The sequence below is a fragment of the Macaca nemestrina genome, chromosome 3, assembly GCF_043159975.1.
Source record: "Macaca nemestrina isolate mMacNem1 chromosome 3, mMacNem.hap1, whole genome shotgun sequence".
Taxonomy (NCBI): Eukaryota; Metazoa; Chordata; class Mammalia; order Primates; family Cercopithecidae; genus Macaca; species Macaca nemestrina.
In genome coordinates this window covers 100,883,049-100,955,137 of record NC_092127.1, presented here as the reverse complement: position 1 = coordinate 100,955,137, position 72,089 = coordinate 100,883,049, and the positions used below count along the sequence as shown (strand labels likewise).

Here is a 72,089-nt window from a genome sequence, read left to right as displayed (position 1 = left end):
CATTTTCATTGTGTATTTTTAAAATTATTGTATTTTAGATTTGGGGTTGCATGTGCTTGTTTGTTACATGAGTAGATTGCATACTGGCGGGGACTGAGCTTTTAGTGTACCCAGTGTCCAAATAGTGAACATTGTACCTGATAGGTAATTGTTCAACCCCTGCCCCCCCACTTTTGGAGACCCCAGTGTCTGTTATTTCCAGCTTTATGATCGTCATCATGTTATCGTTTTAATTTTCTTTTTGAGATGGAGTCTCACTCTGTTGTCCAGGCTGGAGTGCAATAGTGTGATCTCGGCTCACTGCAACCTCCGCCTCCTAGGTTCAAGCGATTCTTCTGCCTCAGACACCCAAGTAGGTGCGACTACAGGAGTACACCACCACGCCTGGGTAATTTTTTTGTATTTTAAGTAGAGACGGGGTTTCACCGTGTTAGCTAGGATGGGCTCGATCTCCTGATCACGTGATCTGTCCGTCTTGGCCTCCTAAAGTGCTGGGATTACAGGCGTGAGCCAATGTGCCCAGCCGCGAACTCTTTACTTTCAAATGACTGAGATACTTTAGGGAAAACAGTAATTCTCTTAACTTGAAAATACAGTCAAACTGGTACTGCACTAAAGGGAAAAATGGGATAAGCAATAAATATAACTAGAGATGTGGGCCAGAGGGGAAAGTCTTTCTCAATCCTCTCTTCCAGATAAAATCAAGTTTGGCCATTTTTCTCTTACCTGATTGCAAGTCAAAAGCATTTCGAGTGATTTATGAGAATTAGAGCTTTTGGTGCACAGCTCGTTCATTCTTAAATTGCCCATGCTTATATAGTGTAGGAGAAAGTATGAGCCTATGTCCCAATTTACACATATTGCCCCCAAATAATTATTAGTAGTGTCCTCTTCCTCTCTCAAAGGTATGATTGCCCTAGCTTTAGGCGAAAACCAAAAGGAATAATTTTCTGGACTCCAGCGCCCTCTTGTGGTTAAAATTTCACATTCTGATATTGCTTATTCTGAGGTGAGAAACTACCAAAAAATACGAACATCCCAAAGTGGATCATCTAATAACTTTCCCCAGAAGATCTCAGCTTTGAATTTCATGTCATTACACTTTAACACTGACTACCTCTGCATGGTTGCTGCCATCTTCAGATTTCAGAACCATCTCCTGCATGTATCAGTAATTGTAGTTCCGGGTACTGTCACTCTCTGTGACACTACTTCTGTCTTAATTCTTGGTGAATTCTGTATCTCCGAAAACGATCTCCCCAGCACTCTGGCCTCTGACTACTTTGAACTTCTCTCCTCCAGTGATCTTGTTCTCCACCCTCCCTTAGCTATGTACTTGTAGGTCATGCCATAGAATTTGTAAGCATAGTCTGTCTTTCCACCTAAACCCCTCTGGTAACCCAACTCCGGCAAACCTTTGACCTTCCTCCACCAGGGCCTCAAATCCATTAATTATGCCAGTATTTCACTGTGCCTCACCCCTCACTGCTTTATTTAGTCACCATACCTGCCAAAATTCCATGATCATTATAATTATATCCTTGCAAACGCCCTCAGCTCCTCTGCTCCCCTTTTGCTTTGTCACTTGCTTGGCAAACCACAAACCCTCATTAAATTCCTGTCCCCACCCCCGCTCTGTGCCTGTACCCCTGCAGTTGAACGTGGGTGGAGAAAAACACGTAATAATAATAAATTATTTGATCTTATGTTTGAATTTTTAGTTTTTTTGAGACAGGGTTTCGCCCTGTGACCCAGGCTGGACAGTACAGTAGCAAGATCTCAGCCCACTTCAGTCTTTGAACTCCAGGGCCCAAATGACCCTCCCACCACAGCCTCCTGAGTAGCTGGGACTACCGATGAATGCCACCACACCCAGTTAATTTTTAAAAATTCTTTGTAGGGATGGGGTCTCACTGTATTGCCCAGGCTGGTCTCAAACTCCTGGGCTCAAGCAATCTGCCCGCTTTAGTCTTTCAAACTGTTGGGATTACTGGCCTGAACCACCAAGACCTATAATTATCTGATTTTAAATTCGTGATCAAGAATCTCAATGCCAGGACCCTCAATAATGCCTGATAACTCATACCGTACTTCCCTAGCCCATTCACTCTTCTATTTCCTATTTCAACCCTGTCACATTTTCATCTTTCCCCTCCCATAGTCATTCTCAGATGATAACCTTATGTCCTACTTGACTGAGAAAATTGAAGTAAGCAAAAGAGAACTTCAGATTCTGTTCACCGTATCTGCCCACCCACTGGCATCCTCTGCCTTCTCTCCTATTACCCTACCCTAGAGGAACTGTCCATGTTACTAAGGCCTAAGGCAATGTCTCTACTTTGCATGAAGTCCCATCCCCTTTTTTCCTAACTCAATAACAGCACTTTTCCCCTTTCTCTTCTATATCATTGCATGCATATATATATATATTCCTCTCCACTGATGTATTTCCCCACAGTATAAATATGCTATATTTCTTTTTCGTTTGTTTGTTTTTGAGATGGAGTCTTGCTCTGTCGCCAGGCTGGATGGAGTGCAGTGGTGCGATCTTGGCTCACTGCAACCTCCACCTCCGGGGTTCAAGTGATTCCCCTGCCTCAGCCTCCCAAGTAGCTGGAACTATAGGCACATGCCACCACGCCCAGCTCATTTTTTGTATTTTAGTAGAGACGGGGTTTCACCATGTTGGCAAGGATGGTCTTGATCTCCTGACCTTGTGATCCACCTGCCTCAGCCTCCCAATGTGCTGGTGTTACAGGCGTGAGCCACCACACCTAGCATCCTTTATTAATTTTTGGGGGGGGGAGAATAGAGTCTCATTCTGTCGCCCAGGTTAGAGTGCAATGTTTTGATCATAGCTCACTGAAGCCTTGAACTCCTGGGCACAAGTTGTCCTCCCACCTCAGCCTCCTGAGTAGCTGGGACTACAGGTGCACACCACCATGCCTGGCTAATTTCTGTATATTTTTAGAGACAAGGTCTTGCTGTGTTGCCCAGGCTGGTCTCAAACTCTTGGGCTCAAGCAGTCTACCCGCTTCAGCTTCCCAAAGTGCTGGGATTACCACCACAGGCCCACTGTTATTTATTTCCCCATCCTTAAAAATATTCCTCTTGATTCCACATCTTCTTCCAACTACTGCCCTATTGTTTTGTGCTCTTTTACAACAAAACTCTTCAAAAGATACTCACTTCTCCAGTCCCTCCCCCATTCTCTCTCAAATCCACTCCAATCGGAACGATGAGACATACGACAAATTGTTTTAAGCCTTTCAGTTTTACAGTGGTTTGTTAGGTAGGGGTAGATAACTGGAACAATATGCCAGAGAGAGTACAGGTCTCCTCTAGGAGGAGAGAGAATCTATATACTAAGAGAGTTGGGCCAGGTGTGGTGGCTCATGCCTGTAATCTCAGCACTTTGGGAGGCTGAGGCAGGAGGATCACTTGAGCCCAGGAGTTCAAGACCAGCCTGGGCAACAAAGGTCCCACCTCTACAGAAAAAAATTTTTTGTAACGATTCTCCCATCTCAGCCTCCCAAGTAGCTGGGACCAGAGGTACATCCCACCACACTCAAATCTGTTTTTGTTAGTTAGTTCATTTGTTTTGTAGAGATTAGGTCTTGCTATGTTGCCTAGGTTGGTCTCAACTCCTGGGCTCAAGTGATTCTCCTGCCTTGGCCTCCCAAAGTGTTGGGATTACAGGCGAGAGCCACAATGCCTGGTCTACAAAAATTAAAAAAATTATTAGCCATGCACAGTGGTGCACACCTGTAGTCCCAGCTATATGGGAGGCTGAGGCAGGAGGATCACTTGAGCCCAGGACATTGAGGTTTCAGTGAGCCATGATTATGTCACTGCACTCCAGCCTGGGTGACAGAGTGAGACAGTCTTAAAAAACAATTTGGAAAAAAAAAAAAAGAGAGAATTGCATGATTTTGCCATATATCAGAAGAGGACTGGGGAAGAGCTGAGAGTATAAATTATAAGGGTGTTGGACCAATGGGGATAAATTATAATATTCAAGCCAAACTAATTGACCTGGGTGTACTCCCCCAGGATTTAGAATATAGAATGTTGGCTGGAGTACCGAGGATGGTTCTAACAGTCTGAAAAGGTTAGCCAATGAAAGCCTGGACTCAATGATAGTCTGGAGTTAATGAGATTGAAATGCCAAAAATTCCCTAACATATTACAGACAATGGGTTAGAAAATTCAGGGAAATAGAACTGGGTCCATTATGATCAATCTTCTCAGCCATTTACTAACTTGACTCTTCTGGGAAGATTAAAAAAACTCTCCTTTCACTAAGACATGAGGAAATGCACTAGTGAGCCAGAGACTAGCATCCTCAAGGAGCACTATAGGTCAGAGGTGTTGCTGGATGAGGCTGCAGTGAAAATGTGTGCTTTCATTTCAGTGGGAATAATGGGGTCCTGGCATGTCAAAGGCCAGGTAGTAGCTTCACTGTTAGGGACAACATGGTGCCACTACCACAGTAAACCACAGAGATGGAATAGTAATCAGACTGCTTTGATCTGCTGAGCCCTCTGGCAAGGGCTAATGGATGATGGGGTCCTGAAAAATCATTAATTCACTGCTTCCTAAGATGCTGCTTAACATCTAGACAGAAAAAATCTAGGTCCGTTAGGCAGAACCCTAACTTGAGTTGCCAAACCGTGCATTGTACCTAATTCCCAGACCTGTGTCAGTTCAGAGACTGAAAGCTCCTCCATCTACCGAAGAATACCATGAATCTTCCTTCAAGCCAGTGTTTCTCTCAACCGTGGCCCTACTGACATTTTGGGCAGGGTATTTCTTTGTTATGGGGGCTAGCTTGCGCATTATGGATCTGAAAATGATGCTGACACTGACAAGAAGGGGACGACTATACTTCGGCGTGACTGTTAAACCCACTTAGGCGTGACTGTTAAAGATTGTGCTGAAGGGAAATCCTCCCTGTGGATAGAACCTTGAGTGATACATCTGGTTGTTTACTTCATGGCTTAAGGCACAAAGATCTGTGATGACTTATGAGCCATGGCTAGTGGATTGGCTGGCTGGCTGGAGACTTGAAAAAAACTAATTGAAAAATTGGTGATTAGGTGGACTATGCATGGACCTTTTGGAATGGACACAGAGGGTGGGAATATTTGTGTGCCGCATATATATCCAGTAGATTGTATCACGATGGTGGAGGTTCTCAAAAATCAGATGATCAAGATGACCTATTTTGTGAATGTCAGTAAGCCTCTTTCTTCAGGTATCCCAATGCTTGTTCAGTGGCTCCGTGTACAAACTGTGCCAGCATGGAAGGAAGTTACGTGTGAGCTAATAACATGGTTTTCCCTCACCAAGGCTGCTCTGACTATACCTACTGCTGAATGTCCCGTTGACCAAAAGCTGAAGTCAACACTAAGCCGCTGATAAGGCAACTATTGTCCGGGGTGACCAGATGGCCACCTAGTAGTAGCTGATTGTGTGAACTCTTCCCAACATAAAAGGAACAGCCCTTTATCTTCTCAGGAATAGCTACATGTTCTGGATAAAATTTTGCACTGTGGCCGAGCGCCGTGGTTCACACCTGTAATTCCAGCACTTTGGGAGGCCGAGGAGGGTGGATCACCTGAGGTCAGGAGTTCAAGATCAGCCTGGCCAACATGGTGAAACTCCCCTCTCTACTAAAAATACAAAGATTAGCTGGACGTGGCGGTGGTCACATGTAATCCCAGCTACTCGGGAGGCTGAGGCAGGAGCATCACTTGAACCTGGGAGGCGGAGGTTACAGTGAGCCAAGATCATGCCACTGCACTCTAGCCTGGGTGACAGTACAAGACTCCGTCTCAAAAAAAAAAAAAATTTTTTTAATTTTACATTTTATTCCCTGCCTGCAGAGCTTCTACTAATACCACTATTATGAAGTTATAGAATGCCTTATCTGTTGCTTTAATATTGCGTATAATATTGTCTGTGATCACGGGCATATATTATGGTAAAAGAGGTCTCATATTCTCAAAATTCCGTATATACCTAGATCTTACAGAGCAGCTGGCTTGATAAAACAGTGAATTGGCTTAAGGCTCAATTGTAGTGTGAGCGGGGATACCCTGCAAAGTTGGGATGTTGTCCTACAGGAAGGGGAAGATACCTTAAACCAGCAGTCAATATTTGCACATAACAAGACTGCACGGAGGCCAGGTGTGGTGGCTCATATCTGTAATCTCAGCACTTTGTAAGACCGAGGCGGGCAGATCACTTGAGGTCAGGAGTTCAAGACCAGCCTGGCCAACGTGGTGAAACCTGATCTCTACAAAAATACAAAAATTAGCTGGGTGTGGTGGTGTGTGCCTATAGTCCCAGCTACTCAGGAGGCTGAGGTGGGAGAATTGCTTGAACCCGGTAGGTGGAGGTTGCAGTGAGCCAAGATCACACCACAGCACTCCAGCCTGGGCAACAGAGTGAGACCCTGCCTTTAAAAAAAAAAAAAAAAAAAGAATGCATGTATGCATGGGACTAAGCATGGTGGCTCACGCCTGTAATCCTAGCACTCTGGGAAGCTGAGGCAGCAGAGTCTCTTGAAGCCAGGAGTTCAAGACCACCCTGGGCAGCATAGACTCAGACTCTAAAAATACAATATTAGCAGTGCACAGTAGCACGTTCCGGTAGTCCCAACTACTTGGAGATTGAGGTGGAAGGATTGCGTGAGCCCAGGTGTTTGAGGCTGCAGTGAGCTATGATCACACCACTGCACTCCAGACTGGGTGACAGAGTAAGACTATGTTTCTAAAAGTTAAAAAAAAAAAAAAAGGAACACATGAGTGTGAGGACCCAGGTGGAATGTTTCTGCTATCCACACTGGTTTCCCACGTGTTTCTCTAGAACACTAGACATGTTCCTGCCTCCGTTCCCTCTACCTGAAATACTTTCCTCCCAGATGGTCTCTTCATTCCCTCTCAGTCTTTCTTCAAATATTTGCTCAAATGTCAACCTCTTAACAAGGCCTACCCCAATTACTGTGTTTAAAATGGCAAAACCTTTCTTTGCCTTCCTGATTACTCCTTACTATGCATCTCTCTGTAATCCTCTCACCGTCTAATATACATTATTTATTTGTTTATTGTTTATTATTTGTCCTCCTCCCTCTAGAAGGTGAGCTTCGTAACAGCAGGGATTTCTATTTCATTCACTGTTCTATCTCCAGTGACTAACACAGTGCTGGAAACATAGTAGGAACTCGATAAACATTTCTCTTGTTTTTTAATTAATCTTTTATTTCCCTAAGATTTGGGGAACAGGTGGTATTTGGTTACATGAGTAAGTTCTTTAGTGGTGATTTGTGAAGTTTTGGTGTACTCATCACCTGAGCAGTACACACTGAACCCAATTTGTAGTCTTTTATCCCTTACCCCCTTCCCACCCTTTCCCCCGAGTCCCCAAAGTCCACTGTGTCATCCTTATGCCTTTGCAACCTCATAGCTTCGCCCCTAATTATGAGTGAGAACGTACGAACATATAATGTTTGGTTTTCCATTCCTGAGTTACTTAGAATAATAGTCTCCAATCCCAATAAACATATCTTGATTGACTTGAATGACTATCATGAAAGTTCTTAGAGAAGAGTAGACAATATCTCTAGTCTGTTATCTTTACCTATGTCATGGGTTGGTTGGTAAACTTTTTCTGTAAAAGGCCAGATAGTGAATATTTTAGGCTTGTGGGCCATGCATTCTTTTTGCAATCACTCCACATTGGCATTGTAGCACCAAAGCAGCCATTGACTGTAGGTAAGTGAACGGGTGATACATGGAAAGGAAATAAGGGAATTGCTGAGGTCCTGGGAATTGGGAACCTGAGCAGGGAGGTGATGTGAAAAGTGCATGACAGGAAATATTTTACACAGATGTGCGTGTACACTTTTCTTCATGCCTTCTCCACTATCACGGCTAATACTGTTTTGAATTTAAATGTTCAGTTTGATTTTGACTTTTGAGTATTGTACATTTAAAATTGCCACAGAGTACATTTACTAATACAACCTCCAGGTGGAACCCTTTCTTTTTCAGTGCACTGTTCCACAAGTATTCACTGAATATCTACTATGTGACAAAAACGAAGTGTTAGGGTACAGTTTTGAATCAAGCAAAGATCTTATGCTGGAAAAGCTTATATTCTAATGGAGAAGACAGATGATAGCATGTATAAAAAAGGTAATTTCAGATAGTGATATGTTCTACAAGGAAATTACATAGAGCAATAGGAGAGCTTCCCTGAGGACATGCTATTTAAGCAGAAAACCGAAGAATAAGTAGGAGGCATGCAAATACCTGAGGGTAGAGTTGTTTTACTTTATTCTACTGTGGTAAAATATTCATAATATAAAAATGTAGCATTCAAATCTTTTTTTTTTTTTTTTTTTTGAGACAGTGTTTCACTCTTGTTGCCCCGGCTGGAGTGCAATAGCGTGATCTTGGCTCACCACAACCTCCACCTCCCCAGTTCAAGTGATTCTCCTGCCTCAGCCTCCCAAGTAGCTAGGATTACAGGCACACACCACCACACCCGGCTAATTTTGTATTTTTAGTAGACACGGTGTTTCTGCATGTTGGTCAGGCTGGTCTTGAACTTCCGACCTCAGGTGATCTGCCTGCCTCGGCCTCCCAAAGTGCTGGGATTAAAGGCTCAAATCATTTTTAAGTGTACTGTTTTATGGCATTAAGTATATTCATTGTTGTGCAACCATCACTACCATCCATCTCTAGAACTTCTTTCATCTTCCAAACTGAAACTTCTTGCTCATTAAACAACTCTTCACCCTCTCCCCAATGGCAACCATTCTACTTTCTGTGTCTATGAATTTAACTATCCTCAGTACCTAATATGAGTGGAATCATATAGTATTTGTCCTTATTTCTCTTAGCATAATGTTTTCAAGGTTCATTCATGTTGCAGTCAGAATTTTCATCCCTTTTGAGGCTGCATAATCTTCTATTTTCTGTGTATACCACATTTTGTTCATTCATTCAACAGTTGATGAAGATTAGGGTCGCTTCTACTTTTGGCTGTTGTGAATAACGTTGTTATGTATATGGGTGTATAAACATCTTTCAGAGCCCCTGCTTTCAGTTCTTTTGGGTATATACCTAGAAGTGAAACTGTGGGATTGTATGGTAATTCTGTGTTTAGTTTTTTGAGGAACCACCCTACTGTTCTCCACAGTAGCTACACCATTTTACATTCCACCAACAGTGCACAAGAGTTCCAATTTCTTCACATTCTTGCCAACAATTGTTATTTTCTATTTGTTTGTGTATTTCTTTCTTTTTCTAAAACATCTAAAATGTGTTTATTGGGGTGGTTTCCCATTGATCTTGATTCAAAGTGCTTTTAGTGCTGCCTCCTCCTGAAGGAGCATCCTTCTGTTAGCCTTGCTTTTCCTCCTGTAGGCTGACAGAGAACAGTAGAGCAGTGATATGGTTTGGCTACGTCCCTACCCAAATCTCATCTTGAATTGTAGTTCCCATAATCTCCATGTGTCATGGAAGGGACCTGGTGGGAGGCAATTGAATCATGGGGGCGATTACCCTCATGCTTTTCTTGTGATAGTAAGTTCTCATGACATCTGATGGTTTTATAAAGGGCTTTCCCATCCCGCTTTGCTCGGCACTTCTTCCTGACACCATGTGAAGAAGGACATGTTTGCTTCCCCTTCCGCCATGATTGTAAGTTTCCTGAGGCCTCTCCAGCCCTGTAGAACTGTGAGTCAATTAAACCTCTTCCTTTTATACATTGCCCAGACTCTGGACGGCCCAGTGGCTCATGCCTGTAATTCCAGCACTTTGAGAGGCCGAGGTGGGTGGATCACTTGAGGTCAGGCATTCAAGACCAGATTGGCCAACATGGTGAAACCCCATCTCTACTAATAATACAAAAATTAGCCAGGTGTGGTGGTGCACACCTGTAATCCCAGCTACTAGGGAGGCTGAGGCACAAGAATCGCTTGAACCTGGGAGGCAGAGGTTGCAGTGAGCTGAGATCACACCACTGCACTCCAGCCTAGGCAACAGAGTGAAATTGTGTCTCAAAATAAATAAATAAATAAAATAAAAATAAATTACCCAGTCTCAGGTATTTTTTCATAGCAGCATGAAAACGGACTAATACAGTAAATTGCTACCACAGAGAGTGGGTTGCTGCTATAAGGATACCCAAAAATGTGGAAATGACTTTGGAACTGGGTAACAGGCAGACTGGAACAGTTTGTAGGGCTCAGAAGAAGACAGGAAAACGTGGGAAAGTTTGGAACTTCCTAGAGACTTGGAGGGCTCAGAAGACGGGAGGATGTGGGAAAGTCTGGAACTTCCTAGAGACCTGTTAAATGGTTTTGACCAAAATGCTGATAGTGATATGGACAATAAAGTCCAGGCTGCGGTAGTCTTAGATGGAGATGAGGAACTTGTTGGGAACTGGAGTAAAGGTCACTCTTGCTATGCAACAAGACTGGTGGCATTTTGCCCCCGCCCTAGAGATCTGTGGAACTTTGAACTTGAGAGAGATGATTTAGGGTATCTGGTGGAAGAAATTTCTAAGCAGCAAAGCATTCAAGAGGAAGCAGAACATAAAAGTTTGGAAAATGTGCAGCCTGACAATGCAATATAAAAGAAACCCTATTTTCTGGGGAGAAATTCAAGCACACTGAAGAAATTTGCATAAGTAACAAGGAGCTGAATGTTAATCACCAAGACAATGGAGAAAATGTCTCTAGCACATGTTGGAGACCTTCACAGCAGTGCCTCCCATCACAGGCCCTGAGGCCTAGGAGGGAAATACGGTTTCCTGGGCTGGGTCCAGGGCCCTCTTGCTGTGTGCAGCCTTGGGACTTGGTGCCCTGCATCCCAGCCCCTCCATCTGTGACTAAAAGGGGCCAACGTACAGCTCAGGCCATTGCCTCAGAGGGTGTAAGCCCCACGCCTTGGCAGCTTCCATAAGGTTTTGGGCCTGCAGGTGTGCAGAAGTCAAGAATCGAAGTCTGGAAACCTCTACCTACATTTCGAAGAATGTATGGAAATGCCTGGCTGTCCAGACAGAAGTCTGCTTCTGGGGCAGAGCCTTCATGGAGAACCTCTGCTAGGGCAGTGATATGGTTTGGCTGTGTCCCCACCCAAATCTCATCTTGAATTCCCACATGTTGTGGGAGGGACCTAGTGGGAGGTAATTGAATCATGGGCCACTGTCCTCGTGATAGTGAATGAGTCTCATGAGATCTGAGGGTTTAAAAAAATAGGAGTTTCCCTGCACAAGCTCTCTCTTTGCCTGCCACCACGTAAGATGTGACTTGCTACTCCTTGCCTTCTGCCATGATTGAGGCTTCCCCAACCATGTGGAACTGTGAGTTTGCCATTGAACCTCTTGCCTTTGTAAATTGCCCAGTGTGAGGTATGTTTTAATCAGCAGTGTGAAAATGGACTAATACAGGCAGCGTGGAAGGGAAATGTGCGGTTGGAGCCCCAGGAGTCCCCAGTGGGGCACTGCCTAGCGGAGCTATGAGAAGTGGGCCACCGTCCTCCAGATCCCAGAATGGCAGATCCAACAACAGCTTGCCCTGTGCACCCGGAAAAGCTGCAGACACTCAACACCAGCCATGAAAGCAGCTGGAAGGGGGGCTATACCTTGACAGGCAACAGAGGAAGAGCTGCCCAAGGCCATGGGAACCTACCTCTTCCATCAGGGTGACTTGGATGTGAGACATGAAGTCAAAGGAGATCATTTTGGAATGTTAAGGTTTAATGACTGCCCTATTGGATTTCAGACTTGCATGGGGCCTGTAGCCCCTTCATTGTGGCTAATTTGTCCCATTTGGAATGGGTGTATTTGCCCAATGCTGTTACCCCCATTGTATATAGGAAGTAACTAATTTGCTTTTGATTTTACAGGCTCATAGGTGGAAAGGACTTGCCTTTTCTCAGATAAGACTTAGGACTTGGACTTTTGGGTTAATGCTGGAATGAGTTAAGAGGGGGACTGCTGGAAGGGCATGATTGTGTTTTGAAATGTGAGGACATGAGATTTGGGAGGGGTCGGGGAGGAATCTTATGGTTTGGCTGTGTCCTCACCCAAATTTCATCTTGAATTGTAGTTCCCATAATCCCCACATGTCATGGGAAGGACCCAGTAGGAGGTAATTGAATCATGAGGGCAGTTACCTTCATGCTGTTCTCATGATAGCGAGTGAGTTCTCACGAGATCTAATGGTTTTATAAGGGCCTTTCTGCCCCCTTACTCAGCACTTCTTGCTGCTGCCATGTGAAGAAGGATGTGTTTGCTTCCCCTTCTGCCATGATTGTAAGTTTACTGAGGCCTCCCTAGCCCTGTGGAACTGTGAGTCAATTAAACCTCTTTCTTTTATAAATTACCCAGTCTCAGGTATTTCATCATAGCAGTGTGAGAACAGACTAATACAAGCAACCAACACACACCATTACTGTGTGTGCATGGCTAATGAGCATGGTGATTATAGCATCCTGGGCATTTCGCATCCCTGAAGTAGGAACTGGGGCTCTGTACCCGGCACCTCTTCTTGTATTTCCTCTTTTCCTCATCTGGAGAGGGATGAAGGAGATTTTTTGCACGAGGTATGTTCACATGGGGAGGTCAGAACCACCAGAAAGGCAATTTTTTTTTTCAAATAATGGCCATCCTTATCGGGGTGAAGTAGTATCTCATCATGGTGTTGATTTGCATTTCCCTAATGACTAGTGATGGTGAGCATCTTTTCATATGCTTATTAGCCATTTATATATTTTATTTGAAGAAATGTCTATTCAAGGTATTTGCCTACTTTTTAATCATTTTTTTTTTTTGTTTGTTAAGCTGTAGGAGTTCTTTATATACTCTGGATATGAACTGATTATCAAATATATAATTTTCTCCCATTATGTGGGTTGTGTTTTAACTGTCTTGAAAGTGTCCAGACTGGGCACAGTGGCTCACGCCTGTAATCCTAGCACTTTGGGAGGCCAAGGCAGGTGGATCACGTGAGCCCAGCCTGGGCAACATAGCAAAACCCCTTCTCTACTAAAAAATACAAAAAATTATCTGGGTATAGTGGCAGGTGCCTGTAGTCCCAGCTACTAGGGAGGCTGAGGTGGGAGGGGCACCTGAGCTGGGGAAGTTGAGGCTGCAATGAGCCGAGATGGTGGCACTGCACTCCAGCCTGGGCAATGGGAGTAAGACCCTGTCTCAAAAAAAAACAAAAACAAAAACCAAAAAGCAAAAGATAAAAGAAAAGTAAAAACTGTCCTCCTTTTTTGTTTGTTTTTTTGAAACAGGGTGTCTCTCTGTTGCCCAGGCTGGAATGCAGTGGCATGATCATGACTCACTGCAACCTCGACTTCCCGGGCTCAAGCGATCCTCCTGCTTCAGCCTCTAGCATAGCTGGGACTGTAGGTGTGCACCACCACACTGGGCCAAAAGTGTCCTTCTTTGATGCATAAAAGTTTTTTATTTTTTTAAAATTTTGATGAAATCCAGTTTATCTAGTTTTTATTTTGTTGCCTGTGCTTTTGGTGTTATACCCAGTAAATCACCGCCACAGCCAATGTCATGAAGCATTCCCCTATGTTATCTTCTAATAGTTTTACAGTTTTAGCTCTTTGTGTCTTTGATAATTTTTGTATAGGGTGCAAAATAATAACATTATTTTATTATTATTTTGCATGTGGCTATCCAGTTTCCCCAGCACCATTTATTGAAAAGACTGTTCTTTCCCCACTGAATGGTCTTGGCACCTTTGTCAGAAACCATTTGGCCATATGTGTGAGGGTTATTTTTATTTTATTTTTTTTGAGATGGAGTCTTGCTCTGTTGCCCAGACTGGAGTGCAGTGGTGCAATCTCAGCTCACTGCAAGCTCCACCTCCTGAGTTCACACCATTCTCCTGCTTCAGCCTCCTGAGTATCTGGGACTACAGGCGCCTACCACCACACCCAGCTGATTTTTTGTATTTTTAGTAGAGACAGGGTTTCACCGTGTTAGCCAGGATGGTCTCAAACTCCTGACCTCATGATCTGCCCACCTCAGCCTCCCAAAGTGCTGGGATTACAGGCATGAGCCACCACAGCCGGCTGTGTGAGGGTTTATTTCAGGGCTTTCTATTCTATTCCACTGATCTGGATGTCTGTCTTTATGTTAGGACCACACTGTTTCGATTACTGTGTTGAGGGTACTTTATTGAGGGTAGAGTTTTAAATCAGAGGTCACAGCAAATTCAAAGGACTACAGCAGGGATTGGCAAACTTTTTTTTTTGTAAAGGGCCAGATAGTGAATATTTTTGGCTTCACAGGCTGTATTGTATGAGCTGTGTCACAACTCCTCTATTCTGCTGTTGCAGCACTAAAGCAGTTGTTGACAATGCATAAACAAGTAGGTATGGCTGTGTTCCAATAAAACTTATTCATAAAAAGTTAGCAGGAAGGATTTGTCACAAAGGCAGTAGTTTGCCAACCCCTACACTAGATAGAAGTCACAGTTTAGCATTTCCAAAGGCCTGGAGGAAGGCAATGTGATAAGAACAATGAGGAGAGTGAAACATGATGAGGTTGGAGAAAGGGGCAGGGGCCAGATCACAGAGCCTTGGAGACCACAGCAGGATTTCATCTATTCTTTACCCATTTATTCCCCAAATAGCTATCAAGGACCTACTATGAGCTGGGGCTGGGGCTCCATAGAGATAGACTCTATCTTAGTTCTCACAGGGCTTCAATGTAGACAGGAAGCATAAACTAAGCATTTTAATATGGTATCCTATGAGTCATGACAGGCTTCTGATGGGATCTCTGCTCAGTGCTTTACCCTACTGCCTTAGTGTATTAGTCCATTCTCACACGGCCGATAAAGACATACCCGAGACTGGGTAACTTGTCAAGAAAAAGAGGTTTAATGAACTCACAGTTCCACATGGCTGGGGAATACACATACCTTTCACAATCATGGTGAAAGGCAAAAGGCACATCTTACATGGTGACAGGGAAGAGAGAAAATGAGAGCCAAGTGAAAGGGGTTTCATCCCTTTGTTTGTGTGTGACCAACAAGGCTGTTTATTTCACCTGGGTGCAGGCGGGCTGAGTCTGAAAAGAGAGTCAGTGAAGGGAGATAGGGGTGGGGCTGTTTTATAGGATTTGGGTAGGCAATGGAAAATTAGTCAAAGGGGGTTGTTCTCTGGTGGGCAGGGGCAGGGGGTCACAAGGTGCTCAGTGGGGGAGCTTCTGAGCCAGGAGAAGGAATTTCACGAGGTAATGTCATCAGTTAAGGCAGGAACAGGCCATTTTCACTTCTTTTGTGATCCTTCAGTTACTTCAGGCCATCTGGATGTATACATGCAAGTCACAGGGGATATGATCGTTTAGCTTGGGCTCAGAGGCCTGACATTCCTGTCTTCTTATATTAATAAGAAAAATAACATAAAATAGTGTTGAAGTTCCCCTTATAAAACCATTGTGAGACTTATTCACTACCAGGAGAACAGTATGGGGGAACTGGCCCCATGACTCAATTATCTCCCACAAGGTCCCTCCCACCACACATGGGATTATGGGAGCTACAATTCAAGATGAGATTTGGGTGGGACACAGCCAAACCATATTGCTTAGTTTAAGTCTTATTATTTCCCTCTGGGACTATTGAAACAGTCTATTCAAACAGGTTTCTGCCTCCAGCTTCACCTTCTTCCTACCTATGCTACAGCATCTATGCTACAGCAAGAGACATTTCTAAAATGCAATTCTGATTGCACTTCCCAGCTTGAAGCTGCGTTGATGGCTTTTCATCACTGTCAGGGTCAAGTACAATCTGCCAGAATGATGTGGAAAGTCCTACATAACCAGGCTAGCTGACAGCCCAGGACAACTAATCCTTCACATTTACACACATAAGAACATGTTTGACCATGATTAAACCTGGGGCAACACCTACATCCAAGAAGAACATTTGATATCTGTGTGAATCTTGTTGTTGGTGTTTCTTTTTTTTTTTTTTTTCCTGAGATTGAGTCTCGCTCTGTTGCCCAGGCTGGAGTGCAGTGGTGCGGTCTTGGCTCACTGCAAGCTCCGCCTCCTGGATTCACCCCATTCTCCTGCCTCAGCCTCCCGAGTAGCTGGGACTACAGGCACCCACCACCACGCCTGGCTAATTTTTTTGTATTTTTAGTAGAGACAGGGTTTCACCGTGTTAGCCAGCATGGTCTCGATCTCCTGACCTCGTGATCCGCCCATCTCGGCCTCCCAAAGTGCTGGGATTACAGGCGTGAGCCACCACACCCAGCCTGTTGTTGGTGTTTCTATTGTAAAGTATAATTATTGAGCAAAACTTAGTGATAATCATAGCAAACTCACAGAGATACTCTGTGTCCTGCACTGCTAACTCATTTAGTCCTCACAACTACCCTATGAGGTAGGTAGTATTAGTATTCCCATTTTATAGATTAGGCAACTGAGGCATAAGAATCCTTTCCCAGGATCTCATAGCTTGCACATGTGATAGCATTAATATTGAAACTCAGGAATTCTGGCATGATAATCTATTATTAGGCACACTAACATGCTCCTTTCAGCGGCATATATACTAAAATTGGAATGATACAAAGAACATTAGTTTGGCCCCTGTGCAAGGATAACAGGCAAATTTATGAAGCATCTTCTATTTCAAAAGACAAGCCATGGCTCAAGCCTGTAATCCCAGCACTTTGGGAGACTGAGGCGGGAGAATCAAGAATTTGAGCCCAGGAGTTTGAGACCATCTTGGGCAACATAGCAAGACCCAGCCTCCACAAAAAAATTTAAAAATTCGCTGTGTGTAGTGGCGCATGCCTGTGGTCCCAGTTACTCAGGAGGTTGATGTGGAAGCCTTGAGGTAGAGGCTATAGTGAGCCATGTTCATGCGACTGTACTCCAGCCTGGGCAACAGAGCAATACCCTGTCTAAAAAAAATTTTAAAATAAAAATAAATATCACTCCTGTAATCCCAGCACTTTAGGAGGCCGAGGTGGGTGGATCACCTGAGGTCAGTCATTCGAGACCAGCTTGGCCAACATGGTGAAACCCTATCTCTACTAAAAATACAAAAACAAGCTAGGCCTGGTGGCCCGCGCCTGTAATTCCAGCCACTTGGGAGGCTAAGGCAGGAGAAGTGCCTGAACCCAGGAGACAGAAGCTGCAGTGAGCTGAGATCATGCCATTGTACTCCAGCTGGCCAACAAGAGCGAAACTCTGTCTCAAAAAAAATTAGATAAATAAATAATATACGTATACAAAAGTACACTAAGCCCCCCTCACTAAACCGTAAATGTACTTTTTTAAAATATTAACTGAAGCTGTGACTTTTGTTTGAAGGTGTGATCTCTGAGTGGTGGCACTAAAATCACCTGGGAGCTTATTAGAATGCCAATTCCCATGCCTGGGGCCTGCCCTAGGAAGCAGAATCTCTGGAGTTGGAGCCCAAGGATTTGAGTTTTAGCAAGCTCCCCAGGTGACATCTAAGCCTGAGAAAGTTTGAGAAGCATTAGTCTCAAACATTTTTTTTTCCTGGGGAGTAAAGACCTTAATGGAGACAAAGCTTAAGACAAACACATGAGTAATTTTGACCAAAAAAGTAGAAATAGGATTATTTTTAATGCAAAGATTTCAAATTATGACATAAAAGGTAACAAACCCTTGTACAGAACAAGAGGTCATCAGAGGTCTTGAGAAGAGGCCGAGGCCAGAAAAGCACAGGATGCACCTGAACTCAGAGCAAACCAGCGTTGAGTTTGAATCCCAGCACACCCACAGACCAGCTGTGTGCCTTTGGCAAATTGCTTCACTGGGACCTTCGTTTCTCCATTCAGAGGTTGAAATAACAATCTCCTTGACCCATATACTCCAGGAAAGTTGTGAAAAGTCAAGGGGGATAATGTATGAGACAGTGCTTTGTACAGTTGGATAATGTGGTAATCAGGTTTCATTTTCTGCTGTAACACTTCACAAAACGATATATGCACTTGCCCTTCTCCTGTTCAGGAAGCAGATGGGATTTTGAGTCTTGTAGTTCCCTAGGGGAACTCTTATTTTCTATAGTATCAGCTGCAGGAGTAGACAGCTGGACTGAGGGATTACTCCAGGCTTGAAAAGAGAGGGAAATGGCCTCATCCGAGAAAACGGGTCCAGAGAGTTGGCAGATGATGGTGGAAACCAGACTCTATGTCTCTAAAGTCATCTGCAGCCTTACAATTTCTACCCCAAAAAGGTCTAGTTCAGACCTGGGATAGCTTAGGCTGATACTCAGCCCCACACATGCTTACTGCCTACCCACCGTCTGCTGTTGGATGGGCTGATTACAGCTAGCTTGTATTCTGATCAGTCAGTGCTTATGCTACAAGGGTTACGGTTTTTCATAACACCTCTGATTATAGACCATAACAGAAGGGAATGTTATTTGAAACTTAGTTCAAACAGAAGAGATTCCTGTCTGTCTGGCAGTGGTTCTGAGAGGTGAAACCAGCTGGACTTCCTAGGTCCAGTGGGGACTTGGAGAACTTTTCTGTCTGGCTAGAGGATTGTAAAGGCATCAGTCAGCACACTGTGTCTAGCTAAAGGATTGTAAATGCACCAATCAGCATTCTGTAAAAATGGACCAATCAGCACTCTGTAAAATGGACCAATCAGCAAGACATGGGTGGGGCCAAATAAGGGAATAAAAGCTGGCCACCAGCACCAGCAAGGGCAACAGTTTGGTCTCCTTCCACACTGTGGAGGCTTTGTTCTTTCACTCTTCATAATAAATCTTGCTGCCGCTCGCTCTTTGGGTCCACACTACCTTTATGAGCCATAACATTCGCGGTGAAGGTCCATGCTTTCATTCTTGAAGTCAGCAAGACCAAGAACCCACCGGAAGAAACCAGCTCCGGACACAGTTCCATGGATTCATACCAGGCCTCACCAGGCCTGCACACCCCTCTGACTGTTGCTTGTATAGCCCTTCCTTGATTTATGACAAACGGCTTCAGCATGTTCACTAGAACAACAAAATTGGCTGGACATGGTGACTCACACCTGTAATCCCAGCACTTCAGGAGGCCGGGATAGGAGGATTGCATGAGCCCAGGAATTTGAGACCAGCCTGGGCAACATAGTGAGACCCCGTTTCTATACAAAAATAGAACAACAAAATTTACAACTTATCTACTCTGTCTCCATCACACTTTTCCAACTAAAAAAGACACAAGCTACTACTCTAGGAGAACTCCCATGAATGTGTAGGAAAGATGTTATTTCCAGGCTAGGTTTTCTTTTATTCATTTTGTGAAGCTGTGTCTCCTGTCACCTCCTGGCCACCTTTCTCCTTTTCTCTCCACTTTTTTTCATTGCTTTTTTCTCCCCTCAACTGGGTACACAATAGATATATTTCCTCTCCATTCTCTTTTTTCCTCTTGGCTTGTTTCTTTTGGGTTAAAGGCAACTTTCAGATAACTGTATATTGTTTAGGGCAGGAAACATACTGAATTTAAAGAACACTACCAGGCCTGTTACAGGAGGATAAAATACATTCCTATTCCCTGTGCAAACTGATTTTCAACAATGTAATAGATTCATATGCCTTATAATCTTCAATTCCGAATGGTAGGAGAAATAAATCAGCTATTTTTTCTAGCATGCATCATTATTATTATTATTATTTGAGACGGAGTTTCACTCTTGTCACCCAGGCTGGAGTACAATGGTGCGATCTTGGCTCACTGCAAACTCTGCCTCCTGGGTTCAAGTGATTCTCCTGCCTCAGCCTTCCAAGTAGCTGGGATTACAGATGTGTGCCACCACTCCTAGCTAATTGTTGTATTTTTAGTAGAGCCAAAGTTTCACCATGTTGGCCAGGCTTGTCTCGAGCTCCTGATCTCAGATGATCCACCTGCCTCGGTCTCCCAAAATGCTGGGATTACAGGCATGATTATACCGCACCTGGCCATATACATATATTTTGAGATGGAGTCTCGCACTGTCACCACACCTGGCCATATTTTTAATTGAAGCTGAAATGTTCAGAGTGACCACAAGCCACACCAGATGAGGCATGATATAGTCAGTTAACACTAAAATTACAAAAATTACAAAAGGATTTCTGGCTCTGCTCCAAGTGGCCTATATAATCTAAGGAGAAGCCCAACATCCTCTCTCACTTAGGGTAATCTGGCTTACCACACCTAGGAGCTGCTTAACAGAAACCCCAAAGCACAGAGATAGCCATCAAAGTAGGTACAACCAGGAAAGGGATGTTGTCTGATTGTCTTCTCAGGTGCTCAACATAAATCATGTGCTCAGCCAAATACCCTTATCCTGCCTATAATGACCAGCCCCTTCCAAAAAAGCAAGAAACCTACAGAGTTTCAGCGCTTTTTACTCAAAGTGTGGTCCATAGAGGTCAGCTGAGATGTGCAGAATCAGAGGCCCACCCCAGGCCCCCTGAGTTCTACAGAGCCTGCGTTTCAGCAAGATCAACAGGTGATACATATGCACGTTCATGTATGAGAAGTACTGATTTAAGTGACACATTTGTTAAAGCACATATCAAAAAAGAATCAAGATTTCCTAAGAAGTATGAAGATTGGAAAAAACAAAACCAACTCACCTCAATTATGATGTGTGAAACGTTGGAAGCAAAGCAGCAGATCTCAGTGCAGAGACAGTGGTAATACGGAGAAGATTTCTACACTTGCGAGTTTTCCTAGAGAGACTTCAACCAAGACCCACGCCTACTAAACAGACGAGTATTAGTCCAGGAACTTTCCTTCCTGCCTGCTCTTGGGGCAGGAGAAAGAATGAGAGAGGAAACTTGGCAGCCCCCAAAGTAGATCCTGCAGCTACCAGGGAGCATTGAGGTTTTCCCAGTAAACTGCCTCGAGGAAATGTCCAGAGTGAAATTAACAGCTCTTCTATCTCCTTGGGTTCCTTTTTTCTCTACTACTGACTGACTATTAACCACATTTCTTTCTTGATCACTGGGATTCAAACAAAAGACCTAATGGTTCCAGTCAGCGTGGGATTCTCTTCTGGCATTCCTAGCAAGGGGATAGAAAAGGGAAAGTTCATGTCAGAGAGATATTTTTATATCTTTCTCTTTGTGCCGCGGAATTCTGATGACAGCATCTCCAACACAAACAGCAACTTTATTTTCGAAACGGAAGGATCAAAACCAATTCTAGCGAATGGCTTTGCTCTGTGCGTAAACTTCCTGTGCTTGGTTAACCCTAATGTAACTGAGGGTCTCCTCTCACAGGCCCTGCCTTCTAGCACACACACACACACAAAAACCAAGCAGGACTAGGACATAGATTTGAAAAGGAAGTGAATTAAACCAAAACAAAGACAGAGTTAGATTTCAGTGCAAAGGCCCACCAGAGACCTAAAGAGGACCGAGCAGCTGTATACTTGGAGCATGCTATACTTTTCAAGTTATTCTTTCCTAAACCAAAAGTAAAGTAGGAAGTCAAGACTGTACTAAATAGGCATTTCTCTCTCTCTCTCTCTCTGTCTCTGTCTGTCTCTGTGTGTATGTGTGTGTGTGTGTGTGTGTGTATTTTAAATAGAGACAGGGTCTTGTTATATTGGCCAGGGTGGTCTCGAACTCCTGGCCTCCAGCAGTCCTCCCACCTCAGCTTCCCAAAGTGCTAGGATCACAAGCATGAGCCACCAAACTTGGCTTTTTTTTTTTTTTTTCTGAGATAGGATCTCACTTTGTCACCCAGGCTGGAGTTAAATAGGCATTTCATATTCTGAAAACATGATAGATGTCAAAAGAAAAAATATGACATTTACTAAGTGCTTCTAATGCCACTGTTTACTGGCCTTGAAAAACTTTTTAATCCAAGCCTCCCCCAAATATAAAATAGTGATAACAATAGCACCTTCCTTACAGAGTTGTCATGATACATTTCATGAGATTCACAGAATCCCGATTACTGAATTTGCCTTGCTGTTAAGTTTTGTTTATATTTAAGTCACTATCCTGATTATTCATTGTGTTGTGCAGTACCTAGGACAAAATTAGGCATTTTGTAAATATTGATTGAAATGAAATGAATGTTTAAAAAATCTTGAAGTTGTTAAGAAGTTCCATGTATCTACTTTTATAAATTTATTTTAATATGGTAAAATATGTATAACATAACATTAGGCATTTGAAACATTTTAAGAGTTCAAGTCAGTAGCATTAATTACATTCACCATGTTGTGTCACCGTCACTATTTCCAAGACTTTTTTCTCACCCCAAACAGATACTCTGTAACCATTAAGCAGTAACTCTGTCAGGGATTTTTTTTTGCTTTTCTTTTTAATTTTAAATTTTTATTTCTTGTAGATACATAGTAGGTATATATATTTATGGGGTACATGAGGTATTTTCATACAGGTATACAATGTGTAATAATCTCATCAGGGTAGATGGGGTATCCACCACCTCAAGCATTTATCCTTTGTATTATAAACAATCCAATTATACTTTTTTCGTTTTATTTATTTATTTATTTTGAGATGAGGTCTCACTGCAATGCCTGGGCTGGAGTGCAGCAGTATGATCTCAGCTCACTGCAACCTTCACCTCCAGGGTTCAAGCAATCCTCCTGCCTCAGCTTCCCAAGTAGCTGAGATTACAGGTGTGTGCCACCACGTGTGACTAATGCGTTTTTGTTATTTTTAATTGGAAAATAAAATTACTTTTTACTACAGTCACATTGTTGAGCTAGCAAATACTAGGTCTTAGTAGTTTTGTCTAATTATTTTTTGTACCCATGAACCATCCCACTTCCCCCCACCTCCCCAATACCTTTCCCAGCCTCTGGTAACCATTCTTCCACTCTCTATCTCTGTGAGTTCAATTGTTTTAATTTTTAGCTCCCACAAATAAGTAAAAACATGTTACGTTTGTGTCTCTGTGCTTGGCTTGTTTCACTTAACATAATTACCTTCAGTTCCATCTATATTGTTGCAAACGATAGGATCTCATTCTTTTTTTTCTTTTATGAGAGAGAGTCTCGCTCTGTCACCCAGGCTGGAGTGCAGTGGCAGGAGCTCAGCTCACTGCAAGCTCCGCCTCCTGGGTTCACACCATTCTCCTGCCTCAGCCTCCCAAGTAGCTGGGACTACAGGTGCCCGCCACGTCGCCCGGCTAGCTTTTTGTATTTTTTAGTATAGCATTCCACTGTGCATATGTACCACATTTTCTTTATCCATTTGTCTGTTGATGGATACTTGGGTTGCTTCCAAATCTTGGCTATTGTGAATACAGCTGCAACAAACGTAACAATGCAGATATCTCTTCAATATACGGATTTCTTTTCTTTTAGATTTTTACTTTGGAGTGGGATTGCTGGATCATATGGTATCTCTATTTTTAGTTTTTTGAGGAACCTCCAACCTGTTCTCCATAATGGATGTACTAATTTATGTTCCCACCAACAGTGTATGAGGGCTTTCTTTTCTCCACATCCTCACCAGCATTTGTTATTGCCTGTCTTTTAGATAAAAGCCAGTTTACCTGGGGTGAGATGATATCTCATTGTAGTTTTGATCTGCATTTATCTGATGATCAGTGATGTTGAGCACCTTTTCATATACCTGTTTGCCATTTGTATGTCTTCTTTGAGAAATGTCTATTCAGATCTTTTGCCCATTTTATAATTGGGCTATTAGATTTTTTTCCTATGGAGTTGTTTGAGCTCCTGGTTATTCTGGTTATTCCATGTCAGATGGATAGTTTACAAATATTTTCTCCCATTCTGTTGGTCATCTCTTCACTTTGTGGATTGTTTCCTTTGCTGTACAGAAGCTTTTAAATTTGATGTGAGCCCATTTGTCCATTTTTGCTTTGGTTGCCTGTGCTTCTGGGGTATTATTCAAGAAATCTTTACCCAGTCCAATGTCCTGGAGAGTTTCCTCAAAGTTTTCTTTTCATAGATTCATAGTTTGAGGTCTTAGACTTAAGTCTTTAATCCATTTTTATTTGATTTTTGTATATGGTAAGAGACGGGGTCTCGTTTCATTCTTCTGCATACAGATATCCAGTTTTCCCAGCACCATTTACTGAGGAGACTGTCCTTTACCCTCTGTATCTTCTTGGCACCTTTGTCAAAAATGAGTGCACCATAGATGTATGGATTTGTTTCTGGGTTCTCTACTCTGTTCCACTGGTCTATGTGTCTGTTTTACTGTTTTTATGACAGTACCATGATGTTTTGGTTACTGTCACTCTGTAGTATAATTTGAAGTCAGTGTGATTCCTCCAGTTTTGTTCTTTTTGCTTAGGATAGCTTTGGCTATTTTGGATCTTTTGTGGGTCTATATAAATAAATCTATATAATCTTTTTTGTGGGTCTATATAAATGAATATGTATAATCTATATAAGATTCATTTTTTTCCTATTTCTATGAAGAATGTCTTGGTATTTTGATAGGGATTGCATTGAATCTGTAGATTGCTTTGGGTAGTATGGACATTTTAACAATACTGATTCTTTGAATCCATTAACATGGAATATCTTTCCCTTTTTGTATCCTTTTCAATTTCTTGCATCAGTCTGTATGGTTTTCATTTCTTTGGTTAATTCCTAGGTATTTTATTGTATCTGTAGCTATTGTGAATGAGAATACTTTTAAATTTTCATTTTTAGATTTTTTGCTGTTGGCATATAATGCTAATGATTATTGTATGTTAATTTTGTATCCTGCAACATTACTGAATTTGTTTATCAGTTCTAAGAGTTTTTTGCTGGACTTTTCAGTTTTTCCAAATGTAAGATCATATCATCTGCAAACAAGGATACTTTAACTCCTTCCTTTCCAATTCAGATGCCCTTTCTTTCTTTCTCTCATCTGATTGTTCCAGCTAGGACTTCCAGTACTTTGTTGAATAGCAGTGGTGAAATTGGACATTCTTGTCATGTTTCAGATCTTAGAGGAAAAGCTTTCAGTATTTTTCCCATTCAGTATGATTCTAGCTCTGGGTCTGTCATATATGGCTTTTATTAGTTGAGATATGTTTCTTCTATACCCATTTTTTGGGGAAGTTTATCATGAAGGAATGTTAAATTTTATCAAATGCTCTTTCAGCATCAATTGAAATGATCATATGGTTTTTGCCCTTCATTCTGATGATATGAGTTATCACATTAATTGATTTGCATATGTTGAACCATTCTTGCATCCTTGGGATAAATCTCACTTGGTCATGATGAATGATATTTTAAATTTGTTTTTGTATTCAATTTGTTAGTATTTTGGTGAGGATTTTTGCATCAATATTCATCACTGATAATAGCCTGTCCCTTTCAATGATGAAAGTGGGGTGTTGAAGTCTCCAGCTGTTACTGTATTGGATTCTATCTCTTTAGTTCTAATAATATTTGCTTTATATATCTGGGTGCTCTAATGTTGGTGCATATATATTTCAATTGTTATATACTCTTGCTGATTTGACCCCTTTATCATTATATAATGACCTTCTTTGTCTCTTCTTAGAGTTTTTGTCTTGAAATCTATTTTGTCTACTCTTTTTTGGTTTCCATTGGCATGGAATATCTTTTTCCATCTCTTTCTTTTCAGTCTACGTGTGTCTTTATAAGTGAAGTGTGTTTCTTGTAAAGCAACAGATCATGAAATCTTGTGTTTTCATCCATTCTGCCACTCTATGTCTTTTTATTAGAGGGTTTAGTTCATTTATATTCAGTGTTATTATTGATGAGTAAGGACTAACTCCCACCATTTTGTCATTTGTTTTCTGGTTGCTTTCCTCCTTTCCTTCCTTCCTGTCTTCCTTTCATCCAAGATAATTTTCTCTGGTGGTATGATTTAATTTGTTGCTTTTTATTTTTTATGTGTCTGCTGTATGTTTTTTGATTTGAGGTTACTGTGAAGCTTGCAGATACTATCTTACAACCCACGATTTTGAGCTGATAACGACACTGCTTGTTTAAACAAACAAGTAAAGAGAATAATAAAGATTAATAGTCTACTCCTTAATTTCATCTGCCAACTGTTAAACTTTTTATTGTTTCTGTTTATATCTCACTGTACTGTCTATGTCTTGAAAGCTTGTTATAGTTTTTTTTTATTGGTTCATCTTTTTAGTATTTCTACTTATGATTGGAGTAGTTAAGTCTACACTTACAGTGTTATAATATTCTGTGTTTTTCTGTGGAGTTACTATAATATTACCAGTAAGTTTTGTACCTTCAGATGATTTCTTCTTGCTCATTACTGTTCTTTTTTTTCTGATTGAAGTACTCTGTTTAGCATTTCTTGTAGTACAGGTCTGATGTTGATGAAATCCCTCAGCTTTTGTTTGTCTGGAAAAGTATTTCTCTTTCATAGTTGAAGGACATTTTTGCCAGATATACTATTCTAGGGTAAGAGTTTTTTTACATAAGCACTTCAAATATGTCATGCCACTCTCTCTTGGCCTGTACAGTTTCCACTGAAAAGTCTGCTGCCAGACTTATTGGCACTGTATTGTATTTACTTGTTTCTTTTCTCTTGCTGCTTTTTGAATCTTTCCTTTATTTTTGATCTTTGGGAGTTTGATTATTAAACGCTTTGAGATGTTCTTCTTTGGGTTAAATCTGATTGGTGTTATATAATCTTATATTTGGTTATCGATAACTTTCTGTGGGTTTTGGAAGTTCTGTGTTATTCCTTTGGATAAACTTTCTATCCCTATCTCTTTCTCTAGCTCCTTTTTAAGGCCAATAACTCTTAGATTTGCCCATTTGAGGCTAATTTCTAGATCTTCTAGGCATGCTTTTTTTTTTAATTCTTTTTTCTCCTCTGACTGTATATTTTCAAGTAGCCTGTCTTCAAGCTCACTAATGCTTTCTTCTGTTTTGATTTACTCTGGTGGTGAAAGACTGATGCATTCTTCACTATGTCAATTCCATTTTTCAACTGCAGAATTTCTGTTAGATTCTGTGTATTTCAACCTGTTTGTTAAACTTGTCTGACAGAATTCTAAATTCCTTTTCTGTGTTATCTTGAATTACTTTGCATTCCCCCAAACAACTATTTTGAATTATCTATCTGAAAGGTCATATATCCCTGCTTCTCCAGGATTGTTTCCTGTTCCCTTATTTAGTTCATTTGGTGAGGTCATGCTTTCCTGGAAGGTCTTGATGCTTGTGGATGTTCGTTGGTATTTGGGCATTGAGGAGACAGATATCTATGGTAGTCTCCTCACTCTTTCCAGGCATTTAAAAGGACTTGGGTGTTGAGATCTAAGACATATCTACATTAGGGGGCACCCCAAGCCCAGTAACAGTATGGTTCTTCCAGACTCATAGAGGTACTGCCTTGGTAATCTTGGATAATATTTGGAATAATTCTCTGGATTAGCAGGCAGATTCTTGTTTCTTCCCTTACTTTTTTCCAAGCAAATGGAGTCTGTCTCTCTGTGATGAGCTGTCTGGAGCTGGGGGTGGGGTGACACAAGCCCCGCTGTGGCAACCACCACTGGGAATGTGTTGTGACAGACCTGAAGCTGGAACAGCACCGAGTCTCACCCAAGGCCTGGTGTAACCAGTACCTGGCTACTGCCTATGTTTGCTCAAGGCCCTAGGACTCTGCAATCAGCTGCTGGTAAAGCCAGCCAGATTTGTGTCCTTCTTTTCAGGACAGCAAGTTCCCCTAGACCCCATTCTTTTCCAGAGATGCCATCCGTGAACCAGGGACTAGAGTCAAAAATCTTAGTAATCTACCTGGTGCTCTATTCTACCACAGCTGAGCTAGCACACAAATTATGTGACACAGTTATTTCTATTCTTTCCTCACCTTTCCACAGGCAGAGGAATCTTACCCATGGCCATCACCTCCACAGGCCCGAGGGGAGTGCTGCCGGGCTACCACCGATGTTCACTAAGGCCCAAGGGCTCCTCAGTCAGCCTATGCTGAATGCTGCCAGGTCTGGGACTCACTCTTCGGGGAAATGGTCTACCTTCTGGCCCAGGGAAGGTCGAGAAATTCCATCCAAGAGCCAAGACCTCTAATTAGGGGCCCCAAGAGCCCACATGTTTCCCTACCCTGCTGTTGTTAAGCTGGTACCTAAGGTGCAAGATCAAGTCCTCTTTACTTTTCCCTCAGCTTTTTTCAAGCAAAAGGAATCTCTTACCATAGCCACCATAGCTGGGACTGTGCTGGGTCACGTCTAAAGCCAGCATATGTCTGAGTCTTACCCAAGGCCCATGGCAAGTATTGCCTGGGTGCTGCTGCTGATTATTCAGGGCCCAAGGTCTCTTTAATCAGCAGGTGATGGGTCCTCCCAGGATGAGTCCTTCCTTTCAAGGCAGTGGATCCCTTCTGGCCCAAGGTATGTCTAGAAATATTGTCTAGGAACTAGGACCTGGAACAGGGGCCTAATGACCCTGACTGGTGCCCTGTCCTACTGTGGCTGAGTTGGTATCCAAGTTGCAAGACAAATTCCTCTTTACTCTTTCCTCTCCTCTCCTCAAGCAGAAGTAAGGCTTCTTTGCAGCTGAGGGCTGTGCTGCCTGGTGTTGTGGGACGGGTAGTGCAAGCACTCCTGTAGTTGCCCTGGCTGGAGTCTCAGTAGGTCACATGTCCCCCATGTCCACTGGCTACATGCCCAGCTCAGCACTAAGACTTGCCTAGGAGTTGCAGTCCTTATGGCCTAAACTGCCTTTCAAGTTTATTTAGGGCCCCAGAGCATTTTAGGCCATAATGATGAGACTTGCTGGAATTCAAGTTCTGACTGTTGGGATGGGCCATTCCCCTCTGGCTAGGGCTAGTCTTAGTGCTCCCTCCATGGGCAGGCATCCTTTGAGTTCAGCCCAGTTTTGCTTTCTGTTGTGACACGGTAGCTTTGAGTTCAATGCATCTCCCAATTGCTGCACTGTCCCTCTCCCAAGTGCACAGATTCTCTCTCTGCACCTGCGGCCATTGCCAGAGTATAGGGATGGGGTGTCAATTCAAGACGGTCTTTCTTACCTTCTTCAGTGCCTCTGTCAGCAATATGAAGTTAAAACCAGGCAGTGTGAGTGCTCACCTGATTTTTCATTCTTAGGAAGGTGCTTTATTTTATATTATCTTTTTCATGACTTCTTTGCCTGAAGGAAGATGCTTTTTTATGTGTAAATAGCTATTAAATTTGGTGTTCCTCTCTGGAGACAATCAGTGGAGCCTTCTATTCGCCCATATTGCTCTGCCATCTCTCTCTGATTTTTTTGTTGTTTTTTAAAAAATGGAGTTTCACTCTGCTGCCCATGCTGAAGTGCTGTGGCATAATCACAGCTCACTGCAGCTTCAACCTCCTGAGCTCAAGCAGTCCTTCCACTTTAGCCTCCCAAGTAGCTGGGACCACAGGCTTGCACCACCATGCCTGGCTAGTTTTTTAAATGTTTGACATTTTTTGTACAGGTGGGGTCTCATGTTGGCCAGGCTGGTCCCAAACTCCTGAGCTCAAGCAAACTTTCCACCTCAGCTTCCCAAGGTGCTGATATTAGAGGATGAGCCACTGCACCTGGCCAGGGTTTTGTAAATATGAGGATCATTTTTTCATTTGAGAAGACTCCCTCCTTCCTCATAGTAGTATTTGCACTTTAAGTATCCAGGAAGAGAAAGTACAAAATGCCAAGAATAGCATAGATAACTCTTTAATATAAACTTATATTTTAATCACACAACATAAATCTACACACATTTGAAATATGTGTGAGATTCTTTTTCCCCCCAGAAATGGGATCTTGCTATGTTGCTCAGGCTGGTCTCAGACTCCTAGCCTCAAGCAATCCTCCCACCTCAACTTCCCTAATAGCTGGGATTACAGGCATGCCCCATTACACCTGGCAGATTATTCTTTATTCCAGGTAGAAACAAAGTTTAGAACAAACCTTGGTATGAAGTTTCTGTCATTTCTGTGGATATATCTAAACTTCTTTTATTATTTTTTGAGAGAGAGTCTAACTCTGTTGCCCAGACTAGAATGCAGTGGCATCGTCTTGGCTCACTGCAGCCTCCGCTTCCTGGTTTCAAGTGATTCTCCTGCCTCAGCCTCCAAAATAGCTGGGATTATAGGCATGTACCACCACGCCCAGCTAATTTTTATATTTTTAGTAGAGATGGGGTTCCGCCATGTTGGCCAGGCTAGTCTCGAATTCCTGACCTCAGGTGACCCACCTGCCTCAGTCTCCCAAAGTGCTGGGATTACAGGTGTGAGCCACCGCGCCCAGACTAATGATACACTTACAAGAAGTTCTGATACAGCTATAGAGGTGGTAGGACTTTTATTTTAAGGTTTGTTCTAAACAAAATAAAGCTAACCTGGCAAATACAGTTTTAAAGATAATTAACACATATTGAAAGTAAATAACTATGATTCTACAGATCAGCTAGACAATGTTTGGGAGCAAAAGGATTTCTGTCCTCCAGGGGTTGGTGTCAAGGTTGAGTTGACAAGACTAACATACATGACCTGAAAAGTGTTGGCTGAATGCCATATTGGTTGAGGCTGTAGGTAATTGGAGAAGAGAGCCCAGTGTGGGACGAGGCAAGTTGTGATATTAGATCCTCACTTTCTGCTGATGTAGACTTCATGCCAACTTGGCCAAGATGACCAAGTGAATTCAGCAAAGCTGAGAGAAACTGGGCTCCAGCTCTCATGATTCCTATCTATTCCAGAATAATAAATGTTAGATAAGGCCTTCCTTAAGAAGTAACCAAAGACTCCTTTTCCACTGCAGCAAATCTAAATGATTCCGATTTAGAAAACGCATGGTTTTTTCTGACAGAAGATAACACCAGCTTTAATTTTCAAATTTCCTCCCATGTTTCATGTGAAGGAGTTAAGGGCACGCTGCCCCAAAATATGCTGCTTTGGCATGTTAAGTATTTTGAGCTGAAGCACTTGAGAAACAGCTGATAAAGGAAGGGCTCTCTGACCTCCCCTTTTCTACTTAAGAACAGGCCGTAAAACTTCCCATGAGAAAGATGCCCTCCGTATACCAGAACGACAAGAAATCCTTATCATCAGAGACTGGGAATTGACATTGAAATGGATCTGTATAAACAAACTTAATAAATAATCCTTACATCTTACTAGTTTTACCCACGTTCATATATCTCCCAGTCATTTCCCCACAATTTATTACCTCCAGTCCAAACCCCTTTATCTTGTTATTTCTTCATAAATGTATAATTTCTTTGTCAAAAATGTTTAAAAAGATTTCTGCTCTGGTCACTTCCTTAGAACATCATTTTCTTGTGAAAGCCTGTGTAGCTGTAAAAATTTAATAAAACTTGTCTACTTTTCTCCTGTTTATCTGTCTTGTGTCTGTTTAATTCTTAGTCCTAACCAGAGAACCTGAGAAGGTACAGGATAATGTGTTTCCTCCCCAACAGATGTAACATGTTATTTTATGTTATTAAATATACTATTAAGACCTTTGTAATTCAATATAGAAAGGTAGAAAAGAAAGGAAAAACTAGAACCTAAATGCCTACCCACAAGGGTATGAGTAAGTAAAATCCAGCAAATGCATATAACAGAATGTTATGCAACAGTCTGAGACAGAAATGCATGTGCTGAATTGACAAAGACCTCCAATACATATTAATTGAAAACAGCAAGCTGCTAATTAACACAGGGCATAAAAATTCATTGATACTAAAAGACACACACAGACACACATACACACACCTCACAAAAGTATATATTTCTGTATGTACCTAGTGTTCGTTTATTTACAAAATCACCTAGAAAAACTCTGAAAGACATGCCCCCAAATGGCAACAATCTCTGGGAAGTATGGCATTGGGAGGCAGGATGCAAATATACATCTCTATTATTTAAAGACTTCTCATCCTTTGAGCTGGAGCTGCAAGGTAAAAATAATAACAAATAAATAACAAAAAAGATTTCCCAGTAGACATTCATATATTTCCCTGTTTTTCTTAGGGTCAAAATCAAAGAGGGCTGGGTACAGTGGCTCATGCCACTAGTCCCGGCACTTTGGGAGGCCAAGGTAGGCAGATCACTTGAGCTCAGGAGTTCAAGACCAGCCTGGGCAACACTGATGATGGCAGTGGCCTGTCTGGAGTAGCCGCTGTGAGGACACCGGCTGCAGTGGGGGAGGCACAGCCAGGGCTGCATGCACCACGGAACCGGCAGGGCCCGGAACAGGTGATCCCAGCAAGAGCTCCATGCTCTACCGAGTTGGTTGGGCAGGAGCCCACACTCCCGGGTGCAGCTGCAGTCGCCCAGCCATGGCTCTGGACCCAGGCATGCCTGTACTCTCAGGGCCCCAGAAGCCCTGCAGGCTCCCACTCCCTGTCCTCTTTCCACTCTCAGCATCCGCACCCATGGCAGAGCAAAGCCGCAGAAGTGTACTGTTAACTGAGCCCAGGTGCTGTTGTGACCCGGCCCGGAGTGCGCACACTTGAGGCAGCACTGATGCACCACCCCCCTGCCACCGCCACCTCAGCACCCTCCAGAAACTGCTTCTAAGGGTGAAACTTTGGGTGCCAACGAGTATTGGAGGGAGGCCTGGGGGGCTGAGGACGGCTTCGGGCAGGCCTGCGGGCGCCCCTTGTGCAGACAGCCTGGGTGCCATGGACAGCATGTTGCTGGTGGTGGGAGGAAGACAGGTTCTTCCGTGGGAAGGGGCAGGTCCCCTGTGAAATCTTATCTTCAAACCAAGCATGGCCTGAAGCCTGTGGGCTGGGCTGCCAGTTCTTGACAAAGTCTGCCACCCACAGTGAGAACTTCCTTGATACCTTTTGGCAAATCAGGTGGTGCTTTTTCCAGGCATGCCCATGGACCCATCAGCACACAGTTCCTCCATTCTGAGCCCATAAAATCCCCAGAGTCAGCCAGACTCAAGACACTCAGGACCACCTGCCTTTGAATAGGAGCTACCCACTTCTGGTCTCCTGTCTGCTGAGAGCTGTACTGCCGCTCAGTAAACTCCTCTCTGCCTTGCTCACCCTCCAGCTATCTCCATAACTTCATTTTTCCTGGAAGCAGGACAAGAACCCAGGAGCCGCTGAATGGCGGGAGCAAAAGGAGCTGTAACACTTTCCTCGCTGGCTCCCGAGCTGCGGCAGGAGCTAAAGGGTCTGTAACACTATAGCCCTCCTGCCCTCCACGGGCACCAGGCAGCTGTCCCATGTGACAGGAAGCAGTGGTGGGGTGGGGCCAGCCCAGGAGCCCTGGGCTGACGCAGGGCAGTGGGACTGAAAGAACCGCAGCACAAATGGGCTGAAATACGCTCCCCACCCCCATCACCCACCTCACCGCGCTGGGACGACCAGGAGAGAAGAGAGGGCTCTCCTTCTGGGAGGCCAGACCTAGGGGCTGCCTGAGCCAGAGCTCGACATGCGGTAATGCTCTCTTTGGGACTCTGCGGTTCCTGGCATCTCTGAGCTTTTGGGCGCCACCTGTTCCCCTCCTCCAGACACTGGTGCCTGCAGTGGAAGCCCCTTACAATACGTCTGGTCCAGCCTCATTCTTGCACAGAGCCGGCGCTTGTGTTGATGCCTGGAACTTCCCACCCTGCCACAGCAGCCAGCCTGCCTGGCTGTACACAGTGGCCAGATCCTACGCTTGCTCTCTGACACACCCCACACCCCTTGCCACTCCATGCCTGGCTCGCTCTTGGCAGGCATGGGATCCAGGCTGGCAGCACCAGCCAAGATCAGCCTGCCAGGCCAAGTGGGCAAGCCCAGTGAGCACAGGCAAAACTCAAGCGTAAGTGCACCAGCCACAGAAGCTTCTGGCTGGTGAAGCAACACCCTAAGGATCCTGAGACAACACGGCAAAACCCAGTCTCTACCAAAAATACAAAAATTAGCCATTTGTTGCCTGTATTCCCACCTACTCAGGAGGCTGAGGCAGGAGGATTGCTTAAGCCAGGAGTCGAGGCGGCAGTGAGCCAGGTTCATTCACACCACTCATATTCAAGCCTGACAGACCCGTCTCCGAAAAAAATAAATAAATAAAAATTAGAAGAAAAGAACCAAAGATCTTCGCAAACTGTATTTCCTACACCCTACTTCTCTGATCTCATTTTCCCTTTTACTGATTGATTTTATTTTCCCTTTTGCCAATTCCCTACCTGACTTCTCTGATCTCATTTTCCTTTTTACTCATTGTAATCTCTTTGCTAAACCTCAAATATACATGCACTGATACACCTTAGGGCTTTTGAAAAGGCAGCTCCCTTTGCGAAGAATGCTCTGCCTCTGTTTACCTATATTGCTCATTAATTCACTTCCTTCAAGTTTTTCAAGTGGTAACTTCTCTGTGAGGCCTACTCTGACTTAATTATAATTCCCCCTACTGGCATTCCCAGTATGCCTCATGTTATTCTTGTTTATAGCATTACTCACCTTCTAACATATTATATAATTTGTTACTTATTGTGTTTGTTTTTCTCCTCTCACTAGAATGTAAGCTCTAGGAGGGCATGGATTTTTACTTCGTTTGTTCATCAGTGTATCCTTAGTTCTTAGAATTGTGCCCCGTATACCAGTCAGTGCTTGATAACATGTGCTAACTTACAAACCTTCACAAGAATATATTCATGTGTTTTGCATGTTTTTAAAAATCAAAGACTATGAATCAAATATAATCACCAATCATACAAACAAAAAGTTAGAATAAAATGTTTGCGGAACTCCTGGGTTCTGTGGGACAAAGTTTGAAGACCTCTGGCTTAAAGCGAAATCCGACAGAGCTCACACTGATTTAGGCACACCGCTTGCAATGCAAACTCCTTTACCCTGGAACATCTAGTTTTTCAAAACACTGGGAATAAACCAACCATTCCTAGGAGTTTCTGTGAAATCCCCAGGGATTGCTTGTTTGTTTTGTTTTTGTTTGAGACCGGGTCTTGCTCTGTTGACCAGGCTGTAGTGCAGTGGTGCAATCACAGCTCACTGCAGCCTCGAACTCCTGAGCTCAAGCAATCCTTCCACCTCAGACCCTTGGGTAGCTACGACTATAGGCACATATCACCAGACCCAGCTAATTGCTTTTAAAAATTTTTATACAGATGGAGTTTCCCAGGTTGTTCTTGAACGCCTGGCCTCTAGCAAGCCTCCTGCCTCAGCCTCCCAAAGCACTGGGATTACTGCTGTGAGCCACCACACCCAGACTCTCGCCTATTTCTCTCTCTCTCTCTCTCTCGCTCTCTCTCTTGCTCTCGCTCTCTCTCTCTTTTGTAGAGGCAGAGTCTCCCAGTGTTACTCAGGCTGGTCTCAAACTCCTAGGCTCAAGCGATCCTCCCACCTATCTCTCTATTTATTATCAAGATTCATAATTATTATTTACAAGCTCCTCAGCACTTGTAGTTTTGACTTCTCATTTTGCCAATTATATTATAAATTTCTCAGAGTTACTGGCCAAATCTTATGCTTCTATAGTCCAATAGTGTGATTCTGTTCACATAGTAATTATTTAATCAAGGCTTTATAATCAGCATTGTAAACCAAGTGAGAATATAAGCGAGCCTATAAACATTATCCCAAATAACACAGAACTTTGAACTTTGAAATACTAAATCTATTTCAATGATTTTTTTCTGAATTTTAAAAGCGAAGCTCCAGAACAGAACATTGGCAACTGACAAGTTTTCCTTGTTAACTCTTCAGATTTGTGTACTGAAAGGTGGTACAAACAGCTCTTGGACAGGGAAGCTTAAATCAAAGCTAATAATTTTACTAGACAGACCAACCACACCTCTCTTTATTACCTGGCGTATGCGTGTGGCTGTTCATAAATGTTTGGGGTCTGAGAATCTAGGTATAAGAAAGTTTATGATTGGTACCTAGATCAGCTTGACAGAGAATAAAGACTTCCAAGATCACAGTGCTGCCTGGTTGGTTGGTTAGTTCGTTTTCAAAAGGCTGAAGATCTACACGACAAATGCAGCAAACTTTATATATTTACATAATGAAGCCCTTGTATGTTTGTATATACATTTTGTGGCAGAGAAGGCAAAGGAAAGTGGCATAAAGTAAGTAGATTTTTTTTTTTTTTTTTGAGACAGAGTCTTGGTCTGTCACAAGGATGGAGCAGAGTGGCACGATCTTGGCTCACTGTAACCTCCGCCTCCTGGGTTCAAGTGATTCTCCTGCCTCAGCCTCCTGAGTAACTGAGATTACAAGCATGCACCACCATGCTCAGCTAATTTTTGTATTTTTAGTAGAGACAGGTTTCACAATATTGGCCAGGCTGGTCTCGAACTCCTGACCTCAAGTTATCAGCCCTCCTCGGCCTCCCAAAGTGCTGGGATTACAGTTATGAGCCACCTCACCTGGTCAGAAATAGGGTTTTGATAGTTACTACTGTTTCTTCCCTATCAGTTTACTAAATTTCATCACTGTCAGTATTTTCTGAGTGAGAAAGAGGCAAAAGAATATTAAGAAGAAATTCAATCAGTCAGGGAAAGAGATAGTTTTAAAAAAGAAAAAAGTAAGAATATACTAAAAGGAAAAAAGAATAAAGAGAAGAGGGAAAAGCATAGAAATATTTGCTAAAAAAGCAAAACCTACCAAGACAGGAACCAGTGGCAGAAACGGGGATATGTTACTGTGTAGGTTGTTTATTAATTCGAATGAATCTCAAATGTCTCACAACAACCCTACATGGAATTGTAATCATCCTCTTTTTTTTTTTTTTTTTTTTTTTTTTTTGAGACGGAGTCTCCCTCTGTCGCCCAGGCTGGAGTGCAGTGGCCGGATCTCAGCTCACTGCAAGCTCCGCCTCCCAGGTTCAGGCCATTCTCCTGCCTCAGCCTCCCGAGTAGCTGGGACTACAGGCACCCGCCACCCCGCCCAGCTAGTTTTTTGTATTTTTAAAGTAGAGATGGGGTTTCACCGCGTTAGCCAGGATGGTCTCCATCTCCTGACCTCGTGATCCGCACGTCTTGGCCTCCCAAAGTGCTGGGATTACAGGCTTGAGCCACCGCACCCGGCCAATCATCCTCATTTTAAAATGACAACACCAAGTGACAGCATGGATTAAATAACTTGCTCAGTTATTCTAGGGAACAGTGGAGGGAGATGAGATTGAGGTAGCATCACTCTTTGTTGTTGGTGTTGTTGGGTTCTTAGTGACAGGGTATTGATTTGTTGCCCAGGCTGGAATCAGTGGCTCCCTCACTGTAGCCTCAATCTACTGGGCTCAAATGATCCTCCAACCTTGGCCTCCCAAAGCACTGGGATTACAGGTATAAGCCATCATGCCTGACCTAATTTCATGCTCTAAAGCATTTTTTTCACCACCTCTTATGCAAACATGTAAACATTCCAAAAGATAAATTTCCATCATCCTTTCAAGTAGTGACAACTGATTCAGCAATTTAACATAAATTTATTTGCCTTTGTTCTAATATAATTTTGAAAAAATATTCACTTATTTGTTTGTTTGTTTGTTTTTGAGACAGAGTCCTGCTGTGTCATCACCCAGGCTGGAGTGCAGTGGCATAGTCTTACCTCATGGCAACCTCCATGCTCAGGTTCAAGTGATTCTTATGTCTTAGCCTCCCAAGTAGCTAGGATTATAGGCATGTGCCACCATGCCCAGCTTTTTTTTTTTTTTTTTTTTTTTTTTTGAGATGGAGTCTTGCTCTGTCACCCAGGCTAGAGTGTAATTGTACAATCTCAGCTCACTGCAACCTCTGCTTCCTCGGTTCAAGCGATTCTCCTGCCTCAGCCTCCCAACTAGCTGGGATTACAGGCATGTACCACCACGCCTGGCTAATTTTTTGTATTTTTAGTAGAGACGGGGTTTCACTGTGTTAGGCAGAATTGTCTCAATCTCTTGACTTCATGATCCACCCACCTCGGCCTCCCAAAGTGCTGAGATTACATGCGTGAGCCACCGCGCCCAGCCTCGTATTTTTAGTAGAGACGGGGTTCCACTATGTTGGCCAAACTAGTCTCGAACTCCTGGCCTCAAGTGATCCACCTGCCTCAGCCTCCCAGAGTGCTGGGATTACAGGCATGAGCCACTGCACCCAGCCTAGACTTTAATTTTTAAGTAATTATTTTTTCCCCAAAAGAATTCTAAAGGTTTTCATATTTGGAAAAATGGCAGTATGCTCTTTCACCTACACCAAAGAATATGGTAGAGCAGATTCGTTCATTTCTTCATTCATAAATTGCGTGCCTATGTCCAGAACTGTGATCAGTACCATGTGTATATGACAGAATAAAACACACCTGGACACCTGGCTCCCATTCTCCAAGAACTTACACAGTGACTATTAGGGGATAATTTGGAAGATGTTCACTGTTTTAGCATCTAATAAACTGTGTAATTTTGAAAACAAGGGGTTAGATTAGAAAACCCAACATTAATATTATCTGATTTTTAAAATGTGGATGTTGGGACAGGGATTCTGTCTAATGAGCTTGGGTTTAGGCTTTGGGTTAGACAGGCTGCTCACATTTCTTTGATCCTTAAGAGCAGGCGTGGTGTCGGGGAAATATCACAGTGTGAAAATCTTCTCGGCAGGACCTAAGGAGACTCTTAGATTTGTATCTTCTTACTTTATCATCTTTTCTTACTTCAAGCACCAGTGTCATATTTTGTCAGCTGTACTGCAAAACTTTCTAGAACTGATTGAACAAGAGCTTCAAACAATGCTGGGCCCACCTACTCCATTTGGTTCTAATTAGAGAAATCTGAGGACCTCATTCTTCTTAGTAACACAGTGATTTTAACTTTTTCCATGATTCATTTTTTTGGGAGGCTGCCTTCTCAAGTTTCAAAAAAGGCTCAGGAATTACATAACTCTTCTCTATTCTAAGTTTGTCATTCAGATCCATTGAATGCCTACTATGTGTCAGACCCTGTGGTAATTGTTAGGATTATATAGAAAGAAGAACTAGGCTGGGCACAGTGGATCACACCTGTAATCCCAGCACTTTGGGAGGCTGAGGCAGGTGGATCACGAGGTCAGGAGTTCGAGACCAGCCCGGCCAACATGGTGAAGCCCCATCTCTACTAAAAATACAAAAATTAGCTGGGCATGGTGGTGTGCACCTGTAATCCCAGCTACTCGGGAGACTGAGGCTGGAGAATCGCTTAAACGTGGGAGGTGGAGGTTGCAGTGAGTGAGCTGAGATTGGACCATTGCACTCCAGCCTGGGTGACAAGAACGAGACTCCATCTCAGGAAAAAAAAGAAAAAAAAAAAAAAAAAGAAGACCTAGTCCCTGCCCTTAAGGAATTCACAGTTTAAAGGAGAAGCAAGGGAAGGAAACAAAGCGTCATAATGCAGGGTAATGAGTGTTTGAATAGAAGTAAGCATTGGATGTAGGAATTCACAAGAGGGGAACTTAGACTGGGAGTCTTAGAATAAACATCTTGGAGGAAATGACATCTGAATTTTGAAGTCTACCAAGGAAAGAAGCAAGGAAATGAGTTAAGGGAGAGAGAAAAAAGTGCCCTGAATGAGATCAAACTTAGGAAGTGTGTTAGTCCATTGTCATGCTGTTGATAAAGACATACCTGAGACTGGGTAATTAATAAAGAAAAAGAGGTTGAATGGGCTCACCGTTCCAAGTGGCTGAGGAGGCCTCACAACCATCGCAGAAGGCGGAAGACATGTCTTTACATGGCAGCAGGCAAGAGCGAATGACACCCAAGCGAAAGGGGTTTCTTTCCCCTTTTAAAACTATCAGCTCTTGTAAGACTTATTCACTACCATGAGAAGAGTATGGGGGAAGCTGCCCCCATGATTCAATTATCTCCCACCGGGTCCCTCCCACAACACATGGGAATTATGGGAGCTACAATTCAAGATGAGATTTGAGTGGGGACACAGTCAAACCATATCAAGAAGGAAAGTTGGAAGTGGAAGAAATGACGCTGGAGCAGTGGCAGGGAATAGATTACAAAGAAAGTGTCTTTCATGCAATGCTAAAGGGCTTTAATTTTACCTAGAAGGTGCAATTGGAAGAATGTAAACATAAGTATGCTTTGATCAGTGTGTGAAGAATGGACAAAGGGTGACCCCAAAGACAAGGGAAACCAGTTGGAAAACTCCTGTGTTGTAGTGAGGGTGGCACAGAGGAGACAAATTATAGACATGAAGGAGCAAAGGCTGGTTCCTGGGTTTTGCCTTCGGAGTCTGAGTGGGAGGCATTGCCATTCACCACGAGAGGCAAATTAGAAGGAGTAGGCTTGGGCAGGAATTCCATTTTGGATATTTTGAGGTGTGTAGAGACCCTCAATGGCCATTTTCAGTCCATGTCTGGATATTTTAGTTTGGAGCTTAGGAGAGAAATCTTGGCTGGGAGTAAAGTGGCAAGTCACCAGCATACAGGTGACAGGTGCAGTCATAACGCTGTGTTGCCTTTCACAAGGAGAGAACACACTGTGAGAAGATGGTTGATGGTAGGCAATGAGAGGGCAGGGGACTGAGAAGCAGCTGCTGGATATTTAGAAGGAAAACCAGAAAAGTAGTGATGGGAAAGATAAGACTGCTTAATGAGAGGGGAGTGGCCAAGAGGGTTAAATGCTAAAGAGCTCAAGTAAGTTAAACTAAAAAGAACCACTGTATCTAGCCAATAAGAGGTCAGCGTGGACCTCTGAGACCAGTGTTTCGCTGGTGGGGTGGAGTCAGAGGGCAGAGGTCAGGGAATTGAGAAGTGAATGAGAAATGGGAAAGTGAACCCATAAATGTGGTCAGGGAAGTCTAAAATCTAAGAGTTTGGTTAATTTTAGTCTTGGTCTTGTTTACTTTTACTGTGTTTTCTCTTTCTTGCCCTGACACATTTTCCACTTACTGTCTTCCTCCTGGTTTCCAATGAATGGCTGCAGCGTTCTCATGTTCCTTCTGTTTTTTTTTTCACTTAGTTATTAATGTTTAAGTACTTATTAACCTTATCTGACTTTTGCAGTGGAAAATAACTGACTTTGGGATGAAATACAGCTGGGTTTGGATCCCTTGCTAGAGTCCTCAGGGGCTGCTTTTTTTGTTATTAACAGGAGTTTCAATCTATACAGAAATCCTCTCAAACCAGCCAGGAGCTAGGAGCTGAGACTGCTGGGGCTGAGGCCGCTCTTTCCTCCACTTCTGCCTCTCTCTGGGAAGTGTCTGTTCTCATCTCTGCTTTTCTCTGTACTTAACAGTGTGCACGTTTTCTAGAAACCACTAGGCCAGTTTGACATATCTGTCAATCCTAGTGCCTTCCATTACACAGTCAGGAGCCTGATCTTCTCTCAGTATACATTTTTAAGAGAATACGGTTGTTGATTAGTCAAGGATTGACTTTAGGATCATGTAATCCAAATAGCAAAAAGTGGCCAGGTGCCGCCAGTGGCTCCCTTCTGTAATCCCAGCACTTTGGGAGGTGGAGGCAGGACGATAACTTGAGGTCAGGAGTTTGAGATCATCCTGGCCAACATGGTGAAACCCCATCACTACTAAAAATACAAAAATTAGCTAGGCATGGTGGCGCACACCAGTAATCCCAGCTACTCGGGAGGCTGAGGCAGGAGAATTACTTAAGCCCGGGAAGCGGAGGTTGCAGTGGGCCAAGATTGTGCCCCCACACGTTAGCCTGGTCGACAGAGCAAGACTCTGTGTCAAAAAAAAAAAAGAAAAAAAAAAAAAAAAATAGCAAGAAGTGTCAAACAAGGCCACCCAGACCAAACATTTAAGCAAGAGCTATGAGTAAGGGGCAGTTCCCAGGAATGAAGGTTTGAACTGGATAGAAACTGGTGTGGGACTTTAGACAAATCCCTCAATCTTTTCAGTCTTAAACACAGAGTGAAGTTAAAACTTAGTGGGTGCAGGGCAAGGCATGGTAGCTCACACCTGTAATCCCAGCACTTTGGGAGACTCAGGCAGGGTGATCACTTGAGGCCAGGCATTTGAGGCCAGCCTGGACAGCATAACGAGACCCCATCTCTACAAAAAAATGACATCTATAGTTTTAGCTACTCAGGAGGCTGACATGGGAGGATTCCTTGAGCCCAGGAGTTCAAGGCTGCAGTGAGCTGTGTCAGCACCGCTTCACTCCAGCCTGGGTGACAGAGCAAGACTGTATCTTTAAACAAACAAACAAACAAAAATCTTAGTGGATGCTGTGCTGTGCGAGAAGAACTCTTTATCTAGCTGCTAGGAGCACTGCCAGGGGAAAGCTCTCATCTATCATCCTCTCCAGGTATTTCCTGATGGCAGATGGCAGAAGACAGCCTCCTTGTTCAGTCACATCCTCTTTCCAAGGATTGTCTGCATCCAATTAGTGCTCAGTGTTGGGGAAATGAAAACCTGTTCCCCGGACCCCCATCAAGTGGGCACAACTCTAAGGGACATTGCAATTCCAGAGCTCCATGCAGAGGATGGTGGGCCTCTGTTGTGACATTCCCTCTGCCCATTCCTGCTTCTGTCCTTTCCCTGTCACATGTGTTGTTTCCAAGGACATTACCTAATAAACTTCCTGCACAATAATCTCAGTCTGAGTCTGCTTCCAAGGGAACCCAACCTTTGACAATACCTTACATCCCCTTACAATGTTTTGGGAAGAAATAAATGAAATAGGACAACTCCTGGTACACCTTAATTGAAAGCTCTTTCTCTGAGCTTTTAGCATGAAGTTTTCTGCTACTTTTTTTTTTGAGAAAGAGTCTCACTCTGTTGGTGTGATCTCGGCTCACTGCAACCTCCGCTGCTCGGGCTCAAGCGATTCTCATGCCTCAGCCTGCAGAGTAGCTGGGATTACAGGCCTGCACCACCACACTCGGCTAATTTTTGTATTTTTAGTAGACATGTGGTTTCACCATATTAGCCAGGCTGGTCTCGAACTCCTGGCCTCAAAAGATCTGCCCCCCTCAGCCTCCCAAAATGCTGGGATTACAGGAATGAGCCACGGTGCCCAGCCTCCTACTACTACTACTTTTATTACGCCTGCTGTTCTCCTAGCCTCTGCGCATGTGTGTGTTGTACAACACTATTGCCTTCTTTACATTATACTCCCTTCTTTTCTGTGTGCGCTCTGCAGTAACTTAAGATTCGCTCCCACAGAGTATTTTCTCTTTGGTTAGGGTCAACTTTATGAGTGTCAATCCAGTGTAGCTACACAGGGCGCAGCACTTGGAAGGGTCCCATGCTTGATTTAGTGCTCTATTCTTGCAATCTTGAAATTCCTTTTCCCTTTTTTTTGAGATGGAGTCTGAAGTCTTGCTCCCTGTTGCCCAGGTTGGAGTGCAGTGTCGAGATCACAGCTCACTGCAGCCTCAACCTTCTGGGCTCCAGCAATCCTCCCATCTCAGCCTCCTTAGTAGCTAAGACTACAGGCGTGCACCACCACATCTGGCTAATTTTTCTATTTTTTATAGAGACAGGGTCCAGACTGGTCTCAAACTCCTGTACTCAAATGATCCACCCACCTGGGCCTACCAAAGTGCTGGGATTACAGGCATGAGCCTCTGCACTGGACCCTTTATTAAATTCTTAATGATTTTTTAATAATGGGTCTGCATTTTCATTTTGCACTGGGCTCTGCCAAAAAAAAAAAAAAAAAAAACCAACCAACCAACCAACCAACAAAAAAACCACATAACTAGTCTTGCTTTAGGCTCCCTGCCTCCTAAGATGTGAGCTAGATCTCCTGATCCTGGATAGAACCTACCCTTGGTGTGTTACCAAAGGCTCGGTGACTTCACTGGTTAGATCTCTGTTGCTTCCACATTTGTTTCACTTATTCAGATGAACACTGCTATCTTTCTGGTATAACTCATTTTCCTCACTTTTCCATCTCCTGACAAAAATCTCTCCTGGAAGATAATCAACCACCATTGTCCCCAAGCCCTGCTACATCCACCCTGGTGACTTTTAAAGAAATGTACATAGGTCATAGGTTCTCAATATTTGCCACTGGTAGACTGACTTATTAGGCTTCCCGACATGGTCATTTCTAAATCCTGTACTGTTAAGTAGTCATTCTATTCACTCCTTCACACTTGCTCCCCAGTTACATTCATCTGGCTTGTACATTTATGTGACATATTTTCAATTACCATCTCTAGTGTTCATTCATCCATTAGATTAGAGTTTCTGGACTATGTCTTTTTTTTTTTTTTTTTTTTTTTTGAGACAGTCTCGCTCTGTTGCCAGGCTGGAGTGCAGTGGCCGGATCTCGGCTCACTGCAAGCTCCACCTCCCAGGTTCACGCCATTCTCCTGCCTCAGCCTCCTGAGTAGCTGGGACTACAGGCGCCCACCACCACACCCAGCTGATTTTTTGTAATTTTTTAGTAGAGACGGGGTTTCACTGTGTTAGCCAGGATGGTCTTGATCTTCTGACCTCGTGATCTGCCCGCCTTGGCCTCCCAAAGTGCTGCGATTACAGGCGTGAGCCACTGCGCCCAGCCTTTTTTTTTTTGAGACAGTCTCGCTGTGTCACCCAGGCTGAAGTACAGTGGCATGATCTTGGCTCACTGCAACCTCTGCCTCCCAGGTTCAAGTGATTCTTAGGCCTCAGCCTCCCGAGTAACTGGGATTACAGGGGCGTGCCACCTTGCCAGGCTAATTTTTGTATTTTCAGTAGAGATGGGGTTTCGCCATGTTCACCAGGCTGGTCTCAAACTCCTGACCTCAGGTGATCCACCTGCCTTGGCCTCCTAAAGTGCTGAGATTACAAGTATGAGCCACCATGCCCAGCCCATTAACTTTCATATCACTCTTTTATGGGGTTCACAGGACACATATACAATGTTGCAGTCCGGATGCCAAATAAACAAGTTGGATTTTTAAAATTGTTTAATGCACATACTTTATTAGAATGATATTTTGAACACTGAGATAATGTGATTTTATTCTGCTCACAGTTACTCTAATACATAGATTTAAAACAATGTCCAAAGCAGCAATTACATTAACTCACTATAGGAGTCATCATACACTCAGGTAGTACTTTGGTAAATTATAAAACAAATGTACACAAGGGCACTTCAGTAGAAATTAAATCAGTTTGGGGACACATCAGGCTGCTAAATTCTGTACTAGAATCCAACACCAAATGAGTCATTATTGGAAGTGGAAGAACTCCATGATTTCACAGCCCAGAACGCTAAGTATGACCACCAATGGACCATTTCAACCATCTAACAACCAATGGGAGAGTCAATTGGTCTCATCCCAAATGCCAAAAGCAAAAGGCAGGCCATCACAATTTGGCTTGTTCACCTTGTAAAGACATGACTTTATTTCTGCTTAAGTCATCTACATAAGTGAATCTAATAAATACAATAAAATGTAACCCAACCAAAATCTCACGTCACTTTTTACAGACATGGGTATATGAGAACCATGGAGGTGCTAAAGAAAAATAAAAGCGTTTTCTTATTATCATATTACCATGAAATTAATGCCTGTTCTAAGGAAAGAAACTAAATGTCCTGTTTGATATTGATGAGTAGGCCTACTCATTCTCTACCAAAATCCAAAAAAATAAAATAAAATAAAATTTCACTTAAAAAATAATTTCTGGGCTGGGAACGGTGCTGTAATCCCAGCACCTTGGGAGGCCGAGGTAGGAGGATCATGAGGTCAAGAGATCAAGACCATCCTGGCCAATATGGTGAAACCCTGTCTCTGCTAAAAATACAAAAATTAGCTGGGCATGGTGGCATGCACCTGCAGTCACAGCTATTCCGGAGGCTAAAGCAGGAGAATCGCTCGAACCCAGGAGGCAGAGGTTGCAGTGAGCTGAGATCACGCCACTGCACTCCAGCCTGGCAACAGAGTGAGACTCTGTCTCAAAAAAAAAAAAAAAAAAATAATAATAATAATAATAATAATAATAATTCCATCTTTTAGATCATGCGTTAATAATTCTTTGAAGTAATTATTTTTTTAAGTGTTGGAACAGGGGAAAGTTCACATTATTGAGTACAAAGGATCAAAACAGATCCCTCCAAAATGGACATCCCCCCCAGAAAAATGCATTAAGACTTTGAAGCATTTAAGAAATATAAAGATCTGGCCAGGTGCGGTGACTCATCCCTGTAATCCCGGTTTTTTGGGAGGCCGAGGTGGGTGGATCACTTGAGGTCAGGAGTTGGAGACCAGCCTGGCCAATATGGCAAAACCCCATCTCTACTAAAAAATACAAAAATTAGGCAGGCGTGGTGGCATGTGCCTGTAGTCCCAGCTGCTCGGGAGGCTGAGGCAGAAGAATCATTTGAACCCGGGAGGCAGAGGTTGCAGTGAGCCGAGATCACACCACTGTACTCCAGCCTGGGTGACAGAGTGAGACTCTGTCTCAAAAAAAAAAAAAAAAAAAAAAAAAAAAAATATATATATATATATATATATATATATATATATATATATACACACACAAAATCTGTAACAAATGAACAGGTGATAGAGAACAGGACATCGATTACTTCTGAATCTATAAGGTACTTAAGAACTTATACTTGTGGAAAATCACAATGACAATGAATATTTCACCAAATAGATGGTGGCAAATAGTTTGGCAACACATATTAGAAAGGTGATTTCTATACTACACATAAATGAAAGACAAACCCAACCACAATTGATGTTTTACTACATTAATGTAATTTACACTATACCTATACCCACATGGCAAATTCAGTTTTAACTGAATAACTAGAGCAGTCCCCTTTTTTTTTTACTACTATTTGCATATTTTCCAGTATCCTAATCCATGTATACTTATCTTTCATAGATTATAACAATCTACATTTAAAATTCCATTTTAATATTGTGGCATGAAAAATACAAACAACAGTACAGTATGTTTTATGCTTAGTCAAAGTTAACAGGCTCAGGGTTTTAAAATCTTTCCTGGATAAAGCAGAGTTAAGTCTACCCTATATCCCCCTCCTATAAATTCCTCTTTGTTGAATCTGGCAATCTCAGTGAGCTATGACTGCACCACTGCACTCCAGCCTGGACAACAGAGTGAGACTCTGTAACTATAAAAAACAAAAACAGACAAACTTGGCTATCTACCTCAATCCATCAATCACCCTCACGCCTTTGAACTTGACATCACTCCTAATCTTAGTTTTTAAAGTATAAGAGAGGAAGAGTAAAGCATTCAAAACAAAAATGAAACCTACATATTTATTTGTTTATTTATTTATTTGAGATGGAGTTTTTGTTCTGTTGCCCGGGCTGGAGTGCAATGGCGCAATCTTGACTCACTGCAACCTCCGCCTCCCAGGTTCAATCAATTCTCCTTCCTCAGCCTCCCCAGTAGCTGGGATTACAGACACCCACCACCACGCCTGGCTAATTTTTGCATTTTTTGGTTGAGATGAGGTTTCACCATGTTGGCCAGGCTGGTCTCTAACTCTTGACCTCAGGTGACCCATCTGCCTTGGCCTCCCAAAGTGCTAGGATTACAGGCTTGAGCCACTGTGCCTGGCCAAAACCTGCATCTTTAGAAGGTCATTTTTGTGTGTTAGTTTTCCTTTGCCTGTTGGTTTGGAAATTCTCCATGTTCCTAAAGGTAGCTTCCACATTTCTGTTCCACGAACTGATTAGAAAAAGCAAGATGGTTTCCCGCTTTAGTTGCCTCCCTTTGGTTCCTCACCTCTCAGACAACAAACAGCATGTTGTAGTCTTTCCTGTGATGTTTTTCCTTCTTTCACCTAACTTCCCTTGAAAAAAAAAATCGAAATATTTATTTAGCACTTTTTTCAAAGGGTAATTCCTGATTAATATAGGCAGAAAAACTCAAGATTTATCTTCTTCCATTCCCAAAAAGGTAAGAAGATGTGAATATTTATATTGGGCCCTCTCCCTCCTCATACACTTTTACCTAAAGCTTAAAGAAAAAAAAGTCAACTCAAAAAACAGTTGAAGGTATATACTACATCAACTTTTTCTTTTGTTTCTGCCACAAAATTCCATGTCATTCTTAAGATTCAGTATTTTTCTCACATCCTATTACTTTATATACAAATTGCCATATTGCAATTTTTAATCTATTTCCTCATCTGCTGATGATCACTGGGTCTCCACTATAAGAAAATTGATCCTAGTTTGTCAAGAGTCCTTAAAAATAATATATCAATAATTTAAAACTGATGAAAGAGCTATGCAAGATTGTTCCCTTTAGTTTTATATTACTCCAAAATATACATATGTACACATACCCACACATATAACAAATTTACATAGCTTGCAGAAATAAACTACAGATATAATTCCAAACACACATTTAGAAATTCATATTTTAACAGCAAACTTACATGCAGATAAAGAGAAGTATAGTTTTATACTTCCTAAGTTACACAGCAAGCTGAAATGGAGAATGTTTTAATGTTCATTTTAGATTTATTCTTTCTCCTAAGTCTTAGAAAATGAGCAAAAAGGAGACCTAAAACTCAAGCTATGTCTATAGCAGTATCAGTCAATGTAGTATTTTTACTAACAAATTATTCAATTGCTTACTCTATATAAAAAAAAGTGATATACACGTACTATAATACTATATACAAAACAGAGTTTTGTATATAGTATTGTATATACAAAATAGAGTTAGAGATAACAAATGAGAACTTTATACAAAATACTTGATTACGTCAGTATTTCACTTTTGGCCAGAAGACTCAGTCTGTGCATTCTTTTCTGATATTAAGGAAGTCACATTTTTATAGTATTCTTAACTACAGAAAAATAGGAATGAATGGAGGGGAGGGCTGATGACAGCTGAAATACACATTTATAAATATGTATACAATTTAGTAATGTCATATCATGTAAATTAATTTCTTTTCTTTCTTTCTTTTTTTTTTTTGGGATGGAGTTTCGCTCTTGTCGCCCAGGCTGGAGTGCAATGGTGTGATCTGAGCTCACTGCAACCTCCGTCTCCCGGGTTGAAGCGATTCTCCTTCCTCAGCCTCCTGAGTAGCTGGGATTACAGGTGCCCGCCACCACGCCCAGCTAATCTTTTTTTTTTCCATTAGAGACAGGGTTTCACCATTTTGGCCAGGCTGGTCTTGAATTTCTGACCTCAGGTGATCTGCCCACCTTGGCCTCCCAAAGTGCTGGGATTACAGGCATGAGCCACTGTGCCCAGTCAAATTGATTTCTTTTGCACAGTTACTTTCATCAGTAAGTGGTCCAGAATACAAAATATGGTAACAGAGAACTGTTTTCATACTGTTTTCATACTTATTTCTTGGTACAGTTATTAAAAATAAAAACTTGCATTTTAGGATTAGCGAAGTCTAGAAAAAAAAATTTTTTAAATTTGGAGATCACATATTGAATAGCTGTCAAAATTCAAACTGACTAGTTTTGAAGAACTTCAAAAACGTGTTCAAATGAATAAAGAATAAAAATGATCAAAAGAAAACCATAGCTGCCTAAGAGTCTTAAAAATTATTAATGTGACACTCTCATCTCTCACCAAGCGTATCCAAACCACTTCTCATTTGCTCTTTCCATTTAAAGACTCACAGTAGCTTCACTACACATATATTTACACTGAACATGTACAGCTGACCATAAATATGATGAGCATTTATGAAAAAACTAAGTGGTTTACACTGACTTGTGCGCTGATCTAGTGAGTCAGGAGACATTTTTGAGTTTATCAGTTTCTTGACATGCTCAGTGAAAAACTGTTGCACAGAAACTCAAAGTCCCAGCTGGTAATCAGGCCCATCGTCCACTGGAGGCAAAGCTTCTGCTGAATGAGAAGTTGATTTCAGAGTTCTTATATTTTCCCCAGGCACCAAAAGGCACTACTACTGCAGTACTGTTATCCTCAGTACCGTACTGTATTGCCTGCAAGGTTTGGCAGGAAGAAAGAGAAAAACATTGGAAATCACAGTCTATACAAAGAGAAATCAGCCTTTCCTTCCCTTGGAAATACCCTTCCCCCAGAAAGCCAAACTGGTCTTATGTGCAGTCACTAACCTACTTATTTCACAATGGTTTGTGATTTTCACCCTGTATTAATGCCCACAAGGATTATTAAATTGCACATTGAATAACAGATGACCCAAAACAACCCTATTAACTACATTCTGCTGTAGCAATTTTGGCAACAGAAACGCCAGTGGACTAAGGTGCATTGGTACGCAGCTCCTGAAAATGAAGACACATGTAAAGCATTTAGTGTAGGGAGTAACGCATGGTAAGGACTTGATAATTGTTAGCTCTTACCAGCAATTCAATTCCCTTTAGGGAAATTTGCCCTAACAGAATAAAAACCTTGGAAATTAAAAGACAAAAAAACTAGTCATAATCATAAGAGAAATACAAATGGCTAATAAGCCTATGCAAATAGCTAACTCCACTAACAAAGAAAAAAGACATAAATTTCTACACTCAAATTTGATTTTTCCATCTATTGAATATCGAATTGGTAAAAAAAATATGGCAAGAATTTGGAGAAACAAACTGTAGAACATGCTAGTGTAAACTGGTACAGTATTTCTGGAGGAGAATTTGGCAAACTTATTAAATGCTCTAGAACACCGTGTATTATTTCATCTAGAAATTTTATTTATTTATTGAGACAGGGTCTTGTTCTGTCACCCAGGCTGGAGTGCAGTGGCATGATCTCAGCTCACTGCAGCCTCAACCTCCCAGGCTCAGGTGATCTTCCCACCTCAGCCCTCCAAGTAGCTGATATCACAGGCATGTACCACCATGCCCAGCTAAGTATGAAAAATATTTTTTTTGGAGAGACTGGGTCTCGCCATGTTGCCCGAGCTGGTCTTGAACTCCTGGGCTCAGGCAATCTTCCCATCTCAGCCTCCCAAAGTGCTGGGATTACAGGTCTAAGCCACCATACCTGGCCTGAAAATTTTATCTCTAAGGGCTCAAGCAATCCTCCCACCTCATCCTCCTTCATACCTGGGACTAAACATGCATGCCACTGCACCTGGATACTAATTCTAAGAATTAAACCTATTGCCTGAAGGAAACAGATATGCAAAAATAGACATCAGAATGTTTATTACAGTGCTTCCTCTATAGTATGGAAAAAATAAACATAAACTAAATCTCTTGACCAGAGGAAATGTCAAATGAACTATGTATAAGAATAAAATGGAACACTATGCATTCACTACAAATTTCATTACCTTTGTGAATTAGAATGCAAATATCTGCAGGACAGGCAGCTGAAATTAGGAAAGAAGTGTTCATCCATGAAATTGGGCCTATTTCCTCAATTTCATGAACACCCTCTTTAGCACAGGTGAAGGCAGTAACCAAATGAATAATTCATGTATTATAATCATGTTTGCCCATCTAAGCAAATAATACTTTTAAAGTAAGGTCTATTATCTTAATTTGGGAAATGCAAAAATAGCTGCTGAATTAAAACATATCTCTAATACTTTAAATAATACAAAGCATAGTTTATGTTTTCTTTACTGGATATTACCCAGCTTTCTTCTAATTTTAGTTCTGACTGACACACAACCTCATCCCTATTTCTTTTTGTATTTTGGTTTATCTTTTCCACACACCCATTCTGAATAACCAGAAGGTGACTATGCTATATCCTCAAATTGGGTATTTGCTTGGAGCGCTCTAGTTTAATGGCCAAGCGGCTGGACTTGGGAACCTAGTTGTCTGGGTTTGAAGTCCAGTTCTGCAATTTAATAGTTTTGTGATTTAATAGTTCAGTGATAACTCTGTAGCCTCTGTACCTGTTTTCCCCATTTGTGAAAAGGGACAATAATAGCTCCAACCTAATAGGATTATTGTGATGATTACAATATATGTAATTGTACATACTGTACATTACATACAGTAATGAGTTAATACATATGAATACTGTCTGACACATAGCAAGTGATACATTAGTTTACTATTATTATAATTTACTATTGCCATTACTATCATTTCAAGATATGTACAAAGCCAAAGAATAAACAAAACACATTTCCTTGGCATATTAAAATTTTAACTTGGGGAAATAATAAAAAATTTTATAATTGGAAATATTATGGAATCAAGTGTAAAATTCACTGCAACACTCAAAAGCTAAAACACAATGCCTGGACCATCCTTTCCTTCTCCTTGGGACTTTTTCAGGCAGAAGCTCTGAGTCACCTGTTCAGTCACCGCATGGGCTGCTTCATTGGGATCATGGCACTGATTGACAAAGTCACAAATCTCTTGACTATTCACCATGAAGTTAATTCCATCTGTCGTGAGGACCAGGAAGCTGTCATCAGCATGATGTAACTGCAATCAGAACCAAATGCCTATGATTATAAGCTAGACTCTGCCTCAAAGATTCTATCTGTTTTGCTAAGTGGTCATCTGCAGAAGAGCTGATATGGTTTGACTGTGTCCCCACCCGAATCTCATCTTGAATTATAGCTACCATAATTCCCATGTGTTGTGGGAGGGACCTGGTGGGAGGTAACTGAATCATGGCGGTGGGTCTTTCCCATGCTGTTTTCATAACAGTGAAGAAGTCTCACGAGATCTGATGGATTTATAAAGGGTAGTTCAGGTGCACATGCTCTCTTTGCCTGCCACCATGTAAGACATGATTTTGCTCCTCTTTTTTCTTTCTTTTTTTTTTTTTTTTGAGACAGAGTCTTGCTCTGTTGCCCAGGCTGGAGTGCAGTGGTGCGATCTCGGCTCACTGCAAGCTCCGCCTCCCGGGTTCACGCCATTCTTCTGCCTCAGCCTCCCGAGTAGCTGGGACTAGAGGCGCCGGCCACCACGCCCGGCTAATTTTTTGTATTTTTAGTAGAGACAGAGTTCACTGTGTTAGCCAGGATGGTCTCTATCTCCTGACCTCGTGATCCACCCACCTCGGGCTCCCAAAGTGCTGGGATTACAGGCCTGAGCCACTGCGCCAGGCTGACTTTGCTCCTCTTTCATGGAACTTCCACCATGATTGTGTGGCCTCCCCAGCCATGCGGAACTGTGAACCCATTAAACCTCTTTCCTTTATAGATTACCCAGTCTCGAGTGTATCTTTATTAGCAGTGCGAGGACAGACTAATACATAGGCAAACAGTGAAAATGCAAAGCCTACACATTTGGCAAAAGTAGTAACATTTAGAATTAACCAACAAGGATAAAGCTAATATTTAGTTAGTAAAATACAAATAGCAGTTAAAAGCAGAAAGTAAAGGGTAAAGAAGTTGCAATCCTCTGAAATCCCATCACCAGAGGTAATCACTCCTAACAATTTAGCAAACACCCTTCAAGATATCTTGAGTTAATTTCATAATTTAACATCGCAAAGGGAGAATCCAGATAGCCCAATGCTGAGAGGTAGCTCAATGTAATGGTTATGAGTGCTGTCTCTAAGGCCAGGTTTCTAGGATTTGAATCCTGCCTCTGTTACCTGGTTGGGTGAGTAGAGGTGCATTGACCTCTGTATGCTTTAGATTTTCCTTGAAAAATGGGGATAGTAGTACTTATTTTGAACAGAGCCTAGCACATAGTAAACTCTGCCTAAGTATCTGTTAGATAAAATGAAGTGGGATATATATAAGACACGAAGTGGGATATCTAGAGATTTGAAACCCTTCATGCAATTAATTAACAAGCGTTTGCTGCCAGTTTTGGAAGCCTACACTATACTGTGCTAGGGACTATTGTGGCTCAGGAGTTTGAGAGAAGTGTCAGCTCATGGACTGGGTGTGTGTTGGGGTGCAGTTCAGGACAATGAGGACACTGATTACTAGCATGCAAAGGATGCCACAGAAGTAGAGATGGGTGATTATTTGGCTTAGTGGAAAAGGGAAGTCAGGGCAGCTTCCAAGTGGAGGTGATGCTGATTGATTGGGTGCAGGTGATGCTGGCTGGGTGCAGGTGATGACTGATTGGGTGCAGGTGATACTGATTGATTGGGTGCAGGTATGCTGATTGATTGGGTGCAGGTGATGCTGGGTGACTGGGTGCAGGTGATGTTGGCTGATTGGGTGCAGGTGGTGCTGGCTGGGTGCAGGTGATGCTGCTTGGGTGCAGGTGATGCTGGCTGATTGGGTGCAGGTGATGCTGGCTGGTTGGGTGCAAGTGATGCTGATTGATTGGGTGCAGGTGATGCTGGTTGATTGGGTGCAGGTGAGGAAGAACAGCAGGACCATTCCACCAGGAGAATTCCATAGCTGGGGTGAAACAAAAACCTGACACTTCATACTGAGGGAAACCAAAATATTTCTCCCCCAAGTATTGAGGATTGCTAAAGTCAAGTCACTGAAAAGGCAGGGGTACAACTCCTCAGCCTCTACTTGCCCAGTGGCAGGACATCAATCCTTCTTTACTGAAGACAGCACTTGTTTATCGGTCCAGAGAAGGAACCAGCAGGCACCAGGGAAATCTGGGAACAGGTTTTACTATCTCCCCACATTTTCCTGACTTTTAAAAGACTGAAACTGTTCTCTTCTTTATCTTGTCACTATGCAGGATTTATGGCTCTTTATTTAAATACAATTTAAGCAAAGCTCCTAAGCCACTGCCTTGAGAGAGAAATACTTTTAACTGAGGACTTTCCCCGCACAATGGGTACAGCATGCGCAAATGTCTGTTTGTTGTTGTTGTAATTAATCTGACTTTTATTTTCAAGAAAGTGTCTCAACTAAGAACCACCTAAAAAGGGGGAAAAAAAGAATTTGTTTTGTCCTCTACAATATATTAGGCCAGAATAATAGCATCTTATTTTACCTGAAAAGTTTTTTTATCCTTCCATAAATTTAAAAATCATATAAAAATGATTTTTTAAATCATTTATTTGATAAATCAAATCTTCCCTTTTAAAAATCATTTGGCTTCATTTAAGGCTTCCAAAAAGATGCAGCAGAGACATTCCTATATTCACTCTCTGCAGGTTTATCAAGTGTTTGCAGGTCCTTTCTTACCTTAATCCTCTTAGTTTCGGGTTCTGCTATGACACCACTGGTTTTAAGGTCCAAATCTCCAATACTTCTTGTCATCGCAAGCCTGCCATTTACATGAGGCTGCCCCAAACTATTCCAAGCTACAAAACCACCACATTTCTTGATCCTGTTAAAAGTTAAATGACAATGATATGATATGTAGAGAACCCTTTGGAAGGCTGAGGCGGGCGGATCACGAGGTCAGGAAATCAAGACCATCCTGGCTAACATGGTGAAATCCCGTCTCTACTAAAACACAAAAAGTTAGCTGGGTGTGATGGCTGGCACCTGAAGTCCCAGCTACTCGGTAGGCTGAGGCATGAGAATGGCGTGAACCTGGGAGGCCGAGCTTGCAGTGAGCCGAGATCCGGCCACTGCACTCCAGCCTGGGCAACAGAGTGAGACTCCATCTCCTCCATCTCCAAAAAAAAAAAAAAAAAAGAAAACCAAGTCACTGTTAAACTTAACCATGACATTGGTTTAAAAACTATTATGAACTAAAAACATCATCCACATAGAATGATATGATGGATCAGTGGTGGTAGTACCTTTCTTTTTCATCTTTTCTTTCTGGAGTATGGTCAATGGTCAGCTTCATGGGTTTTCCTTTTCTACACAAAATAGCCCGGCTGTCCCCAACGCTGGCTACAACCAGTTCAATACCATCTCGCAATAGGGCTACTGTTGCAGTAGTCCCAGAGGTCAGAAGAGTTGCTACGAGTATTATGAACAAAAGAGTACAAGTTAGTGACAGTCAAATGATTGGATATGGAATTTTTATTACAAAATAAAACACAAGCATGATAAACTAATGCTGGAATAGATCATTCTAATTTAACTAGAGCTAAGCAAATAAAATGCAAATGAACTATGTAAGTAACAGCATGCAGAGAAACAAGTATTTAATTCAGTAACAAGGCTCCATGCAAACAGAAAGGTTGCTAACCTAACTTGGCAAACACTGCATCACTATCTACAAATGGCCTCTATTCATATCAAGTAGAGTTGACTTGAACTTATAACAACACCTTAATGGATATCTGGTGTCTGGACTGAAAGTACTAAAATTTAATTACGTTGACTATGATGGTGGGATGACTTAGGTCTACTTGAGCCCACTGAGGCAAGCTGACTTTTCCATAGTCTATGGATTTAGAAGGTTTTCTCTTCCATTTTTTACTCCTATCCTGTGAACATATTATCAGTTAGTAGGCTAAGCGAGATATGCCAAGGGTATACCATTTGCATATTCTACCTCTGTATGCTTCTAAAACTGTTTTAATTTTATAAATGTTCATCAAAAAATCCTAAAATAGTTACAGGCTCACATTCTTTTCTGTTTATCTTTGTCCTCCCTAGACATGAAACAAAGTTACAACCATCATTACAGGAGCAGAAAATCTGGGTGGGGGGGAGGGGAAGGTGGAGAATGAAGTTCATTCTAGTTTCTCATAAACTTGGTGTAGTTAATACTCCTAACTCCAGGAAGTTCTAATACAAAGAGACGGTCTTCAAACGCAGGGCAGTACTGCCAGCTGCAACTCTTGGAGTCCTGCTTAGGCCCAGAGCATCCCACAAATATGAATTTTCTCTAATAACAAATAAAATGAATTGTTATTGGGCTTGAGGTCACCACTGTTTTCTCCGTCAAACTCAGACTGCATTTCTGCATCTTCCTTTGATTTCTTCTAACAGTGTCTGCCCTAAGTTCTTTATCATTTGTTAAAAATTGTTAATTTGCATTGAGCCTTGTCAAAAGTGAGAATATTGTGAAATTATGGGCTAAAAAATAAAACAAAGTAGAAGAAATTGGAAAAGATAACTTATTTAAAGCAGGTATTGTCTTTAGTAACACTCTTAACTCTTTAAAACATTCCAAAGATGACTTTGATTTTAAACGTAGATTTAGGAAAAACGAAGTGCTACTGATTTGACTGATTAAGACTCAATCTTTCCAAGTTTTTTTTTTTTTTTTCCCAAAAAGATAATTTTGAAAACTTTATCAGTAATGCATTGGAAGGAGATATATACATAAATAGATTTTTCCAATCAGTATATTAAAATGCCTGCTTTAATCAGAAAAGTAAGATGGAAAAGCATGAATAAACTCTACTTAATCTTTTATAGTCATGCTGAACTTTCTTGAGAAATAACATTTATAGTTGCACTATCTTTCCATTTTTCTCTTGATTTTGGAACTGTTGTGCCAATGTAATATTTCTGCAATGCTGAAAGACATATTTGTCCACCATACAACATAAATGTTTTAGCATAAGTATTAGTGATATTTATATTACAAACGTTAACTCTTAACTTTAAATTACCCAAACGACTACACAGCAGTGGAGTCTTTACAGTTTGACTAGCTATAATATTTCAAATGATTTAAAGAGCCAGGTAAGGGAACACAGGCGTTTATTCAGATGCTACCTGTCCTGGGAATTTAACATTCCTTCCCTTTGTTTAAACCATCTGTAATAGCTTTCTTAAAAATGGTTTATTATTGGCCACAGTAAAAGAGTTAAAATTTCATAAGTAAAAGTTTACTTATTTAGTTTTGTAATTCATGGCTGTCACCTAGGAATTTTAAAAGAGTGTGAGTTTTTACCAACCCAACTTCACAGTTCCAAAATCCCAGGATTTATAGGAAAGGCTTCAAAACTAACTGTCAATTCTGATTTGCTAAGCATTTAAGAATGTAAATATTGAATCAGCATTCATTTTCATTTAACATTTAACATGGAAGTAAAAATTCTCACTTTTTGTCCTAACAACAAAACTAGAAAACTAAGACATCTTTCAATAAGTTCTTAACACTCACTGGACAATTTCTACTGCAAGTCATCTCAACTAATGGGACAAAGAGATGTGGGAACCTTCCCGTAGTCCAGGCTAGGAACCGCTGGACTCCTTCACCTGGGACAAAATTAAGCAGATCTCTGTTTCCACTGAAGCCCAGCATATAGTGTCCACGGGCTCCAGGTCTAGAGCTGCTGACCAGGCACAGTTCTCTGCCACAAATAACACGCACAGAGGCAAATAGGAATTTCACCCAGGAATTGTGCTCAAACATTACAAACCTGCAACACAAGGGAGAGCAGAGAAAGAGCTGCAAAATAAGGGAAGGGTTTTTTATTTTGGTGAAAATTTAACTAGCAAATTATATAATATTCCAGGAGATGCCAAATCAAGTATTCCAAAACTCAGTTTGTTCCAGTTGATGGTATTTTGTAGTTGAGTCTATTTTTTCATCACAGGGTAACATTTCTTTCTTAATTTTGTGGTTTCTAAGGTTGAAAAAACTGTATAAAAATGTATCTGTACCAAGACACATAAATGGTGACACAGACATACATTTAACATACTCACAAAAACACTCATGCATATACACATTCACTGAAATAGTTGGTCTTAAACACAGTAAATCACTACCTTTACTGAGTTAAAAAAAAAAATGCACTGTAAATTTGGTAGCAATATCAGAATTGTCTCAATAATAGAAAGGTAAATCTACAGTTACAGCATGGAAGAATTTGTATCTGACAAACAGGATGTAAACTACAGTATACCACCAAATTACTGGGACTTAAATATATATCCAGAAGAAATCAAAGCACCTGCTATACCAGATACAAGGAGTAATGCATTTATTAATGGTGCTTAATGCAGAGATTTAGCACCTAGAAGGCAGTTTTGAGTAGAATGATTAATTTAAATTCATTGTTTAAATAAAGGCTAGTGAGACTCAAATTTATAATTTTATATAATTCACAAAATGGGTATTTCTGCAGCTCTCTCTTTCCCCCAGTGTTGCAGGTCGACACATCAAAAGAAAAATGATCAAGATTTTGAATGCCAACATAAAGAGCAAAAGCTATATTTTTCAAAGTATAATGACCCCTAGTAATTACTCAATTGTATAAATAATACTATGTATAAACCAATACAGTTTCAATATTTATTAAAAATGGGCGTTCTAGACTCATGACTCATGAACACCAAAATCAAAGTAATGAGCTGAAGCAGTAGCAGCACAATAAGAACATCTCATCAACACTCTCCCTATTTGTTCTTCTTTTGACTGTCCCGGCATAGGGGATTCAAAAATGCTGTGTTTACAGCCCTGGTTCTTTTGTAGTTTAATTCTTTCATAAAGAGGTCACAGGATATGAGGAACATAAAAGTTTCTGGTGAGACTCATAATGCCATCAATGTCCCCCACTCTGAATGTCAGAGCGAGTCTTCTCTTTTTGTTCCATTTGTCCCTTTCGGAACTTTGTTGCTTTCAAAGTTTAAGCAATCTGGAAACAGTCTGAAGAGCTTATAGGAAATACAGAATTATAACCTAATTTTCTACCATCTAGTTTGTTCTAAGTGGCTATCTGTTTATAAACAACAGACTGGTGGGATATCATCCGGATTTACTGGCTGCTTTTATTAATTGTAGAAGTAGACAATACTGGTATAAATTGAATTTAAAAAATTAAAAGATGGTGATGAAATTTGCTACTGATAACTAAGGACAGGTTTAAAATGCTTTAACAAAAAAGCAATAAAAATAGCTGACAATTTCTTAAGGGCAAGGGAATCTTGTTCTTGCCATTTCTTGATAAGTGGCATTTTGATTTTATTCTTTTCAAAATATCCCCAGCTACAACAGTAAATTATTTTATTCTACTCAAATGATAAGCTTTTATTATATTTTACAGATCAGTCATCCAGGACATGCTGCATCTGTGGTTGGCATCGTCTCATTTTTGAAAGGACTGAATGCACATAAAAGTCTCTTGCCCACGCTGAACTTGCACATGCTTGGGAGAGAAGAGCTCTCACCAAGCGTAACTTGAATGTGAAATTGCTTGGGCAACAGCACTGCCATTCAACAGTAAATATTTTAAATGTTAATAAGACAATTTGAAGTTCTTTATGTAGCTGTAACAGCTTTGGAACTGAAGTTGAGAAGAGACAAGAATGTTTTAATTTCACTTAAGGAAGTTAATATGGTATTGATACAGGAGCTAGAAATAAATTATTTAGGCAGATAGTAAGGGTAGGAGTCCTTGGCAAGGCTTCCTTTGTAACAAAAAGCAGCCTCCAAACCATTTCTTTTCTAACAAAGAGCAACCTGAAAAATTGAGCTACAAACATAAATAAGCAAGCTGGAAGCTTGCGCAGGTGAATGCCAGCAGCTGTGCCAATAGAAAAGGACTACCTGGGCTGGGAGTGATGGCTCACGCTGGTTATCCCAGCACTTAGGGAGGCTGAGGTGGATGGATCACCCGAGGTCAGGAGTTAGATTCCAGCCTGACCAACATGGCAAAACCCTGTCTCTACTAAAAATACAAAAATTAGCCAGGCGTGGTGGCAGGCGCCTGTAATCCCAGGTACTCTGGAGGCTGAGGCAGGGGAATCACTTGAACCTGGGAGATGGAGGTTGCAGTGAGCTGAGACTGTGCCATTGCACTCTAGCCTGGGAGACTAGAGTGAAACTCTGTCTCGGAAAAAAAAAAAAAAAAAAAAGAAAGAAAGTAAAAGAAAAGGGCTACCTGGGGCCAAGTATGTTCAATATGCTCCATCTTCCCTTTTCTTTGTCACCATGTGTACAGTAAAGAAATGGGCAACATGGCACTGGCCAGGTAGAGAACCCATCTGCATAATAAAAGATTAGGGTGGGTGTGGCCAGATTATTGAACGCTCTGCAAATTGCACACCTAGCCCTAACCAGTTTTTTGTGTGCTATGCAAATGGCATACCTAGCCCTAGCCAGTTTTTCGTGTACTATGCAAGTGGCACATCTGGTCCAACCAATCTTTTGTGCCCTATGTAAATCAGACACTGCCTCCTCAAGCTCACCCATAAAGCCTACGGTACTTCACCATGGACTAGAAATCTGTTTGGGGCCCCTCTTTTTGAGGAGAGAGCTTTTCTCTTTCTTTCACCTATTAAGTCTCCACTCTTAACCTCACTCCTTGTGTGTCCTCGTCCTTGATTTCCTTGGCATGAGACAATGAAACTCAAGTATTACGTCAGACAAACAATGCTGCTTCAGTAGGACTGAGGGGCGTGCCTCTCTTTTATACCTAAAATCTCAACATTAGTGATTCACTTCTATGGTTTAACTAAGCCTTTTTCAGGTGTCTGCTAATTAAAATTCAAATCCACCAGGAGTGACAGCTCATTAAAATGCATACATTTTATTAATAATTTGATTAAATCAGCTATATGATAACCAAAGAAAAAATTACAGTGACTTCAGTGAGAAAGAGTAGGCAGTGGAGATCTCAGTTCAATCCAAATAATTATTGAGTACCTGCCAGGTTCTATGCAGGGTGCTGCACACTGGAGATTCAAAAATGAATAAGCCACAGTCCTTCACCTCACAGGAAGGGTTCAAGAGGAGGGGAAAGGGGTTAATACTAAAAGAGAAAAGATGAAAGAAACTGGAGAGGGTAAACTGCACTTACTACAAAATTTTGTTTCACTGGCACTGGTCCTATCTATATACATAGGCTGAAAAGAATATTATCCACTCTTATAATACTGATACTGCTTCAGTTCTTGCTAAAAACCAAAGTTTTAAACTTAAATAATAACTTTGAAATATAAAATGACATTTAAAAATATCCACAAATTGAACAGTTACACAACATATGGCATTCTATCTTTAGTGGCTTTAATGTATTTGATAAAACAGGCCCTAAATATCAAAAGACAATTTTTGCCATCTTTGAAGGCTTTGGCAACTTATTAAGAATAAAATTTTTAAATGTTCTCAAAACACTAATTTTTAAAAAACACAGACCAATAAGAATATATACAAAATAAGATTTAATAACAAAATAAAATTTTAATAACAATTTAACAAAATAAGATTTAATAACAATATTATAATAGACTTTTTCTTGTAGTACACACTAAGAGCACCATCCTGTCTTGCTCCATTATACTTTCAAACAAATTACCATTATAAGAAAAATCCATTTTAAAATATCTTAAGAATGTTCTGGGATCACTACCTCAAAGCATATGACAGAGGAATTAAATTAAATAATGCATTTTAATTTCTTTATTACAAATGAATTAATTTTATTAAGAATAAAAAATATGGAATGCTTCCTGCACTTGTGTGCCATCCTTACACAAGGACCATGCTGATCTCTGTATCATTCCAATTTTAGTGTATGTGCTGCTAAAGTCAGCATATGAATTACATTTTTGTGATTAATTTCTTTACACGGCTGTTTAATTGTTTTTGTGACAAAGGTATCTTTAGAAAGTTTATTTTAAGATAGGCAAGTTAATAAAATTTTTTAAGTTCAAAATTCTATTGAGTTATACTTTATTCAATAATAAAAGGAGTCCTGTCATATTTTACATCAAGTCAATCACTGTTTGGTTTAAGCATCTACATTGACTAGATACTTTTAAAAAAGGCTGATGGCACCAAGAAGGTCAGTGTTTTTGGTTGGTGGTCACATGCCTGGGATAAATTTGGACATTCTTATCCAAAAACCTTGCCGAGTAAGCTGCAGCTATTTACAGAACAGCTGGGGCACACCACTGGCACTACAGTCAATAAACATTGTGGGGTGAGACATAGCCAGACTCACAGCCAACTTGGTTAATATGAAATAAGAGAGTACCAAAATTCAGGAAGTAATAAAAATAAAACTGTAAGAAAACATTCTATTTCCTCTTCTCCTTCATGTGTTTTAACTATTTGGAACAAGAGCTAAATCTTATGCATAAAGTTTACCTCTTTCAACTTCTGTCTTCTTAAAGGTAAGGATCCAGTTGAAAGAAAAAAAAAATTCCAAAGGAATGAGAGAAAAGAAAATGGGCCTAAATAATCTACAAAATGGAAAACATATCCCTGAACAGAGTGGACTGTAATGCTTTCCTGAGGACTGTGATAGTAAGGTTCTCAAAAAAACCTCAGGAAAAATCTCAAGATGGCAAATAGAGCCATCCCAGAGTTACTTTCTCCTTTCCTCATGAGAGGAGAGAGAGAATGCTGGTTGTCAGGAAAATCTCAGCCCTAACTCTGAACTGACCTTGACCATTCTAATCTTCAGTTCCTTCACTATGAAATGCAGAGAATCTCTATCCTTATGTATTCCAACTGAAGACTGTGAAAATGACATTTCTGTGGTGCATGTGGTTTTTTGTTTTTTGTGTTTTTTTAGAAAAGGATGAACCAAATATAGATCAAGATTACTGCATGATTCATTTTCAAATCATTTACAAGGTTACATGCACACATTCATTTCGCTGGTACAGAAATTTTCAGGGCTAACTTTAACAGCAAAAGATTTGAGGCTAGCTAACTAGAAAACATTTGCTGTATTTTCCTGAAATTGTTTTGATAAATTTAGTCAAAACCAGAAACATTTCACTTTCAAAATTTAAGGACATGCAGTATACACAAAATTTTAAATTCAGCTAGCATGCCCTTATGCTGAAATATCACTAGTTACCAGAGGAAAGCTGCAAGATTGAGCTTTTCAAGAAGTGACAGAAAAATATTTTCCTTCTAATCATCCAAATTAGTGCATATTAACCATTGTCTTTTTCTATTTAGGACCTATTTGCAATTTTATTCTTGTTGGACAATGACTATCCTAGCTAGATGTGATTACCCTGTAGTGTATTTCAGCACTTGGTCACCAGATCCATCTAAAAAAAACAAAAACCCAAAACAAAACTCATAGTATGGGCATTTTGTCCATAAAATGAGCAAACAGATTAAACATTTTTTAAATCTTTTAAAAACTAAAGTACAACATCAGAACTGTTTTGGGGCTTCTCTTTCTGAAGAACTCTCCAATATATTTCATTTAAAAGTGAGGTATTAACATTAATTTGGATTCCCAATGGCATTTAATGTGAATCTTCATATAAACTCATTTCTATATAAATCCTTACAAACAATTGTACATTAAAATCCCCTCCCCCAAAGGACTTAAATTGTTGCCTTTTTACTCCTCCCCCACCCTACATACTCCCTAGGACCCAAGGAATGTGACAGTTTTACATACCATCAGCAGACAGGCGGGCATGACTCGAAAAGGCTTTATCTATTTCTAGAAAAGCCAGGATCAACACAGTTTCCAAGTTCTTCTCCTTAGGAAGCAAATCGCTTTGTGGGGAGGAAAAAAAAGAGCCTCAAATAATCATTTTACAATAGGTTTCTCTCCTCACTGTTACTTTAGCTAGCAGTCATTCCACACAATGGGCCTCATGATTTTCCAGTCAAATGCTGAAGACTTACTGGCTAAGGAATACTTATTGAGAATCCACTAAGTATCAGGCACTGTGATAAGCTTTTAAGGGCACAAAAATCAAAGTCCAAGTCCTTGTCTTTGAAGAATTAATCCTTACTACCACAACTCTGAGAGGTCAAGAGTTCCTTCCTATTATGAGTTCTTTCGTGGAATGAGGTATACACAGGAAGTCAAGAAATGGTCACTGGGAAGTCAAATATAGTCACATGGTCATAACTCCATCACGTGTTCTCCCTCTTTCGATTTTAGCAGTAATGTGATCCTCAAAAATGCATTAATAATAGTTGAAGTAAATAAACTGAAGAGCTCCAAAATGCCTGCATTAAATGCATTTTTTCCACACTAATGCCAATCATCCAAAGCTATTTTCAACAAGTCAAGTATTCAAAGCTATTCACACCACTTGAAAGAGTAATTACCATTCACTGAAGCACTTAGACATCCTACACTGATGGGAGTAAATGCTTCTCATAGGTTATCTCGTGTACATTATGCCACTTCACTTAAAATAATCACAAATTAAGTGCTATACATTTTGGTTAATGCTTTCCCCAGGGGAGTTGTTAAAACATGCATTTCTGAAATTGTGATAACCATAAGAAATAAATGGCACACTTAACTACTGCTCATTCATGAAGCAGCAGCATGCAATCACTCAAGTAACTATGTTTACCCTGGAAGCCTCAGTCAAAGGGTGAAAGTTTAAGTAGGAAGCATGGGGGAACTGCAAAGTCAGGAGTTAAAGTCATTGTACATACATAATACATTTCTCCATGTGGGTATGACAGAAATCAGCTGCTGCAGGTCCACCGTGTCCATCATACACTGCAAAGTACAGGACCTCATCTGTCAGCTGAGCGAAGTCAAATCGATCTTCATTCTCTTTCCGTTTGCCAATCTGTGAGGCGCACCCCACATTTTCCAAGCTGATTTTGGGAATTGGCTTGCCATACTTAATACTGGGTGGCAGCAGAATTGGCTCATCAATGCGGTTATCCCAGATCCCAAAATTGTCCCAGGTAGCTGGACTCCCACTACCGTCTGGGTCAAACCGAGAACACCTAGGCTCTGAAGTGGAGCTGTGGCACGTGGGTGTCACCCGCCTGTCGTCCTGCAGCAGGCGGGAGCTTAGCAGCACTCTCCTTCTCACCTGGTTCCCACCACTTCTGACCAAAGTAATTAAGGCAGCTGTTGACATAACTCAGCTCCAAAGGACTCAGTGATGAGGGAAAGGTCAATGGAACAATAATGGAATGTCTTCAAGAAAAATGATGCAAGTTGCAGGGGACAGAGGGAGAGAGGGGGAGAGGAGGAGAAGAAAAGGGGGAGGGAGAGAGAGAGACCATCAGAAATTTTGAATATAACTGATATGTCATCAAATATTACCAAAAATGAAGGTCATAAAGGATTTGACAGAAAATACATATATTTATGTTCTATATTGGGTAGGCATCCAATAGCCTACTTCTAAGAACAGTGGATCAAAAATGAATCAATTTTCCTACCCCATTCACAGCATTTAAATTCTATTAAAATTAGATGGTGTGCACGTATACAGAACATGTGTCTCTTAAACTTGAACCTGCAATCACTTGTTAAAATGTAGGTTCTGACCCAGTGGCTATGAGATGGAGTCATTCTGCATTTCTAACTAATACCCTGGAGATACGGAAGCTGCTTGTCTGCAAGTTACACTTCCAGTAGCAAGGACACAGAATTTAGGTATAAATAAATATACTTCCCTTCATTAACTCTATTGCTTTCAAGAAAAGGTAGGGGTAAATATTAACAATAGCAACAAAGTCTCTTCAGGAAAAAATAACAGGCTAACAGAATACTTAAAATAGTTCTGTTTCCAAAGAATGGCCAAGTTTTAGCAAAAACATAATCTAGGATAAATCTAAGTTTTATTTTAAGATTTGTCAACCTACTAAACTTTACATACTATATTACTATGGTAAATATAAATTGGTGTGCAAACACCCCAGAGGCACAAAGATAAGCCAGTTTCAATGCTCCCCTTCCTGGTAGACTCTCTCACTAGGAGGGTGTGTGGGTGTGATCTCAGGAACCTCGCAGCACTGCATTTGTGACAAGCAGCCCTGATTTCTGAACAAGTGAACTATGTATTTACATTCACAACTGCAGCTCTCCTTTCCCCAACCCTAGCAACCCACCAACACTTGACACTACACTTCTTTGAAACTATTACTTTATACCCCCATTTCTGGACTCCACCCCGAAACTCAATCCTAAAGCCTCTCTTGGCATTACAGGGTGTTATTCCTACCTGAATGGGAAATTCCTATCCCACTGCAGGTAAGGTTATTTCTGGGAATTTTCCATACAAATAAAAAATCTGTCTCCATAGGATTCTGTTCTATTACTTTATTCATTTAAAATCAACTTAAAAAGGCGGCAGAATACTAAGATTTGATGATGTTGGTGGATGGTCTACAGATGTTATATTATTCTCAATCCTATGTTTATATTATTTCACAATAAAAAATGAACTTGAAAAAATGTATCTTTCCAAAAGGTATAAACATACACAAATGAAACCCAGCTTGAGTGCAGTTATGCGAAAATGCACTACAGATTTCAAACAATTACTTTCAAGTGAATTTTTGGAAATCAGTCTAGCTATGTATAGGGAAGGCCATTACTTCTTTTGGTGGGTAAAACAGGCAAAAGAAAGAATAAGGTTCCAAAGAACATCCTTAGACATTTATTTGTTTTAATTTCTTGTAGAGATGGGTTCTCACTTTGTTGCCCAGTCTGCTCTTGAACTCCTGGCTTCAAGTGATCCTCCCACCTCAGCCTTCCAAAGAATTGGAATTACAAGCATGCACCAGAGAGCCTGGCCTCAATCTTTAGATATTTAAGCAATAAAAAATATATGAGCTCTGCCACCACAGAATTTAGAATAAAGATGCCCACCAAAACAGTAATGTATCATCAAAGACTTAGGAAGTCACCCCTTCTTGGCCTTTTGGCCAAGATCCTGCATATAAGGCTGAAATTCATTTCTTTATAAGACAACATTGGTGGGGGGTTGGAGAGTGGCAGAGACACAGCATCTCTGGTTATTAAAGAGAAGTAACATGGCTAGACTTGTACAGGCTAGACCTGTATAGGCTCACACCTGTAACCCCAGCACTTTGAGAGCCCGAGGCAGGCAAATCACTTGAGGCCAGGAGTTAGAGACCAGCCATTGACAACCTTGCAAAACCCTGTCTCCACTAAAAATACAAAAATTAGCTAGGCATGGTTCCGCATGCCTATAGTCCCAGCTACTCAGGGGGCTGAGGTGGGAGAATTGCTTGAGCCCAGGAATTTGAGACTATCCTGGGCAACATAGTGAAACCCCATCTCTACAAAAATGAGGTGGATGGATTGCTTGAGCCTGGGAGGTGGAGGCTGCAGTGAGCCAAGATCACACCACTGCACTCCAGCCTGGGCGATGGAGCAAGACGCTGTCTATTTAAAAAAAGAAAAAGAGAGTGAGAGAGAGAAATAACACATTCCATTGCAAGAGATGTTTGTTCTTTTGCTTCTAATTGAGAGTTAGATCTTATTCAGCAATAATTATGGATTCAAGCCAGCAATGGTGTGTTAAAAAAAAAAATTTATAAAACCAATTATGTTAACTACAGGTGATGAATTGAGATTTCAAACTATAATACAATCTACCAGGTAATAGACGTACTAATTATTTGGCGATAATTCCCAAAGCAGTTTTATATCATATAGGAAAAAAAAAGAAATTTAAATAAATACATTTATTAGAAAATATTCATATTTGAAGAGTTAACTTGAGATTAGCAAAATACTATTGTTTTGGCTTCAGTCTGAAAGGATATATGCCATATTCAGCCTCGGGCTACTTTGCAGTCATGCACCTACTTTAAACCAGAGTTCTGGAATTACAAATAAATAAATATTAAAGTTTTTCTGCAGCCCTTCTAGTATATTCTTGCCTTTTTATCTCCTTTTATCCTCCCCCCAATTTTTTTTTTTAATAATAAAGTAGAACTGCATTCTAACAGAGAACAAATATCAACTGGAAACATTTTTAAGAAATGAGATAAAATGCAAATTGAGCACTTTCTGTAAGGTTAAAAACCTGCATATTTTAAAATCAATCATCAACCTGGCATCCTTCCTCGTATATTGTTTCTATAATCATCTCAGAAAGCAGGCAGTCATAGGAAAACACCTACTTTAAGACATATTATTGACAGAGATGAAATATGACCCAGATATATAGCTAGTTCATAAAAAAAAAAAACAAAAAAAACAGGTCAGCATCGCTTAGGTAAACAAGAGATGTTATGAAGTGACTCCATGTCCTTTTCCATCTGCAATGTAACTAAATCATACCAATCCCCTCCATATTCCCTAAGAAACAATTCAAAGGCAGCTGGAGTTTCCAAAGTAAAAAACTTTGAATTAAACCTGCACATTAAGAAAACTTTCCTCCTCTAGAGCTTCAAAATCGGGATCTGCCATCATAGACCCCACAGCTCTGCTGATGCCCATAGAAATGACTACGCTTTGACGAGCAAGGCAAGGGTAGTAGAACTTGTGATGTGAAAAACGAAAACCTTAAGGAAAAAAAAAGCAATCAGTGTTCTCTACAACAAAAGAGTGGAGAACAAATTAGCAAACATCTAAGAATTGTCTTTGTCAGTTCAGCAATTAAAAATTGGAATGAGTTCATTATTCTGCAAACTAAGAGAGGGAAGGAATCTTTTCAAGTAAGCAGGGGAGATTTAGCTCAATCTTTTAATGGGAAAACATGGCTACTTTATTTTTATAAACCATTTTAACATTATATTCAATCTTTGGAAGTCAAGTCATCCAAGAGGAAAGCACTGTCTCTGGCAGGAAGGTGTACTGGATTTGAGTTAAACTGTTCTTGTACGTTAAAAGCAGGTCAAAAGGGCAGTTTAAGCACATGCTAACATTATTCAGGAGTTCTAAACTTCTGAAACCTGCTTAGATTTTATCCCTCTAGAAAAAATATTTTAAGAAAGCATTCCTATCTGCCCATTATGAAGTGGCACTTAGGTATCTACAACTTCCACAATGAGAACACAGCCATTTTAAATATTCTTAAACCAAGTATTTACTTATCGACCTTTTTAGAAACTCAATTAAAGCATCCCAGTGAATTCAAATAGTATGGAAATTTCCAGAATGTGTTTCAGCTAATTTGGACCCCAATACCTTCTTTATCAATACCCTGCTAGGAGGAAGGGAAAGAAAATTTACTGCTTTACCTGAGGGGAAAAAAGAAAAAAACAATAAAAACTCCGAAGGACTCCCCTTAGGTTTAATGTGAATATTTCTATGTTCAGATACGTGACTGGAGAAAAGTGCTGAAATGTGACCAGAGAAAAGTACTTAGTATTCTATTCCCATAGATATCTTTTCAGACACATTAGTAAATATGCATATAAGCCACAGACTGTATCCCAAACCTGTAACTTTATAATGCCTTTGAGAACTTTCCTTCACAGTCTATTATGTCACTAGCCACTCTCCTCTCTTCTTTCCTCGTCTCTAAGGACTCCAGTTAAGGAAGTTGCCTGGGTGATTAGCAGTAATGACTAAGGTTGCAAGAAAAAATCATTAGCGAGAACTCACTACTCAAATATTATAACTAAAGTATTCTATCAGGCACACACACTCACACATGCTGCTCTTCTTCCTGTCACGGCTGCCTAACTAGAATACCACGGACCATGGCTGTTTTTCTTTTTCTTTCTGTGCCAGGGTCTCGCTCTGTCGCCCAGACTGGAGTGCAGTGGTGCGATCTCGGCTCACTGCAGCCTCGACCACCCAGGCTCAAGCGATCCTCCCACTTCAACATCCGGGGCTGGGACCACAGGCACATGCCACCACGCCCGGGTAATTTTTTGTATTTTTTTGTAGAGCCGAAGGTTTCGCTATGTTGCCCAGGCTGGTCTCGAACTCCTCGGCTCAAGCCCGCTTTGGCCTCCCAAAGTGCTAGGAGCCACTGCGCCCGGCCTCATTGCTCTTTTTCATGGTCAGTGTAATCTGTCACTTGAGTCGCCCATTCTGAAACCTAAGGACCACCTCATTCCTCTGCCCTGACGGAAGGAACCTAAGAGGCCATGCTGCACGTTAATAGTGGGAGGCTCAGAAAAGCCAGTGGAGCTTTAGAGACTGCAAATTCCCTGGCTACTTCCACCTGGAACTTCTTTGTCACCTCCGATGAATTCTCTCATCTACAGAAAGCGGCTGCTGAAAAAGACATCACCAGCTACAAGGCCTTGAGTACTACAATGCTCCCCGCACAAAGTAAAACCCAAGTCTTCGGATGAAAACCAGTCGGGGCTGTGCATCCTTCCCGATGCCAGACCACCTGAAAAGCTCACCTGTGGACAGCTCAGGATCCTGGGCTCGGCTCGCTGGCCCTGACAGGCTAGTGGCCAGGGTGGCACACGGCGGGAAGAACACACGCCCGGCCGCCTGCCTGCGAAGCCCTGCAGATGGCTGGGCTCCCTCGGCACCTTCCGCCGCCAGGTCTCCGCCTCCCAACCTCCCTCTGGGCGTACCGAGCCCGTTGTCGCCACGTTTCCCTCGCCCGGGTGGCGACGCGGCGCCCACCCCGTAGCATCCTCGCTTCCGGAGCCTGGGGCAAGGGTCTCCAGTCCCGGCCCACCGACCCTGCCCTGCTCGCGCCGCGCTGGCCCTCCAGCCTGCGGCCACATTCTAGGCCAAGCGCAGTCTGGGCTGCAGCCAAGCTGGGCCCCGCCCCACCCCGACTAGCTGCTCCTGACCTCCAAAGGGAAGAAAGCGGCGCTCTGAGAACCCAGAGAGACCGCCGGCCAAGCACCGACTCGGGGGGCGGGGGAACGGAAACCGACGTCTCCCCTTCGCCCTCCCGGGAAACCCTTCTCCGTTTACTCTCCATTCCGCGACCGCCAATAAAGAACAGAATACACGGTTAGCAGAAATAAATGAATTGCACTCTCTAGGCTCTTACCTCTGGATGGCTATGTCCCTGAAAAATGTTTTAATTAGCTAACGGAGGGCGGGGAAAGGGCTTTCTAGGTCGGTAAATAAGAGTGCCTTCTCCGTTGTCTCGGATCTCCGAAGCAAGCAGTCAAAGCGGCCACTGCCTGGCCTGCTGGAAATTCTCGAAAATTTTTCTCCCGCAGTTGACCAGATGGAGAGGGAGAAGTCTGTTCCCGCTGACTGACAGCAGATCCAGCCAGTCGGCGCTAGGCGAGACGGTTGGACGGCTGCCTGGGCCCTCGATCGCAGCCAATCACAGATGCCGGTGGGAACGAGCCTCCCCGCGGCTGCTATTCGACTTCGCAGTCTTCTAGCTGCGTGGCGGAACGACATCGCCCTGGGCCAGTGGTGGCTCGCGGCAGCGCCCCGCCTTCCCGAGGTTGGCTCCCCAGCCAAAGAGGGGGCGCGCTTTGCGGTGGGTGGGTGGAGCCGCGAGTCTTGGTACCTCGCCAGCGGGCGGAGCGCCGAGGGGGTTTCACTTCGGGCAAAGGGACTGTGGTTGTGACAGCCAGGAAACCGAGAACGGAATGCCAACACTGCCTGGGCTTAGAGCTTGAAAGGTATCTGATTTCACTGTCACGTCTTTGAAAAGTAGTGCACAGTGCAGTGTTCTTCGTGGCTGAACAGGTATCTTGTGATCTTTCGGGAATGTCTATTCATTCATTCAACAAGTATTTTTGTGTTTATTGAAGGACGTCTTGTATGCCAGGCATTTGCTAGGCACTGGGGATACGCCCCTAACACAGATAGACATGATAGCTACCCTCATAGAATTTTCAGTCTAACAAAGAAGAGGGAGAAAACCAACAAGTAAACAAGCTCATTGAATAGTAACTAATCATGTCAAGGAAAGAAATAGACATGGTGTGGACA

General features: G+C 41.7%; 1 protein-coding gene and 2 non-coding genes across 4 annotated transcripts; 1 reads left to right on the top strand and 2 right to left on the bottom strand.

Annotated features, from left to right (window-relative positions):
* Window positions 1-16,585: 16,585 nt before the first annotated feature.
* On the top strand, window positions 16,586-16,692 carry LOC112426329 (U6 spliceosomal RNA). The gene has a single exon (XR_003017606.2). It is a non-coding gene; the product is annotated as a U6 spliceosomal RNA (small nuclear RNA).
* A 28,092-nt stretch (window positions 16,693-44,784) lies between these two features.
* On the bottom strand, window positions 44,785-71,386 carry LOC105479642 (protein phosphatase, Mg2+/Mn2+ dependent 1K). 2 transcript variants are annotated; one of them, XM_011737723.3, is made up of 7 exons: window positions 71,185-71,386; window positions 64,925-65,423; window positions 63,921-64,021; window positions 55,431-55,596; window positions 54,865-55,009; window positions 52,091-52,225; window positions 44,785-49,804 (listed from the first exon to the last, which is right to left on the bottom strand). In XM_011737723.3, exons 2-7 carry the CDS (start codon window positions 65,362-65,364, stop codon window positions 49,673-49,675), a joined length of 1,119 nt encoding a protein of 372 aa, XP_011736025.1. In that variant the 5' UTR covers window positions 65,365-65,423; window positions 71,185-71,386; the 3' UTR covers window positions 44,785-49,672. The 2 variants fall into 2 exon arrangements, with proteins under 2 accessions (XP_011736025.1, XP_011736026.1); XM_011737724.2 differs by lacking the exon at window positions 71,185-71,386 and adding an exon at window positions 70,574-70,714.
* On the bottom strand, window positions 61,981-62,084 carry LOC112426328 (U6 spliceosomal RNA). The gene has a single exon (XR_003017605.1). It is a non-coding gene; the product is annotated as a U6 spliceosomal RNA (small nuclear RNA).
* Window positions 71,387-72,089: the final 703 nt, after the last annotated feature.

Coding starts and splice junctions, on each gene's coding strand:
- LOC105479642 (XM_011737723.3), bottom strand. CDS start 65,364: ATGTCAACAGCTGCCTTAATTACTTTGGTCAGAAGTGGTGGGAACCAG. Junction 64,022..64,924: donor CACATGGAGAAATGTATTAT/GTATGTACAATG, acceptor CTCCCCACAAAG/CGATTTGCTTCCTAAGGAGA. Junction 55,597..63,920: donor TGCCCGCCTGTCTGCTGATG/GTATGTAAAACT, acceptor TAATACTCGTAG/CAACTCTTCTGACCTCTGGG.